Genomic DNA, 72,089 nt, shown 5'->3' on the forward strand with positions numbered 1-72,089 from the left:
TATTCTTGCATGTTAGATTTCTTTATATGATGTAGTATATTTTAGGAGTGACATCCCTATTATGATAGTACCAATGATCTCTTTGGTGGCTTGGGATGTTACGCATGGAGGATGGCTAGGGCTCACGATGGTCTAATAATGCTATTGATGGTTGGGAGGAACCACACACTTAGATTAGTTGTGTTTTATAGATAGTTTTATTTCATGATTGGATGTTTATATCTTTTATGATGGGTGGATGTACCATGTATGGTATATGGTTTCATTTATATTACTATACTTAGTATCATGGATTCTTGGAGGACGATGTATCTTTATTTCTACTTATGTATATTCTTTTAAGCCTTTCATACCCTATAACATGTACAGTGGATGATTGAGCATTCCGAATTAATTCGCCAAAAGGCATTCAAAACAAATGTATTATATGAACATTGGACTTTCTTATTATTCTTTCATGTGGGTGTGGTAGTTGTTAGACTTAGAATTAATTAAATTTAAATGTGACTCAACATCTTGGGATCCTTAAAGAATGTAGCCTGTTATGTATGGTTACAATTGATAGTATGTTATTGCTTCTGCTACTATGTGTTTGGTGTGCATGTTATACTTTCTTACTTTAAAAAAAAAATGTTTAGCAAACTTAGTAAAACTTTAGGTTAATTATTTTGTATCCTTTGGTGGGGCATTACATAAGGGCATAACCCCTAGCATACCTAGCAAATACTCAAAAGTCTCTTTGGGAAGAGGCTTGGTGAAAATATCTACAATTTGCTCTAAGTTGGTGATTACATACTCGAGTCAAATTTTCTTTTTTGCAACTTTCTCTCTCAACATGTGATATTTGATAGAAATGTGCTTAGTCTTAAAATGCAACACTAGATTCTTAGACATGTTCACTGTGCTTGTGTTATCATAATATATGACTATAGGTTCACTAAGTTCTATCCTTATATCCTTCAACATTTGCTCCATCCAAACAACTTGATTACAATTGTCTATTGCTACAACATATTTTGCCTTTTCTATAATCTGTGAGATACAGTCCTACTTCTTTCTTAACCAAGAGACCAATTTTCCTCCAAGAAATAATTCTCCACCACTGGTGCTCTTTTTGTCATCCATATTGCCTGCCCAATCAACATTAGTAGAAGCATATAAAGTGAAATCATTAGATCTATCATACCACAATTCAAACTCTGGTGTTCCCTTCAAATATCTAAATATCCTCTTGACTGATGCATAATGTGCTTCTCTGGGATCAACTTGAAATCTTGCAACAATTCCACTACATTCACTATATCTAGCCTTGTGTGAGTCAGATATTGCAATAATCCAATCATAGATCTATACTTCTTCTGCTCAACAATAGGTGTCTCATCCTTTGTACATAACTTGTGTCCACTTATCATAGGTGTTCCAACTAGTTTACATGTTTCGAAACCAAATCTTTTCAATAGATTTGTCAAATACTTAGTCTAAGAAATAAATATTCCTTCTTTATCTTGCACATTCTGCAAACCTAGGAAGTATTTCATTTCCCCTATCATGCTCATTTCAAATTCCTTCTTCATTTCTTCTACAAACTTGTCACTTTCATTATCATCTCCTCCAAATATGACATCATCAAAAAATATTACCAAAATCATCAGTCCTTCATCTATTTCTTTCTAGTATATATTATTGTCTGCCATACCTTTGCTAAGTCCAAGTTTTGTTAAATGCTTGTCCAACCTTGCATACTAGGTTCTGGGTGCTTGTTTTAAGCCATACAATTCTTTCTTTAATTTGCATACCATGTCCTTGTCATATGTTAAAGGAAAACCTTTAGGTTGTTCTATGTATACCTCTTCTTCAAGTTCTCCATTCAAAAATGCTGACTTGACATCCATCTGCTACACTTCGAATTTCTTATGTACTACATAGGCTAAGAATAACCTTACTGCTTAAATTCTTTCCATAGGAGCATATGTTTCTTCATAGTCTATTCCTTCTTTTTGTGAGTAACCTTTACATACCAATCTTTCTTTGTTCCTTACAAATCCACCTTGTTCATCCATCTTGTTCCTGAATACCCATTTTGTTCCTATCACATTCTTGTCTGCTAGTCTAGGGACCAATTCCCATATTTCATTCTTCACTATCTAATCTAATTCTTCTTTCATAGCTTGCTTCCAATATTCATCTTTGCATGCCTCATCTGCATTCTTTGGTTCTACTTGAGATATCAAACATGGTTCTTCATTGATTTTGCTTCTTGTCATGACACCTTTATCTCCACTACCAATGATTTTCTTTGGTGGATGATTCTTTGTCATATTCTTACCAGAAGTAGGAGTTGTTATCTCAACTCTTAGCTCAGTTCTAGGTTTTGAAATTTGTTCCTGCCTTTTCTCACCTTCATTTTACAAGTCATTGTTAGTCTCAAAAAGAACTTCATCATTACATCTATTAATTCCAAAATTTTCCTCTTCTTCATCATCATCAATAATAGTTACCAAAGCTATCTCTTCTACTACTTTCTTTTCCCTAACCAATTCAGGCTCATTATCTTTAACATCATGGTCATTCAAGAATCTTTCCATACTAGCTTTAGATTATTCATCTTCATCGAAAAGTGAACTCTTTTTAGTTTTCATTACTATCTTAGGGCATGTAGATGAAAAATGACCAAACTCTTTACATGTCCAACAAGAAAAAATTTCCATAACTTCTTTCTCTCTTTTCATGAGGAGATCAATACCTTCCTTGATCTTCATGTCTTCTTTGGATCTCAATCTATCTTTACTTGTGCCTCTATCAGGAAACTTAATGCTCAATTTTGTACACAATTCCGATCTCTCACCAAGAAGCTCCATCTTTTGGGTGTCGAAATTTCCTCCATTAGACTCAGGACTATCTTTTATGAAATAACTCGCCACTAATCTCCCAAAGCTATTAATCTTATCCTTCAAGGACCTGATGCTCTAATACCAATAGTTAGAAATAATAGTACACCAAGATAATTGAGAGGGTGAGGAGTGAATTAGTTATCTAATTAAAACATTTATCAGCCTTAATTAATCTTAACCATTCAATCAAAATAAATAGCAACCATAATAAGATGCACATACACAATTACACCATAGTTGTTAACTAGGGAAGCCCTTGATCATAAGGAAAACCTTGGTGAGAATGATGTCCACAAAGATATATATATATACATATATATATATACACACACACATATATATATACATACATATATATATATATATATATATACACATGTATATATGCACATGTATATACATGTACATGTGTATATACACATGTATATACATGTATATATACATGTGTATATACACATGTATATATACATGTGTATATACACATGTATATATACATGTGTATATACACATGTATATATACATGTATATACATGTGTATATACACATGTACATGTATATACATGTGTATATACACATGTACATGTATATACATGTGCATATATACATGTGTATATATATACATATATGTATACATATACATATATATATACATATATGTATACATATACATATATATATATACATATATGTATACATATACATGTATATACATATATATATATATACATATATGTATACATATACATGTATATACATATATATATATATATATATATATATATATATATATGTATATACATATATGTATACATATACATGTATATACATATATACATATATGTATATACATATATATATATATATATATATATATATGTATATACATATATGTATATATGTATATACATGTATATGTATACATATATGTATACATATATGTATATATATACATATATGTATATACATATATGCATATATATATATCTATGTATATACATATATGTATGTATATATATATATATATATATATGTATATATATATATATGTATATATATATATGTATATGTATATATATATGTATATATATATATATATATGTATATATATATATATATATGTATATATATATATATATATATATATATATATATATATATATATATATATATATATATATTTTAAATTATTATTTTTTCCTTGTTAGAGGATGGACCCTATTAGGAGTCTATAAACACATTCAGTATATAAGAGTCCCTGTTAGGAGACTTTGAATCTCTATTAGGAGATCCCAACCCTGTTAGGAGTTGTAAAAGGTAGAAGGACTGAAATGTCCCTTTTCTTATTTTATATGATATTCCAAGCCTCTAATCAGATCTTTAAGATCAAACAACCAATCTTTCAAAGATCCACCAATTTCTCAATAAATCCCAAATCGGGTATGCCGAAAATAGTGCCAAAAACTTCACAGCTTCACATATTATTAGTAAATCTAAAAGTGGACATTTTTATAGAAATTTCAGCAGCATAACAGCCTAAAAAATGACATTTTCAGATCTATATAACATTTACACAACAGCTCCCAAACGGAGGATAAAAACAATGCTCATCGGGCTCCCGAAAACAACATAGAATAGCCTGAAAACATCACAAAAACACTAATAATCTATTGCAAAAGTATAATCTCGACCAAATACATATATTCAGCTCTATTTTAACATCTAAAAGTCTGAAATACAGCAGCAACCTAAACTGATATGAAATACTCAACTGAAACACCAAACTCTTACAAAAACACACCCGAAAAACCACAAATCTGCACTGTTCAGCACAAAGGCAAACTCTGCATGAGCATGCACATGGAATGGATTCAAAATCCCATCCTTAGCCTTCTTAGAAACCTGCAAACTACCGTTCTTGGGTCTCCTTCTCCACAGGTTTGGCATCCTCTGAAGAATAACAAAGAAATGAGCAAAAATCAAGTTCTGGAATGAGCCCAAAATGCCTCCAAACTCCTTAAAAGAGGGCATAACCCTAACTCACATCCAAGAGGGGTTAATAAAACATATTTTAATAATAATTTTTATTTATTAGTCCATTAGCTTCCAAAGATTATCCCCTTTTTTTGAAACTTCATCTTTTTGGGCCTGCCTGCCTTAGGAAAGATTATTATTTTTAATTATTTGAAAAGGGGACATGACAAGTCCTCCCCTTCCAAATATTGCTTGTCCTCGAGCAATGGCTGAACAATAAACCAATCAATCCACTTGGATCCCAAATGTAGTCATGAACTATACTATTGTCAATTAACACAGGCTCCTGCAATATCCTCTGCAATATAACCAAGAGGAATCCATAATCAAACTGACAATTACTACTCAACCAATCTCCAAAGTCACAACTTCCATAGTCAGAAACCCATGAGACACAAACTCTTAGAACATCAAAACCCAAGTAAAGTGGACAAATCAAACTACCAACACAGTAAATACCATCAACGCATTCCACTGGCCTATACAGAATGTACAATCCAACTCTGCAACAATGGTGAATGCTCTCGAATGAAACTATACCAATTATGGAGAATCCACACAATGTACAACTCCTTTAGTCAACATAACTCTGTAGATCACCGACCACTGTCTCATAACCATAACTCCCATGCACCCCTGATGGTGAAAAGCCATCACAAGATAAACAACAAGAATTGGAACCCAAACCAAATTTGCTTGCCATCAACTCCTCAACACAAGGATCAAATGCTAATTGATGTACATACCTTGCATTATAATGTTGATAAAAAAAACCAACCTCAGTCAATAGCTCACCATGAACAAGTGATACAACCCACTGTGATTGATCACCAGCTAAGTCAGGAGATGTCATAGCCAAAGGAGTAGAATCAATAACAACACTTGCTAAAGCATCACTTCGAAACTCCTGCTCTAAGTCACGTATTATCAAGCTGTCAACTGCAGAACCTATTGCCATGTCGTGCCCATCACAACCCTCATCCCAAGGCATCAAACTATCCCATAACTGATGATAAGCACTAGGAACCAAAGTACATCTCTGTATCATCATCTCATCAACATGGTCATCAAAGGTAAATTGATGAGCATATCTCACAACGTAATGTTGATAGAATGCGCCAATCTCAGTCAGTGGCTCAGACTGCAATCCAGATGTAACTAACTACAATCGATCACTAACCAAGTTGGAACTGACTACTACCTCTAAAGACATCGCCAAGGGAGTAGTATTACTAGCAGGAACCATGCCAACTATCGACTCACCAACATCACACATTGTCTTTGATACAACACCTCTAGTCTTCGTGCCATTAGTGCTAGAGGTCACCATCATGTCAGGCATACCACAAAAATCTACTACAGCACCCAACTCAACTAAACCTGACTCTAGAGGGGATGAACTCGATATGCCAATGTTAGTATTAAGGATGGATGCATCTCCATCTCCACTATCTTTGACAATCTCAACCATGGACATCCTCAGATCATCAGACACCACAGCTTGTGACTGTATAGAATCTAGTAAAGACTGTAGTTGCTCTAACTCCATGGTCACCTTAGCCAAATGAAACTGTGACTCCTTGAAAGCCAACTGTGTACTCTCAAGAATCTTAGAAGTCACCTCAAGCTGCTCAGTAAGCTCACTCACCTCATCTTCCTTGGCCAACAATGCATCATATGCTGTACTGCCCCACTCAATAAGATAATCTCTGTCGGCTACCAACTGCATATAATCATGTCTCAGAATCTGGATAGCCTCCCATAAAGAGTGGAACTCTGTCAAGGAAAGATAACTACCTCCCTGCTCATCACTAGTAGGAGAACCCCATCCATAAACTGCTAACAATTGACGAGCAACATCGAAATGTTGGCAAGTGATAGAAATGTCTCACTCACTAACTCTCAACTGATTAGACACATGATGGCACTGGCTTGACTGTCTCCTACAAACCTCCTTTGATGCACTGTCTAAAGGAGTATCCTCAAAGTTACTAGTCTCTAGAGTATTACCATCCATATCCTGTGAATCAACTCTAAAGCTCATATCAACATACAGAGTATCAAAAACTGTAGCACTGCTGTCCAACTCCTTTGTACCCAAGGAAACTAAGTTTTCAAAACTGCCCACTGCATCCTCCTGGATGTCATCAATGCCAATATGATCCTGGGACTCATCTGTACACACTGCCAAATATGAAAGATCATCAACACATTCCAGCAAGTATGGTCGACTAGATATATGAACAAAGCCCAACATCGGTGTATAAAAACTAATACCAACATCGGACAAGCTGCTAGCACAAGAAAAGACAACACTGTGCAATTTGCTAATCAAATCCATGATAGCACCCAAACAAACATTGCTACCAAAAAGTGTTAAAGATCTCCAGTCAACTGAATCCCAAATGCCAATATAACAATCTCGAGTCCATATCTGTAAACTAGAATCAGCTGGTAACTCAAGCAAAATCCTCACTTGAGTAATATGACCAATACCAACTAACTCCACATACCTATCATGATGAGATAATTAAGTCACAATACTGTCTTTGTTCACTTTCAGCTGGCTGGACAAATCGTGTGAAGTACTACTAGCCTCAACCTCATGTGACGAAGCATCTAACTGTGCCTGGTACTCTTTCTCAGCAAAGTCATGAATGCTCAATGTCTACTCATCTCTACTAGGTATCTCACCATCATGCACAACAACATCCTCATAATCATCATCTGAACCCACTACGTTGTAGTCACTACCTGTTGTAACTATACCATCCTGAATACCTGTGATATCACCCTTTAATGACCTGTATACAATTGTCTCAATTTGAGTATCAAGTTGACCATTACTATCAATCTGCATAATATCCTTTTTCACTACCTCCTGTGGTAGAGTAGAATCTGAGACCTTTTCCTGGCTATAAGCTAGTTTCTTAAACTCCTCATGCAAGTTCTTGGTAATTGTGTCACCTGCCTTGTGAGAAAATCTGCCAAATAGAAATCTGGTCAACTTATCCACCTTAGCTAGGTTGGACAACATGTCATTCATCATATGGTGGTGCTCAACCAACTATTCAAACATGTCATGGCTTATTTTCCTAAGTTTATCTCGAATGTCTAAATAACCATCCTTTCTACTATTCCGACTCTGGATATCAATTGTCCAAGATCGTGTCCTCTGAGACTCTGTACTATACCTGTCCATTCTGGATAAAGTAGAGTGTAACCCCAATAGGTTATAACTTCTTCAAACACCAAGAACTGACATGAAAATTATTAGAAGTAGCATGCAACCATAGATTTTGACATGCAGCTAATTAGAAGCAACATGCAACCACCAAATTCACCAAGAACTAACATGCAAATGATTAGAAGTAGCATGCAACCATAGATTTTGACATGTAGCTAATTAGAAGCAACATGCAACCACCAAATTCACCAAGAACTAACATGAAAATGATTAGAAGTAGCATGCAACCATAAATTTTGACATGCAGCTGATTAGAAGCAACATGCAACCATAAATTATGACATGCAAGATTTGGGTAGTTGTCAAAACTGACATGCAAACTTCTACAAACCCTCAAGATGGCAAGATCATAGCTCTAATACCATTGAAATGTCCCTTTTCTAATTTTATATGATATTTCAAGCCTCTAATCAGATCTTTAGGATCAAACAACCAATCTTTCAAAGATCCACCAATTTCTCAATAAACCCCAAATCGGGTATGCCGAAAATAGTGCCAAAAACTTCACAGCTTCACATATTATTAGTAAATCTGAAAGTAGACATTTTTATAGAAATTTCAGCAGAATAACAGCCTAAAAAATGACATTTTTAGATCTGTATAACATTTACACAACAGCTCCCAAACAGAGGATAAAAACAATGCTCATCGAGCTCCCGAAAATAACATAGAATAGCTCGAAAACACCACAAAAACACTAATAATCTATCATAGAAGTATAATCTTGACCAAATACATATATCTAGCTCTATTTTAACATCTAAAAGTCTGAAATACAGAAGCAACCCAAACTGATATGAAATACTCAACCAAAAACACCAAACTCTTACAAAAACACACCCGAAAAATCACAAATCTGCACTGTTCAGCACAAAGGCAAACTCTGCATGATCATGCACAGGGAATGGATTCAAAATCCTATCCTTAGCCTTCCTAGAAACCTGAAAACTCTCATTCTTGGGTCTCCTTCTCCACAGGTTTGGCAGCCTCTGAAGAATAACAAAGAAATGAGCAAAAATCAAGTTCTGGAATGAGCGCAAAATGCCTCCAAACTCCTTAAAAGAGGGCATAACCCTAACTCACATCCAAGAGGGGTTAATAAAACATATTTTAATAATAATTTTCATTTATTAGTCCATTAGCTTCCAAAGATTATCCCCTTTTTCCGAAACTTCACCTTTTTGGGCCTGCCTGCCTTAGAAAAGATTATTATTTTTAATTATTTGAAAAGGGGCCATGACAAGGACCAACTGTCTAAAAAATTTTTGGGGCAAGACCATTGAACTTTACTGTCCAAATGATCTCTCAATTATTCCTTGTAGAATAATTGTTTGTACTATGCTTTATCCTCTTTCCTCTATCTTGTCAACTGTACCAATCACTATCAGGGCTTGTAGACTAGGTCACAAACTTCATATCCAAATATCAAACCTTAGATCTCAAAATAAAGCCTTAGCAATGAAGTTTTCCCCAACTTCAGTCTACTCTGTTTATCCTCACATATCAACAGGTTTCTCTTCTATTCTGCTCTTTGTGCTTTCTTCTTTTTTCATAACAAAGGAAAATATCAAGTCCATAAAACAATTACCTTGAGTTGGCTAATACACCTTCACAATTAATTATTATAGGACCTCATTAAGAACATGTTATATGTAGCGATAACATTAATCTATTGCATTATAACTTGAGTAACTTTCTATACATGTAATATTATGATGAGTGACCTTAGTCATGACATCTCGAACATGTCTTCTATATGCCTTTAACCTTTCTTCTCAGAATAACAACTCTGCTAAGAGATATCACAATTTTACCAGAACATGCTTCTGTAAACTCTATCTTAGAACAGTCTTCACCAAAACTTGCATAACTTCTTCCAGACTCAATATCTTTTGCACCCGAGGTTAGCTACATATGCTAGACATTTAGTAGTATCTCCCATTAACCTTGCTAGTGAAAATACTCAATGATATGTCTGTACCAACTTGATCTTTACCATTGTTCTTATGTTAGATACCACAAAAAAATGCTATGTTGACATTAATGACAAACACAGTCATCGATGTAACATAGCATCAAAATAATGATTTGATCATGTTTCTACTATAATCCCCCATAGGAATATCATCACATGCTTGTAACATCTTTGTGTGCAAGATTTTCAATAGGCATGGGTGTATTAACACATCTCTCAAAGTCATCAACTCTTTATCAATAATGCACCTCAAGAACTATAATTTTTATATTATAAAAGGAAGTATATTAAAAGAACCAATAAATTATTGTGAGTTCTTGTCAAAATTCCAGAAAGTAGGAACCAATTTTTTTTAAAAATAGAAGCATTATGAGTATAATAAATATAATCAATGGCAAGTTATCATAAAACAACTTTCAACTTGGCAAGTAATTGAATTATTTACAATGACTAATCTCTTTAGTCCAATCATAATTCCTTATTGTTCAGCATGCAAACATTTAGTTCTTACATTTGCAAATAAAAATAGACTAATTCACAAATATTGGGATTACCTAGTGAATATTCATTTACATCCTCTGCATATGTCTCCCTGGCATGTCAATGATAAGATCTTGAGTTAATAGTGCAATATTCGAGCCTTTGTTACAAATCGAGAAAAGTAAAAAAAATCAAAAAAATCATAATAACGAAGATGTGGTATACCTTTGAAATCATAGAAGGAAATTTGCAATCACTAAAAACTGCTACGGATATTGTATACATGCACAAGATGATGTTATAGAGTTTGAGAAAAATCAAATCCATTGTTGTTTGTAGGTCACCTTAGCTTTGTGATTCTAAAGTATGGTATAATACATGCATGAAAAAACATTTGAAAAATCATATTTAAAATTATCATTTTTATATAGACTGAATCTGCTTCACTCTCACTCATTAGTTTATCTCATTTACTATTTGTATTGTTCTATAATGTTTTTTGTTGGATTCTTGTATGATTTTTTGAATTATGCTCTATAAAATATTTATATAACATTAAAATGTAATATATGAACACAAATTTTCAAACAAAAATATATTAATGTATTTTTATTAGTTCAATTAATGTTTTTCTACCATTATGTGAAATTCCCACAAGTCAATTTCAAATTGTAATAATAAAATCCAAGAGATAAATAGTTAGTGTTGTAGTTCATAGGTCTCTGGAACTCAAGCTTGGAAGCCAAATGGAACAACCCTTGTTAACAAACATCGATAGTATAACCTACTTAACAAGCATGTCTATGATAGTAAGGCCATTGATAATAAATGGGGTCTCTTATTCTTCAACAATAACTCTCACCCCCACCACAATGGCCTTCTCTTATTATCCAAAAATTCATGTCATACTTGGTCAAAATATGTACAAAGATAAAAATGAAAATGATATAAGAACCTCAACTCTACCAATTTCAATCAATTGATTGCCTCTCTAAACTTGCAAATCTTTCACAACCTTAGAAACCTTACATGGTAAAGGCCTAGAAATCCTAATATGTGTAATGGAAACAAAGAAATGTCAAGGTCCAAGAACATTCCTCAAGAATAAGGAACTCATTACAATAAAAAGGTTCAATCCCAAATCATAAGGAATGAGAGACATAACACATTTGAAAGATTGTAGTTCTAGATTTAGGAACTCGCAGTATTCAATAACATGGCCAAATGCACCACCAAAGATCCATGATCATAGATTTCCATCACAAGATTGAAATCCACCAATGATCATGAAAACTAGCAAGAACACACCACTCAAGAGAAGACAAATCATAACTTGAGAAACAAAGAACCAAACGCGATGTGAACCTGAGAATAAGAGTTAGACTAGGTCTAGATCATACTTCCAAACATCACATGTGCTAACTTGAAAAGCCAAGGATCACTAAAATGATCAACAAATTTGTAAATTGGAAAACACTACAAAAATAACCATAATTTTTTTTTGGTTTATGCAAGATTTCTCTAAACCCAAGATGTTGTTTCTTTAGGAGCACTATGAATGATCCAATTTCTTCCTACCATAGGTTTTCTATTGTTATAGATTTCTCCAAAGTATGTATGGTGACAAATTTCTACTAAGAGGCAAGACATGGTAATTTTGGATGAAATTTCAAGGATATCCTTCACCATTATGGTGACACCATTTCATTACTCCTTCCAAGTTGTATTATGTAAGCACATATGGCAATTTTTGTCCTATTGGCAATCCCAGGTCTCCACCTATTTTAGTTACAACCACTCCAGTCTCTCCTAGTGGGAGATCTCCAATATTTAATAATAATTTGGGTGATTCAAATTCCACTCTTATACCTAAATCAATCAACTCTAAGCTATCTCAAGTTCCGTTGATCATGTCAGTAGATGCAAGATGTGTTGAATATCTAAATGAGATGAGTAAGCACAATCTTCAATCTAATCATGTTTCAATAAAAGTTAAAGAAGAGAAAACATTCAAAATCAAATCATCATATGCTCCTTAGTTCTATAGGAGTTGATGAAATCCAACTCCACAGCTCGCCAAGATCACCTGCATGCAAATAACCTGTCAAAGGGAAACTAAGAAGGAAGAGGTGGAGCTTGGAAAAACCCTAAACAAACTTGAGAGAGAACATATTGCAAAAAAAATAAATGTATTTACAATGAAAATGTGATGAGAAAATACCATGGTAGAGCTTGAATATAAAGGCCCCATGGAAGCTTGTAGAACGAGCTGGAAAGTGGTAGAAGACAAGGTTGACAACTAAGCATCCACAAAAAGGTGGAACATGCTAGAAGGAAACAAACATGTTGTCAACAACTCATCACTACAACTATTAAATGAATGCATTAACCTAAGTAAGCTTAAGTAAATAGAATAAATAATAAATAATTAATTATTTACTCTAACACCCCCCTTTAAGTGCAACTTAGGGGAATGCCTTAAGCTCACAAAAACTAAGAGAAAATGCAAAATGGGTCCCAGCAACAAGGCCATGTTAGGTACCCATGTATAATGCAAAAAAATGAAACCTCTGAAAATAGGGAAAGAGAGAAAACCACATGGGAAAAACCCTCCCCCAAAAAGAGGTAACCTAGTGAAGGACTGAAGAAGCCTCGAATTAGGGGAATGTCCCCATAAAATAGGAACAAAAATAGATCATGAAGAGCATTACTAAAGCATGAAGAAGCCACAAATTCCACCATAAAAAAGAGACTGCTAATTTGAAGAACCTCCATGAAAGAAGAAGGCATGAACTGAGCGTGTCTATATAGCAGATGATCCATCTCACTGAAATGCATAGGTAGCCAACCATTGTAATCGCTCTCATATAAGATCAACCACTGAATACATAGCTCACACTATTGAACCAAGGATGCATTAGAATAACAACATAACCCCCCTTTGATGCAGATGGGGTGAGATGACAGGCAACTGAGAAGGTGGGCCAAAATCCCCTGTAGATAGAAACAAGAACAACGAGAGAGGGAAAGAGGTACAAACACCTATAAAGACATGGTCACATCAACACTGCATGGGAAAACAAAAGGAAGAATGCCTAAAATAGCAAACAACTATCCCCCCATGGTGCTTTATAAAAAGAGTGTAAGTACAACTGTCTCAAAACAATTCATGAACCCAAAATGCAAGAGTGGCACTTTATCTTAGTGCATATACATAAAAGTGCTTACAAATGATGTCTATAATAATTAGAAAAGGAAAAAAGCTAATACAAAAGGTGGTACAACCCCAAAAAAAAGGATTCCATGCCTTGAAAATGATCCTCGGACCTAGAACACCCAAGATATCCATCATAGAGCAAAAATGCCAAAAACATGATAGAAAGAGCATGGGCTAAAATCTAAGGAAAAAGACTACATTTTTGAAAAGGTGAAAAAACCAGCTTTCAAAAAATATAACGTTTTCAAAAAATGGACATGGGACGTAAAAGATATGCATGCTAGAGTCAAAAATAAAACTTTAGACTTCAATTGAAAAAAAGTCAACAAAACTACATCCAAACCTAAAAATACCTACACCAATGTCTCCATCTCAGAACCAGCTTTCTGACGCTTCTTTCATATTGGAAAAATACCTCTGTATGCTCTAGTTATGGCCAAAAAACCGCAAGTAGGTCAAAAAGGACCTTGGAGATGTGTAGGAGGGCTGATGATGTAGTGTTGATGTCAGCATTTTAGTGGAAAAAAATTGACGATTTCTGGACTGTCGTAGCAAAAAAAGGGGCCACATGGTAGAATATTGAGTTGGCAAGGTGATGTGGCACCCGCTATGCATGCCAAGTGTCAAAATGACCATGTACTCAACTAAGTATAACTCCACATATGAAGTGTTAGACAGGTGGAGTAGAGGTGGTCTAGGAGCGGAGAAACCTGGTTGAGCAGAGGCGGGGGCGGTTGGAGCAGGAGCATTGCCGATGGAGAAACCAGAGGGCATCATTGCGCGAGCTGTGGAGGTGACTGGGCGGTGTGATCGACGTAGGTTAGGCATCGGTGGCATGCGGGTGGCACGACTTGCAATGTATTTTTTTATTTTTTTTGCTAAATCGTTCGTATGACCATACGACCTCCTGGCGACTAAATTTTTTGCCTCCCAGAGCCCTGTCACCAAAATGGACAAATTTTATATGGATCCTAACTGTAAACAACCTTCGGATCCAATTGCAGTGTCTGTTTGGGCTCAAAGTGCTCCAAAAAAATGCTCTTCCCTCAGATTGAAGAAAAATGCACAAACAAACTAGGGTTTGTGTCTCCAAATTATGGCTTTAAAAATCCATCAGCCAAGAAGCAGTAGGGAGACTCTGATACCATGTAGGAGTTGGTAAAATCTAACTCCACAATGTGCCAAGATCACCTGCATGCAAATAACCTATTGAAAGGAAACCAAGAAGGAAGAGGTGGAGCTTGGAAAAACCCTAAACAAACTTGAGAGAGAACATATTGCAGCACAAGAAAATGTATTTCCAATGAAAATGTGATGAGAAAACACAATGAGAGAGCCTGAATATAAAGGCCTCATGGAAGATTGTAGAACAAGTTGGAAAGTGGTAGAAGATAAGGTTGACAACTAAGCATCCAAAAAAAGGTGGAACATGCTAGAAGGGAACAAACTCCCTTGTTGTCAACAACTCATCACTACAACTATTAAATGAATGCATTAACCTAAGTAAGCTTAAGTAAATAGAATAAATAATTAATAATTAATTATTTTCTCTAACAAGTTCTTCAAGAAAAAGGAAAATTTCTAATGGTTTATTTATGTCTATGGCATACCCATTAATGGGTTGATCACTGAATAATGAACTACCTCCTTTTGATTATCATGAGTTTGGGTTGTGGGTCCACCTCTAGAGGCCTCCTATTTGTGACCTCCTATTTTATGGTTCTTAGTTTTATTTTGGCGGTTGCAAGGATGGCTATTTATGGATTGGTCATTGCTGATCTTGTTGCAGTTAGATGAGTCATCCATTTTCGTATTTTAAGCTCTAGAAGGGATGATTGCTAATTGTCAATGGGTTTCACTCTAACAAGCAGAAGAATACCATCTTTTCATTTTATTTTTCACTTTATATAAATTTTTGTAGTTTTTGAGCTACAATATTTATATAATAAATGATAAAGACATGAAATATATTACCAAGGTTGACCTTAGCTAAAATAAGATGAGGTGGTTACTCTCATGGATAGTTGGATGTGACATCTCTTCCCAATAATATAAGGTTTCATTTCAATATGATACATACAAATGACTTAGGATGATGTAATGAGCCTGGATTAATATGTTTTCCTTTATCAGAAATGTAATATATTAAGTTCAAATATTTAAGATTGATATATTCAATATACTACTATGATGGCAATACTTTGAATTGTTTCAATCAAATAGCATACAAGTTATAATAAATATTATTAATGTTAAATTCATAATCTCCAAAGTCCCTCGTGAATAGTCATAATTATAAATATATTATTATTTCAAAATACATTAATATTATTAACTTCCAATATATAAATCTTGCTATTATAAAAATTATCAATGTCCAATAAACCTAAATCTAATTTGATTATTAAAAACATCCTTTTGAACCCTAATCTACTAATTATTATTATATTGATGCTTACATATGATTACAAGTGTTTACTACATAAATATAATAATGCTTACTAAATAAATATACTATAACATTGAACTATGCGAATAAGAAAGTTAAAACTATAACCAAATCATATTTAAGAGACATGACTTTACATTCGTGACTGCCAAATGATATATAAATACTAGTATTAGGGTTAGGTCACAAAAAGAGAGATAAATCATGGTGAATACAGTATAAACCACCAAGTGATAAAGTGAAGAATAATAATATTACAAGCTGTGTTCGACGCTTGAAAATCTTCCTCTCGACAACCGGTCACATAGCGTACCAAGAGATAATTAACTCTGTGCTGTAGACTGACAACCTTGCAAACATTTATTACAAGGTATGATACTCGGATCCAGCCATGATAATATGCTTTCAAAGTTTGCAATAACATTTATGCTACGAACATCGCTGATGGATTTTGTTATTAATAGTTATAATCGAGCCACACGTATTACCGATTGGTGGCATATGTATTACATAGAGCTTAATCAAATATAAAAGCTTTTTCATCCATCAACTTAAATTGGTAAAAATAATTCATGGATATACATAGAATGAAATTAGATCAATTTATATAAATATTTAAACATATAATACTATATATATATATATATATATATATATATATATATATATATATATATATATATATATATATATATATATATATATATATATATATATATATATATATATATATATATATATATATATATATATATATATATATATATATATATATATATATATATATATATGTGTGCACACAATGATAAATATTTCAAATAGTAATAATGTGTAAACATTCATGACAATAATTAGATATTGTTACATTATACTTAACAACAATCGTAAGGATTATCATTAAAATGTATTTTCAACTTATAACCCACGAAGTCTTGCTCTCATCTGAGTTATGACATCTTAAGATAGGGAGTTGGTGGAGGGAGAGGCAGAGTAAATTCGAGCACCTGATAGTATCCTCCAGGGAGCCGCTTGTAGCTTGTTTCACGTGCCCTTTGCATCGTCAATCTATCGTCTTGAGATGATCATAACCAGGAGAGAGAAGATTGCCTGGCACTATAAGGTGAAACTTTCTAAACAAATTAAATTAATTAATTATAATGCTCAACTCCTCAAACTTTAAATAACAATAAGGATCCAAGGCGTGTTTAATTTGAATGACTTCCTAACTTATACCAAATTTTGAATATCAGGTCAAAGAATTGAAAAGGGGTCATTACAATTGGTATCAGAGCCAGGTTCTGCCATCCTGAAAATATAGTAAATAAAAAGAGGAGAAAAAATGAGTGAGCAATTATCTAATAAAATTAGAAATGTTATGGAATAGACAAACCAAACCTTAGTAGAGCAAATAGAAATATCAAATCAAGCACTTCTTCAAGCCCTGCAAAATATGGGAAATTCCATAAACAACCTCAAAACCCATAATTCTGGTGGAAGAGACATAAGTTCAAATCATTCAGAAAATAATGGAGCCTCACCATCTCAAGTACCCAAACCCCCTTTCATATCTAGGGAAGGCCCCTCAATGGAAGAAGAAGGACAGGCAACCAATACTGCTATTGAAAATGCTAGAGCTTATGCCAACCTTGAACCAGAAATCAGGGAGTTAGTAACATTTAGAGAATTCTGTGAAGCCAACAGGCAAGAAATTCATAGGAAAGAAAAAAGACATGAGAATCAAGATTTTAGAAGTAAAGTAAATAAAGTGACACTTCCAAATTTTGATGGATCAGAAAAACTTACGGCACGCGCATGGTTACAAAAATTGAACACCTATCTTTACCTAAGTCCAATGACAAAAGAAGATGCACTTTAATTCACAATCCTTCACTTACAAGGCACAACATGTGATTGGTGGCATCATGGCATTATTACTCAAGGACACTGAAATGTTACTTCTTATGAGGAATTTTCTCAAAAACTCATTAAGAGATTTGATAGAAGGCATCCTCAAGAAAACTTTAAGAAATTAACTCAAATAAGGTAGCAAGGGACAATAGAGGATTATATTAAAGAATTCCAAAAAATCTCTGTCCAAGTCACAGGAGTGGATGATGAACATTTTACCTACTTGTTCATAGAAGGATTAAAAGATTCATTAAAGGGTCTAGTAAGTGCCTTAAAACCTTCATCCTTAGATGACGCTTTTGAAATGGCATTAAGATTGGAAGTTTCAAACACAAACAACAAATCATGGAATAAGACCACTATTAAAAATCACAAAAAAGATAAATCCTACAAAAATTTCATTTCGAAAAAGGATCGAGAAGAACTAAAGAAGATGAATTTATGGTTTAAATGCCAAGAGCCATGGGAGCTAGGCCATGACTGCAAAAGAAACACTTGTCAAAATTGTGGAATAGACTGGGTGCTCAGACATAGACGTGGAAAGAAAGGCCACATCCAAAGAATGGAAGAAGATGTTGAGGAAGAAAAGGTGAACAAAAAGGAAAAATGTGACAAAAGCAATAAAGAAGAAATAGAGGGAGAAGAATACGGAGTGATAGCCACTATGACTCAACCCTCCAAAAATAGGGTCTTAAGAATTAGATGCACTCTTAATGGATAGAAAGTCATTGCACTGGTTGATAGTGGAGCATCCCATAACTACATTAATGAAAGACTTGTTAACAGAATGAAATTAAAAACTGAGAAGTTCAAAGGTTTTACTACTGTTCAAGCCACAGGATCATTGGTATGATGCACAAAGGTGATTCCACAACAAGAAATCACTTTAGGAAGAAAGCACACCATCAGATAGGACCTACATGTGGTTCCACTAGACTCAGATATAATTTTGGGAGGTCCATGGATATTTTCTCTTGGATTTTTTAGGTTCGACCTTCCAAACTTGAAAATCCATTTTGAGCATAATGGGGAAGAAATAACATTGGAAGGAATATCTGATGATTCCGCGAAATTGGTTTCATGCAAAAGAATATGAAGAATACTATGACATGATCAAGGAGAATGGGTTGCATAATGTTTAGTATTAAATAAATCAACTCCATAGGATTTCGTCATCCATATTGACATTGAACCCATCATTAAAAAACATCAGAAAGTGTTTGAAGAAATTGCACCAGGATTACCTCCCAAAAGAGGATTTGAACACATTATAGAATTGGAAAAGGATGCTAAACTAGTGATCACCACCCCTTACCGACATCCTCAAAAGTATAAGGATGAAATTGAAAAGGCCATTCAAGAACTCTTAGCAATGGGACACATTCAACCTAGCTCCAGTCCCTTTACATCACCAGTAGTACTTGTGAAAAAGAAGGATGGGACAATGAGAATGTGTATAGATTATTGAGCCCTAAATAAGAAAACTATTAAAATTGCTATCCCATTCCTAGGGTGGATGAACTCATAGATGAACTTCATGGAGCAATATATTTTTCTAAGATTGATTTACGTTCAGGATACCATCAAATTAGAATGAGGAAGGAGGATGTTCCCAAGATAGCATTTAGATGTCATTATGGGCATTTTGAGTTTCTAGTTCTACCCTTTGGCCTAACTAATGCCCCGACCACCTTCCAATCATGTATGAATCATATTTTTTGAAAAGAACTTAGGAAATTCCTTCTTATTTTCTTTGATAACCTACTTATCTATAGCAAATCATGGGCAGAACATCTCCAACACATCGATGAGGTCCTGAGTATATTGGAATCTGAATCCCTATTTGCAAAAGCATCAAAGTGTGAATTTGGATTAGAAGAAATTCTCTATCTTAGTCATAAAATTAGTGCCAAAGGTGTAAGCATGGATGAGGAAAAGATTAAAGAAATAATAGAATGGCAAAAACCCAAAACTCTAACCCAACTTAGAGGATTCTTGGGCTTATGCAACTACTATAGATGATTTGTGAAGAACTTTTCAAAGTTAGCATCTCCTTTAACAGACTTAACGAAAAAGGGAAATTTCGGATGGAATGAGGCAGCACAGGAATCTTTTGAAGAGTTAAAAGGAAAAATGAGTTCTTGCCCAGTCTTAGCTGTTCCAGATTTTACACAACCCTTTGAATTACAATGTGATGCTTCTAGTGAAGGAATTGGGGCTGTACTTATGAAAAAAAAACACCCAATTGCTTTCAAAAGCCAAAAAATTTCAAAGACAGAATGACACTACTCAATTTATGATAAGGAAATGTTGGCTATCATGCACGCATTGGCAAAATTCAGACAATTTCTAGTATGTGGAAGGTTCAATATTAAAACAAACCACAATAGCCTAAGATTCTTCATGAATAAAAAAGACCTTAATGATCGCCAATAGAAATTAGTAAGTAAAATCCAAGCTTATAATTGTGTTATTGAGTACGTCAAAGGAACCCATAATGTGGTAGCTGATGCTTTATCTAGGTAAGGATAATTGAATACCATTACTAGTATCACAAATAATTGGAAAGATGAGATCGCTGTAGAATATGCTAAAGATCCATGACCCAATGAAATAATGGAGGGAAACATAACTAATGATGAAATCAAAATTGTGGAGGAGCTCATACTATACAGAGGAAGAATATTGCTTGTAGCAAATTCCAAAGTTAAAAGGAAGATTATGAAGGAGTATCATAACAACCCTCTATCTCGACACACTGGGTTCTACAAAACTTACAAGAAGGTAAGGGAAAGATACTCTTGGAAAGATCTGAAGAAGGATATGATAAAGTATGTCCAGGAATGTATAACATGTCAAAAAAAAAAGTCTGAATAGAATTACCCAGCCATTACCTATCCCATTACCTATCCCATATAAAAAAATGGGAAAGCATTTCCATGGATTTCATTACAAGCTTACCTAAGGTGCAAGAAAAAGACTCCATCCTGGTAGTGGTGGATAGGTTAACCAAATATGCACATTTCTTTCACATATCCATACATTATAAGGCACCACAAATAGCAGAATTATTCTTTAAAGAGGTTTTTAGGCTACACGAATTGCCAAGGAATATCATAAGCGATAGGGATAGCAAATTCCTCAGCCTATTCTGGAAAGAATTCTTTAGGTTAGCTGGAACTGAATTAACCCCTAATACCAATTATCATCCCCAAACAGATGGACAAACTCAAATCGTTAACAAATGGATAGAAGGTTACCTCAGAAATTATGTGACAGGACAACAGAATGCATGGGTCAAATGGTTGTACTCGAGAGAATATTGTTATAATAGTACCCATCACATGTCAACTGGGATGAGTCTATTTAAGGTATTATATGGATATGAGGCCACTACATTTGGGGATCTAATCGTTCAAGAAAGTAGGATACCAGGAGCCAAGGACTTCATTCATCAAAGCACTGATATTATAAAAATTCTCAAAGATAACCTCTGCCATGCTCAAAACCAACAAACGATTTATGCTGATCAGAAATGAGTGGAAAGGTCTTTCCAAATTGGAGATTTGGTATTCTTAAGATTGTAGCCCTAAAAACAATCCTCACTCAAGATCAATAGGGTAGAAAAACTAAAACCACGTTTCTATGGACCATACCAGATTCTAAGAAGGATAGGAGAAGTGGCCTATGAAGTAGAGTTGCTTGAAAATAGTAAAATCCATAACATTTTCCATGTATCCAGAGTAAAAAGGGTCCTTGGAAAACATATAAACCCTTGTGTTGATCTGTCGCCACTAGACAATGAAGGAAAGCTCATTCTAGAGCCTGAGATTATTCTTGAGAGGCGGGATAGAAGACTGGGGAATAAGACTATTCCAAAATACTTAGTAAAATGGAAAAATCTTCCCAAGGAAGATGCTACTTGGGATGGAGAAGAAGTCCTTTCTCATTCAGCATTGCATGGGGACAAGCAAAGTTAGGAAGGGGGGACTATAATGAGCCTGGATTAAAATGTTTTCCTTTATCAGAAATGTAATATATTAAGTTCAGATATTTAAGATTGATATATTCAATATACTACTATGATGGGAATACTTTGAATTGTTTCAATCAAATAACATACATGTTATAATAAATATTATTAATGTTAAATTCATAATCTCCAAAGTCCCTCGTGAACAGTTATAATTATAAATATATTATTATTTCAAAATACATTAATATCATTAACTTCCAATAAATAAATCTTGCTATTATAAAAATTATCAATGTTCAATAAACCTAAATCTAATTTGATTATTAAAACCATCCTTTTAAACCCCAATCTACTAATTATTATTATATTGATGCTTACATATGATTACAAGTGTTTACTACATAAATATAATAATGCTTACTAAATAAATATACTATAAACATTGAGCTATGCGAATAAGAAAGTTAAAACTATAACCAAATCATATTTAAGAGACATGACTTTACATTTGTGACTGCCAAATGATATATAAATACCAATATTAGGGTTAGGTCACAAAAAGACAGAGAAATCATGGTGAATACAGTATAAACCACCAAGCGATAAAGTGAAGAATAATAATATTACAAGTTGTGTTCAACGCTTGAAAATATTCCTCCCGACAACCGGTCACATAGTGTACCAAGAGATAATTAACTCTGTGCTGTAGATTGACAACCTTGCAAACATTTATTACAAGGTACGATACTGATGCAGGAGCATCCTGGGTTGCCTTGTTATCCTGCTCATTTTTGCTCATTTTGCAGTTGGTGCCGAGTTACTATAGCATTCTTCAGGTGCCGAGTTCCTATTGCACTCTTTAGGTGCCGAGTTACTCTTCAGGTGCTGAGCTCCTATCGCACTCTTTAGGTGCCAAGTTACTAAAGCCCTCTTTAGGTGCCGAGTTACTCTTTAGGTGCCGAGCTCCTGTCGCACTCTTCAGGTGCCGAGTTACTGAAGCCCTCTTCAGGTGCCGAGTTCCTGTCACACTCTTTAGGTGCCGAGTTACTGTAGCACTCTTCAGGTGCCGAGTTATTGTAGCATTCCTTTAGGTGCCGAGTTACCCAGTGTATGCCGAGTGCTAGTATTTGGATGTGATTTCTGCGAGCTGACTTGCGAGAATTATTTCATTTGCGACATTTAATTTAAGATATTTTCTTGGGATGAGTCCAGACCGTTGTTGGGTCGACCCTCCTCTTATGTAATGTTCTAGAATGTTCTGTAAGCCGTTTTGGCAAGTATAAATAGAGAGTTTAGGCTTAGAGCTAGATAAGTTTTAGTAGAGAAGAAGTTTTAGAAGAAGAAAAGTTTTGAGGGAGCATAACTGAAAGTGTGAATTTGCTGTTGGATCATTGAATGTGAATGTATGGTAATTGGCCGGCATGTATGAAGATATTTTGATGAATCAATAGAAGTATTTCCCTCTTCTCCTCCTTTGGTTGCTTTCCACTTGTGTTTGCTTCTATTGTGTTAACTCTTGCAGGGTGGTTTGGATAGCTGGGTGAGCCTTTGGCCCTAGTTATTCACCTTTTCCTGCGCCATATACTCGGATCCAGCCATGATAATATGCTTTCAAAGTTTTCCATAACATTTATGCTATGAACATCGCTGATGGATTTTATTATTAATAGTTATAATCGAGCCACACGTATTACCGATTGGTGGCATATGTATTACATAGAGCTTAATCAAATATAAAAGCTTTTTCATCCATCAACTTAAATTGGTAAAAATAATTCATGGATATACATAGAATGAAATCAGATCAATTTATATAAATATTTAAACATATTATATATATATATATATATATATATATATATATAGAATGAAATCATATCAATTTATATAAATATTTAAACATATTATATATAGAATGAAATTAGATCAATTTATATAAATATTTAAACATATTATATATATATGCACACAATGATAAATATTTCAAATAGTAATAATGTGTAAACAATCATGACAATAATGAGATATTGTTACATTATACTTAACAACAATCTTAAGGATTATCATTAAAATGTATTTTCAACTTATAACCTAGGAAGTCTTGCTCTCATCTGAGTTATGACATCTTATGATAGGGAGTTGGTGGAGGGAGAGGCAAAGTAAATTCGAGCACTTGATGGTATCCTCCAGGGAGCCACTTGTAGCTTGTTTCACATGCCCTTTGCACCGTTAATCTACCGTCTCGAGATGATCATAACCAGGAGAGAGAAGATTGCCTGGCACTATAAGGTGAAACTTCCTAAGCAAATTAAATTAATTAATTATAATGCTCAACTCCTCAAACTTCAAAAAACAATAAGGATCCAAGGCGTGTTTAATTTGAATGACTTCCTAACTTATACCAAATTTTGAATATCAGGTCAAAGAATTGAAAAGGGGTCATTACAGATGAGGTCAATTTATGGATTTTTGGCCCACAAAATAGATGACTAAGATACATTGTAGTATCCCCAAATGTTAACCAAAATAAATAAATAAAAATAATTATTTTAAAACCATCCAAATAAATTCAATATTGAAAAGATGAATTTAAATACTAAATACTTGAAGTTGTAGCATTTTCCAAATTGTAATGCCTTCTTCAAGATTTTTCCTAAGCCATTGAATCTCAACGACATGGTTTTCATGATGTGCTTTGGGAGTATTATTGTCCCCAGCATCATTTTGGAGGTCTAACTTGTAAGGAAACTTGCAACAAAGAATATAATTGTTTCCACATAACTCATAATAGATCTGAAATAAATTTGCTACTAAATCTATGTGCAAAGGAATAAACAACATACCCACAAAAATGTGACACAATATATACCCTGGGAAACCCTCATTGAGGGAAAAAAAACCTAGCCTCCAAAAGCATCCATCACCATCTTATTCAACAAAAAAACACCATTGCAATACAACCATGGAATCCTTCAAATCCATGTGAACAAGCATAAATCCACACATTCCATGCTTCCAACCTTTACAAATGCTCCCTTGGCTAACCTGTCAATCCTTGTCCTGCTCGATTCTTGCTTTTTTTTTTTTCCTTTTGTCTTCTCACACAACAACTACCCTTGTGGCTTATGTAGTAGCAAGTCCCACGAAACCACCAAGTGGTATTACATAAACCATTTGCTAAAAGCATGTGCACTACCTAACCCATTAACCCCACATTTAATATGGGACATTTAATTCTTTTCCCAATATTAAATAATTATATTAAATATTATCACAATGTTACAACACAACTCATCAAGTATATCCCATGGGAATTTTTACATGTTACACGTCCATCTAGGTGCTCCTAGGTGCAACATTAGATAATAAAATAAGATAATACAATATAAAAATATTATGTAACATGTGCAACATCCATTATCTCAACATCTAGGTCTCATTTCCACTCACATGCAAGGTTAGGCTCTTTGTGTTAAATGGATTGTCCATATACTTTCAAGTAACAAAGCATGGGAATTATTACTTTTTCATTAAACTGTTCTTAGATATTCTATTCATTGCTCAACATTGAGAGATTGGGGTTTCACAAAATTCTCCTCATGGCAGAACCCATGTAGATTTAAGACACATTTGTTGTCAAAAGTATTTGGTGAGCTTGGAAAGGTGCGGGACCTTGGTTTCTTTGGCATGGTTTGACCTTCCACAATGGACTCTCTTTTAGTCAACAAAGCCTCTAGTGGTCTCCTCTTCTTCAACTACAAGGATTGCATCTGGCCAGAATTCTAGCCTTGGGACTTTATATTTTCATTGCTAAGGCTTGCACACTTCTCAAGATTTTTTTTGTCATGAAACTATGCCAATTCACAATTGGGAAAATGCTTGTGCGCAATTTGGTCTTTCCACTCATGACATGGAGACATTTGAATTATGTGTCTCTCTTCTACCACTAGAATTACTGCATAAGATTAGTATCATCGAGCTAGAACACCACAGTGTAAGGATTGGTGATAGTATATATATATATATATATATAATGCATTTGATAGATACTTACCTTGATAGGGACACCTCTCACTCTTGTGCAATTTTCTAATGGTCAAGGTCTTAAACCAAAGATGACATGTGTAATCATTGTGTTCTCAAAGGAGACAACAAGTTATTACTATTTGGTCTAGTATTATAGATCCTAAAATTGCTCAATTTTAATTGACATTTTTTATTTCAAGGCTTTCCTTTGGGTGCTTGATTATATTACTTGAGTGTTCTAGATCTTTGTTGTCCTTGTTGTCATCAACTTGGAACTTTCGTCCACCTTTTCTGGCTTTGTTATAGAGCACAAAATTATTGGGTTTAGATATATAACCTCCTTGCCACTTTTTGTCCATTGATGTTTTGTCGGCCACACATTTTATTTGGAGACCACCATTCTCTTCCCTTCAAATCTTGCAAATTCATGACATTCTCAAGATTCCAATTCTCTTTCAACTATGGAAGGAAAGGAGTTCATCCATTAATTTGGGCCTGTATTTGCTAAGGTATGTATCTATAACAATGTTCTCTTTCATATTTAGGTTCAAGGAAATAAAGTTGCCCTTGAGGTGGCTTATTTATAGGAATTCCTTCAACACTAGGGAAATGCTCCTTATACTATGACTCGAGTACACCATCGTGACCCTTCTCTCACTGCCACTCCACATTCTAGAGAAAGGTGTCAGGGATGTAATGGTTCCAATAGGTAGAGAAATTCTCGCTTCCAACCACCTAACAACCCCCTCCTCCTCGCGATCGGTCATCGCGTGCTTTCCACACTCTTGTTGGTCATCATACCTTCCTTATTCAATTTGGCACTTGCCCAACACCTACCTGGCCACCAACTTCCACTTTGGTTGGCCAATTGGTGGACCTAGTGGTGTGCCTTCTACTAAGGACTTCCCTTGGCTCTCTTTAGCCATTTTGCCACAGTGGGATGAACATAAGGAGATTGATGATGTTGCAGATGGCTAGAGACTTCTAGATTTGAAACCGTCTTAGGTCGACATATGTGGAGATTTCAATGATAAATTTGATCCTTTGTCGCCCTCTAGCATTGCTCTCGCAACATAAGGAGTTCCTCTTCCACTGACCTTGGGCCTTTTGTTTTTTGTTTTAAAGATCATCAGGGTTATTGACCTACTAATAGATCTGGTTCCTAGTTTAACCCTAAGTTGATTGGGAGTTCGAACTTATTTGATAGTTTTGTACTTTCTATTTTAAATTCATAAAATTTGATACGATAATTTCGTTTAAAAAAAATTAAAAATCAGATCTTTAATAATATTAACACCTAACAAACAAAAAGATAAAATAAAATAAAAAATAAAAAATAAAAATTTAAATTTGAGAAATAGTCAAATAAATAATTTCTTGAGAGTTAACGAGTGTATAGTTGAGATTTTATTTATTAAATGAATAAACCTATTCAACATCTAAGAGGACGAAACATGTGCTCCGGCTCAGAATTCACGTAGGCTTCTAGTAAAAATCAATGTATTGTGCAGCCAACATATGAAATTTGAATTTGAGTTTTCTTCGTCTGATGAATCAATGAATTGAGTTCCATAAATTGTAAGCGTTTTTATTATATTAAAACTTGGAATTTCGTCAAATCTGAAGTCTTAGAAGATGGACAAAAATGGTGGACGCCTACTTCGATGATAATGATAATAGCAAGATTGGTAAGGTCATTTGACCACTTCAAATATTATAATCACAATCTATTTAAGCTTTTCCGAATTCATCTTCATGCTGCGATTTACCGTGCGAGTGATAGTCAAAACTTCGTTTTACAGCCCAACCAGAATGACAACCCAGAAAAATTAATGGAGAACCTAGATACCAATGCCAATGATTGGAGTTCTTTATTTCAGTTGTGCAAACAATTCAGTTCTGTAGAAATACTTCATGCCCACATGATCATCACTGGACTTGTGTGTGAAATATTCATAAAATCCAACCTCATCACTACATATGTAATGTTTGGCAGTCTAGATAATGCACGCAAAGTGTGTGACAAAATGTGTGTACCGAATGCATCGCAAACGGCTCACAAAATGTGCAAACCGAATGCGTATTTATGGAATGTGATGATTAGAGAGTGTGCTAGAAGTGGCCTTTACAAAGAGGCTCTTAAATTGTACTGCAAAATGTACGAGAGAGGCATACAGCCAGACAATTTCACATTTTGCTCAGCGCTGAAGGCGTGCGCGGATTTATGGGCTCTACAAGAGGGGATGGAGATTCATGATCATGCAGTCAAAATTGGATTTGATGCCAATATTTTTGTAGCCAATTCTCTTGTGAATATGTATGCGAAGTGTGGGGAGATAGAATTTGCACGCCAAGTGTTTGAGAGAATGCCCGTGAGAGATGTTGTTACATGGAATGCAATGATTTCTGGGTGTGCGCAGAATGGAAAGGCTCAGGAAGCCTTGGTATTCTTTGATCAAATGCAACAGTTAGAGATGAAGCCTAGCCCAATTACAATTGTAAGTGTACTCCAGTCATGTTCCCATACGGGTAATTTTGAGAAAGGCCAGCAGATCCATGATTATGTAACTCAAGGTGGGTTTGAGTCCAATGATTTTGTCGGGAACTCCTTGATAAATATGTATGCCAAATGCAAGAAGGTCGAGATTGCACGGCAAGTGTTCAACAAGATGCCCAGAAGAACAGTGGTTTCATGGAGTGCAATTATTGCTGCATATGCGCAGAATGGGCAAGGCAGGGAAGCTTTGGAACTCTTTGCTCAAATGCAACTAGATAATGTTGCACCCAATTCGGTTACTATGGTAAGTGTGCTCCATGCATGTGCTCATTTAGGAGATTTGGAGCAAGGGAAGCAAATCCATGACTATATAATCCAAAGTGGATTGAAGTTGGACATTTTTGTTGAGAATTCCCTTATTGCTATGTATGGTAAATGTGGGAATTTGGAGCTTGCAAGTGAGTTGTTTGAGTGCATGTCTAAAAGAGATCTGGTTTCATGGAATGCTATGATTGCTGGGTATGCCGAGAGTGGACGTGCCAATGACGCTTTAGCAATATTTAATCAAATGCAACAGGCTGGTGTAGCACCTGATTCCATCACTGTGGTGAGTATGCTTCAGGCATGTGCCCGTGAAGGTAATTTGCAACAGGGCAAGTGTATTCATTATTATATAATTCTAAATAGGTTTAACTCTGACATCTTTGTACTAAATTCATTGATCGACATGTATGCAAAGTGCGGGGTCCTAGAGAGTGCATGTCAGGTTTTTGACAAAATGCCAAAAGAAAATTTAGTAACATGGAATACAATGATTGCTGGATATGTTCAGAATGGACATGCCAAAGAAGCTTTGACGCTTTTTGGTCAAATGAAAGAAAGAAACATTAAACCTGATTCAGTGACAATGGTGAGTGTGCTCCCAGCATGTGCTCACTTAGGATTCCTGAATCAAGGGAAGTGGTTCCACGATTACATAGTTCAAAACGGATTTGAGATGAATCTTTCTATTGTAAATTCCTTGATTGACATGTATGCCAAATGTGGGAGCATAGTTGTTGCACGAAAATTGTTCGATAAAATGTTGCAGAGAGATGTGGTCTCATGGAGTGCGATAATTTGTGGCTATGGTATGCATGGGAATGTCAAAGAGGCCCTTGAACTATTTCATCAAATGCAAAAGACAGGCATAAAGCCAAATCACATCACCTTTGTTGGTGTTCTCTCAGCATGTAGTCATGCAGGTTTGTCGGAGGAGGGATGGAAGTACTTTGATTGCATGGTTCGAGAATACTTTATCACACCTAGCATGGAACACTACTCCTGCATGGTTGATCTTCTTGGGCGCTGTGGGGATCTTGTCGAGGCAGAATGCTTCATCAAAAACATGCCTTTTCAGCCAGGTCCAAGCGTGTGGGGGGCCTTGCTTAATGCCTGCAGGATCCATGGTAATATTGAGCTGGGAGAACTTGTAGCAGAATGCCTTTTCGTCTTAGAGCCTAAAAATGATAGTTCTTATATTCTATTATCAAACATTTATGCAACAGCTGGAAGGTGGGATGATGTAGCTAAGTTGAGAACGACAATGCAAGATATGGGTTTGAAAAAGAGAGCAGGCTGCAGTTTAATTGAGGTAGACAATAAGGTACATGCATTCCTTGCAGCAGACAGTTTGCATCCTCAAACTGAAGAAATTAATAAAATGTTAAAGATGTTGGTAATGGAGTCAGCAGGTTGTGTCACTAATTTCAACTTTGTGCTGCATAATCTAGATTAGGAAATATACTAAAACTTAATCTGTACTGACTGTGAAAAGCTTGAAATTGCTTTTGGATTGCTCAACAGATGGCCTGGAACCATCATCTGTATCGTGAAATAGCTTCACGCATATGTTGACTGCCATAATGTCAGAGTTCATCTAAAAAATCATTCAGAGGGGAGAGGGGAAAGCTACAGGGGTTTTAAACCGAATCTTATCACGAGAATACTGTTTCTGGACGAATCCAATTGGGTTCAATTTTATTTTGGATTACATTCTATGATCTATCATTGAAATGAGCAAAGCCAAAGAAATCATCTATCATCTCAAAGATGGGATGCGTTCTTGTAGAGTTACCGGCGATACAAATTATGAACATCCCAGCTGAAAACATAATCATACAGCTTTGCCTGAGAAGTTGTCCGAGTTAGAGGTGTCATCTTTTCGTATATGATGGCTGAGAGTTAAATTGAGCTTCTGCATGTGAGTGGACAGGGTGCATCGTTGTACTCTTGATATGGGTTAATTGGCACTAGGCAAGTCGAGGTTTGTTCATGTGATTGATCCCATGGGAGTACAAACTTCGAACGCTCCAGTGAGGTGAATTTACTGAAGATATCTTTTGCTTTCTAAGAGGAGATTTCAAATACCATACTCGCAGAGGGCCTAGTACTGAAACGCCACGGTGATTTAAAAAGACATCTAGATGATAAGTCGGATGGATTCTGTAGATTAGCTGGTGAACTCCCTGGTTTTACGCAATGTAGAGTTCAAGACTTAGGGTGCGGTCTTATGGAGGGGGCTTTCTTAAAAAAATCAGTCGGTACTGTAGAAATTTTTTAGGATTAATTTAAAATGGGAGATCCCATGAATTTTTTATTGGAATTATTCTTAAACTTTTTAAGCTCCATAATTTATGGAAGCAGGGGGTGATTTATGTTTTATTTTTAACATATTCAATTTACTTACTAAATAAATAAATATGTTAAAAAAATTTATTAATAAAAATTGAAAATTGGTATATGATTGACAAGTGGCACAAGAAAACCCTAAGCTGGTGGGGCAATTTCTAGCCCCCATCTTTTGCACCTGCTTAAATCTGCATCCTAAAAAGTAGGGGCAGCTACATTTGAGGAGAAGATTCCAATTAATCCGGTAGACTTGTTTTTGGTTTCATAGGACCACCCACTCGCAGCCCCCCTCATGGGACCGCACCCTTATTCCATCCATTTACTTCAGAGGAAAAATCAATCTTTCAGAAGAAAAATCAATCTTTTAGATTAGATATTTAACGTTAAATCTAATTATTCTATATGCCCAATATTTTAAGCTGATAGGCTTTATGTAGGAGCTTTGCTCCTAAAGAAAATATTAATTTTCGACTTGTCAGCCCAATTGTTGTAAACAACATTTTTTAGACATTTTTAGAAAACAATAGTTTTTATTATTTTCTTTAAAAAATTATCTTTTTTATAAAATTTTCTAATTTTATGTTAACTTGCTAATTCTCTGCTTTCTAAGTTTCTGTTAACTTGCTAATTCTTTGATTTATATGTTTTTTGGGATTTCTATAAATTGTTTATCGATGGCCTTAAACATTGTTCTTGAACGTTTCCACTGCAATCATTTTTTTGGAAGGCTTTTGGGGTTTTCGGATCAGGGAAAGAATCTCTCAAACAGTATTCCGCTCCAACCAGTATTCTGCTCGTAGCCTCCTTTTTTAACTAATAAGTATTTTTTGTTTTATTTATTCCTTTCTGTTTTTTGTAAGATGTTTACAATTATGAAATTTATTCTAGATTAAGGATGGAATGAAGTCGGCTACTTTCAAGCTTAGGGATAGAATACTTTCTATGCCTGTGGCTATTTCATATTGAGGTTTCTGAAGCCTAGTGCTTGCGTTTTGTTTTTTCAAAAGTGATTGACAAGAATTAGGAAATGTGTTATTAGTTTGCATAAAATTAACATGTATATGCATTTGTCAGGATTGGTCAACGTCTAACAACATGGAAAAATATCATACTATGGAAAACAATTTACTTTTTAACGTTTTATTGAAAATGATAAAAATTTAACCGTCGGAGTTTCATTCTATAGTAATCGGTTCTTGCTGAAAATTTCATCTCTCAAGGCTGGGTGTCATTAAAATATTTTAAACTTGTTAATTGTGAAAAATCAACTATTGCAGTCACTAATTATTAATCTCCTATCATAAACGATTATTAAACTACTGAAAATAAATTCCTAGCTAATATCGAAAAATAACACAACTGCAACTTCACTTTTAAAATACGGAAAGAAATGCGCAACACGATGAACACAATATTTTCGAATAAATTGTCCTTGGAAAAACCCCTAAGGGAAAACCAGTTCTACAGATGAGGAATTATATTAAACTTCAGCGAATCAAGAGATACAAAATTCTTTGCCTCTTACTGACAGAACTCCGACAATCTCCTAATTTCTCTCGCTGATATTCCCCACTGCTATCCCCATGCTAACACTGCAAGACAATTTGCTATCACTGCAAAATGCTTTTTCAAAACTTGCTTTTCCAAATGACCCAATGACCCCTTTTTATACTACCCTATTGGAAAAACCAACGACTGAGATTAAATCAAACCAACGGTTGAGATTAAGACAACTCGATAGCCAATAATAGAATTGGTTACGAGGTGTCCAAAAGGGAATCACTAAAATTAGTAAATAATTATCCTTGCAATAACCATTTACTAATTCTCGGCAAGTGGACAAACAGCTGTCCAAACTACCCATAACTAATGCTGCTATACATAGATAAGGACGAACAGCTGTCCAAGCTACCCATAAATACTACTGCTATTTCCAGGTCAGAAATAACAGCTGTCCAACTAACAATAATTAACACTCCCTCTTAGTGAGGAAGCTGTTCTGCAGGACACCTAACTTATCTCTGAAGAAGATAAATTTTGCCTTCCCCAATGCCTTAGTCAGAATGTCTGCTACCTGCTCCTCAGTAGGTATGTACTATAGCTGAACAACTCCCCTTTGTACACAATCTCTGATGAAGTGATATCTAATATCTATATGTTTAGACCTATCATGAAACATTGGATTCTCAGACAACTTGATGCAACTCTGATTGTTACAATGTATCACAGTAGTTTCAACCTTCTGACAAAACAAGGCTACTAACAACTTCCGAAGCCATATAGCTTCACATGTCGCAATGCTAGCTGCTATGTATTATGCTTCTGCTGAACTTAAAGCCACAGACTTCTGCTTCATGCTGAACCAAGATACAACTCCTGATCCCAAGCTGAAACAACACCTTGAAGTGCTCCTTTTGTCTGTTGCACTTTCTGCCCAATCTGCGTCAGTATAGCCTATCAACTTGATACCTTCACCTCAAACCTATCTGATCCCATACTCGACTGTACCACGCAAGTAACGTAGCACATGCTTAGTCGCTATCCAATGCATTCTCTTTGGTTCAACCATGAATTGACTAAGAGAGTTTACTACAAATGCTATATTTGGTCTAGTGTTGACCAAATACATAAGTGAACCAATCAACTATCTATATAAAGTGGGATCTACATCTTTCTCCTTAGTTGTATCTACCTTCCTCCAATTCGTGATCATGGGTGTAGACATGGCTTTGCAATCCTCCATCCCAAATTTCTTCAAGATTTCAATGCAATATTTCCCTTGACCAAGGAAAATTTTCCCATCTGTCTGCCACACTTCCATGCCTAGAAAGTAGTGCATAAGTCCTAAATCCTTCATCTCGAACTCTTCTGCAAGGTTCCTCTTGCAATCCACTATGAGCCCTAGTGAACCTGTAAGAAATATGTCATCCACATAAAGAACAAGAATGAGAATCTCACCCCCAACCATCAAGTAGTAGAGGATAGCATCTGCTTCACTCTTCACAAAGCCCATTTCCTGCAAGTATGTATCAATGCGCTCATACCACGCTCGAGGAGCCTGCTTGAGTCCGTACAATGCTTTCTTCAATCTGCACACGTGGGTCTTTTTGTTGTGTGCTACAAACCCTTCTGTTTGTTCTATGTATACCTCCTCCTCCAACTCACCATTAAGGAATGCTGTCTTGATATCCATTTGATGGATTTGCCATCCCATCTGTGCTACAAGTGAGATTACAGCTCGTATAGAAGTATACTTGGCAACAGGAGCAAATGTCTCCTCATAGTCTATTCCCTCCTTCTGAGAGAACCCTTTTGCCACAAACCTCGCCTTGTATTTCTTGATGCTACTGTCTGCACCATGTTTTATCTTATAGATCCAGCGTGATCCAACTACAACCCTATCTATTGGTCTAGGTACTACCTCCCACATATCATTCTGCATTATTGAAGAATATTCCTCAACCATAGCATCTCGCCATACCTGAAGTTCTGCAGCTTCCTGATAGCTAGCAGGCTCACTATCTATCAACTGACTAACTAATGCCACATAGTCATTGAACTTGACTGGTTGTCTTCACTGTCTAGTACTCTTCCTAGGAGCTCCCACAAACTCCTGAGTATCCCTTTGTGTATTTGGAACCACATGGTTCCCACTGCCAACTGTAGAGGATGAAATGTCAACCTCTAAGTCTTCTAGATGCATTTCCTGTTGCACCTGTTGCTCCATACTTTGTGAATTTTCACTAACTGAGTCTACACTTGTACTGGTAACTGTACTTGAGCTTTGTTGCTCTTGACTTAGTCTTGGAGCTTCTGTTGGCTGCTCACTCTGATCATCTGCTGGCAAATCTCTGGATCTCCTGAATGCCTTGTCCTCCATGAACTTGACATCTCGTCTGACAATAATTCTTTTAGTCCCCGGAATGAAAATCCTGTATGCCTTTGAGGTCTCACTGTACCCAACAAAGTACCCCCTCTCTACAGTCTGATCTAACTTTGTACGTGTATCTCCAGGAATATGACAATATGCCAAACTCTTGAATATCCTAAAGTGACTAACATCTGGCTTCTTCCCTGTGAAAGCCTCCTTTGGTGTCATCTTCCCTAGCACCTTGTGTGGAACTCTATTATGAATGTAGATTGCTGTATTACACGCCTCTGCCCATAAGTAACGAGGCATGTCCTGGTCATGTAGCATAGCTCTTGCTGCCTCCGATATAGAACAATTCTTCCTCTCAGCAACTCCATTCTGCTGCGGATTGTAAGGAACAGTCCATTCTCTCTTGATTCCTTCTCTGGTGCAGAACTCCTGGAAGACATTTCCTTTGTACTCGCCTCCATTGTCTGACCGAAGAACCTTTATCTTCTTTCCTGTCGAGTTCTCCACAAGAGCCTTGAACTCTTGGAATCGACTGAAAACCTCATCCTTAGTCTTCAAGAAGTATATCCAGGTCTTTCTAGAGAAATCATCAATAAAAGTAACATAGTACTCATATCCTCTGAGAGATTTCGTCGACATTGGTCCACAAACATCTAAATGTACTAGATCAAGAACACCCTTAGATCTGGTGTCACTCTTTGGAAAAGATGCTTTTGCAAACTTCCCCAACACACATCCCTTACATACATCGTCATGCTCTGTGCTCAACTTTGGAACACCTGTCACTGTCTCACAAAGCAATCTAAGTGCTCCATGATGAATATGGCCCATCCTCTTATGCCATAGCTCTCCAAGATCTCTAGGATTACTGTTGCTCATAAGTGCCTTAGGAGTATCAAACTGCAATCTATAAAGGCGACTACTCCTAACTCCAATAGTTATGGGTGATTTCCAATCCTTGTGCTTAATCAACACATGTGTCCTTCTAAAAAGTACATTATACCCCCTATCCTGAAGAATAGATACATAAATCAAATTCATACCTAAGCTTGGCACATATAACACATCATAAAGTGGAATTATCTTTCCATTCTCCCACTGAAACTGAACAGTCCCTTTCCCAATAGGGTTGAGTTTGGACAAGTTTCCCATAGAAATCTGGATGTTGGTGTCCTCCTCCTTGTAACTGGAGAATTACTCTCTAACTCCTGTCATATGAAATAACGCCCTACTATCTATATACCAAACACACTGTGAGGTTGAGCTAACCATACAAGCTATGAGTGCAAACTCATCTTCCATTCTACTGGAGAGTTCTTCCGCACTTGCTGAAGCTGCACCTACTTCTTACCCTTCTTCCTCTTTGGGCAATCATTGACATAGTGGCCAAACTCGTGACATCCAAAGCACTTGACCTTAGAAAGGTCCTTCTTCTTCTTTTCACTTTGTGAATTTGATCCTTTTCTAGATCCCTTCTTTGCTTTCCCTTTACCCGCTAGGGCAACGTTCTCTTGTTCCACCTCATTTTTTTGACTCTTGTTGGCCCCATTGACAAGACTTAGTCTAAACTCCTCCTGAATGAAATCAATCCATAGTTGATCCCAACTCGGTAAAGTATCTCGTCCACTGACAACTTGAACAAAGACACTCCATTGTTTAGTAAACCCATTTAGGGCTATTCTCACTAGTTCGTCATCACTAGGGCTATCTCCAACAATTGCTAACTCATCCTTGACAAGTCTGAGCCTGGTGAGGTAACTTGTGAGGTCTTCTCCCTGATTCATCCGAGTATTCTTTAGCTTCTCTTTGAGAATCAACTTCCTGTTGGTGGTAGCATTCTGGTATAGATTCAGAATGGCGTCCCACATCTTCTTCGCCGTATCTAGCTCTGCGATATGTGGAACAATATGATCCTTGACACCATCAAGGATAATCCTCCTCGCTTTGGCATTGTCCTTTCTATATGCTGCAAGCTGTGTTGCATCCATTGGTACAGGTACAACGTTGGTAGCATAATCCATGATACCATTCTCTTCCAACAATAAAGAAATTCTAGCCTTCCAGACACCAAAATTTGAGGCACCATCCAATCTATCCTGATCTCTCAAACCAACTGAAGCCATCTCAAGGGTTTAAAGCAATAATAAATCTAAAGAGATCAAAATTTCTTTCTTAAGGCAAAACTCTTCTACCCTTAACAATGCTCTGATATCATGTGAAAAATCAACTATTGCAATCACTGATTATTAATCTCCTATCATAAACGATTATTAAACTACTGAAAATAAATTCCCAGCTAATATCGAAAAATAACACAACTGCAACTTCACTTTTAAAATACGGAAAGAAATGCGCAACACAATGGACACAATATTTTCAGACAAATTGTCCCTGGAAAAACCCCTAAGGGAAAACCAGTTCTACAGATGAGGAATTATATTAAACTTCAGCAAATCAAGAGATACAAAATTCCTTGCCTCTTACTGGCAGAACTTCGACAGCCTCCTAATTTCTCCCGCTGATATTTCCCACTGCTATCCCCACGCTAACACTGCACCCTTGCTAACACTGTAAGACAATTTGCTATCACTACAAAATGCTTCTTCAAAACTTGTTTTTCCAAATGACCCAATGACCCCTTTTTATACTACCCTATTGGAAAAACCAACAACCGAGATTAAATCAAACCAAAGGTTGAGATTAAGACAACTCAACAGCCAATAATAGAATTGGTTGGGAGGTGTCCAAGAGGGAATCATTAAAATTAGTAAATAATTATCCTTGCAATAACCATTTACTAATTCTCGGCAAGTGGACAAACAACTGTCCAAACTACCCATAACTAATGCTGCTATACATAGATAAGGACGAACAGCTGTCCAAGCTACCCATAAATACTACTGCTATTTTCAGGTCAGAAATAATAGCTGTCCAACTAACAATAATTAACATTAATGTGGTCCATATTTCTTACTCATTATTTTATAGGAATAGTTAATAAAAGCACTAAGAGTGTTATGTTCAGTCTTCTCCATTTCCTTGACTTACACATCTGTGAATTGCAAGTTGATTGTATCTTTCCTTATTTTTGTGGGAAATCTATTGATTGTATGTTTCCTTATTTTTGTCGAAAATCTATTGAACCGTTAATGCCGTTGTGCACTCCTCAGAAATATATTGAATGGACTCACACCATTAATGCCGCTGTGTAGTCCTCTCATCTTATTTTATTTCCAAGCCTACATGTTCATCTTTGTTTGTTTTACTTATTTAAATGAAGAATAAAATTCTTAATTACCCTGCACAATGTATGGAGTTCATATGCCAAGCTCGAGTCTTCCTTTTCTCCTACACATGCTTTTCTTTCCCTTTGGTATTGCTCGAGTAGGCATTGCAGTAGTTTTAAAGTCTTTGCCAATGTTTTTCCTTTCTATATTATGTTGTAGTTGCCTCGATTTGAAGCTTGGCCGCATTATACTCTTCGAAACTACAATTATTCACATACTTTGAGATCATTCATCTGAGGTTCATGCTGTTGAGGTAGTTTGAGATCATTCATTTGAAGTTCATGCTGGCATTCTTTGAGATAATATGACTGATTTTATATATTCTGATGGTTACAGATGCAAAATTGGAAGCCAACATCAAAGGTAAGTGTTAGCCAAAATTGCCCTTCCGCTAAAAAATTGATTTCAAAAGCCTAAGCATGCCCAACAGTCATATTATTCAAAAATTCAAACATTTGAATAATGTAGGGATACAACAAACCTTAGGTTATTTTTATATCCTATGGCCTCAATCCTTCATGTTATATCCTCTAAACAGTTTTAAGTTGCGATCATGCGATAGCCTTCATCGTATGATCACACGCAGTGAGGGTTTAACTGTGTTCTAGGTAGTGATGATGCGAGCTAGTTTCTCCTAGTGGTTAGCACGACGTCGGAACATTTTATTTAACTGCAGAATTTCAGTGGCGATGTTGTGTTTCCCCTCGTCACATGGTCGCATGAAGGATAGTAGATCATGCAAGTTTCAGGTTAGGGGTCCCACTATTCTCAGCCATCAACTTTGAAGATCTATGGCTGTTGTTTTGTCGCTATCCAAAGTTACAAGGTTATTAGTCATAGCGACACAATGATAGGTTGCCACGCGTCCATGTGGGGTCAGTCTCAATGAAGAAAGCTAGAGTAGAAGCTTGTGGGATGTTATGAAGCAGTCAACGATCGTAAGATTGTAAAGAAGGATGGTCAAACTTAAGAGGCCACGACAAAAGAAGAGTCCCGATCTCATGAAGTTTCAATCTTATGACAAGTAGTTGTAAGATCTTAGGGTTAAGATTGTTGACCGTAGATGTCACGATAGAGTGTTTGCTACTTGGTCATACAGTCGTAAGAATGAAAAGATTAATCGTCGAAGGCACGCCATAGTTAGCCTAACCGTTGTTGTAGGATTGTGGATGCAAGGATGAAGTGTTTGTTGTGATCGCTAGTCACCATCGCCCAAGTCGGGGACCCCCTTTGTTTTATTTTGCCAGTTTTTTCCTTTTTTTGTGGAGCGTAGTTTTAAAGGAGTCAGGAAATGTTGCAAAATCCTTCACTCCATAAAAACCCCACTCTCGCATGCAGAGGCGCAGATTTGGAGTAGATAGCAAATTTTTTTTTGAGAAGGATAAAATCCTTCGTTCCATCAAAAGCCCGCTCCCTAAAGTGTGGGAGCGCAAAATTGGGAAAGTGGAGGATTGTTTCAAAAAGGAAATTCCTTCATTCCTCAAAAATTTTGCTTTTCATAAATTCATGAGCGCAAGTCAGCAGGAGTGGAGGAATATGGGAAAAGGATAAAATCCTCCAGTTTTGAAAAAGCTCGACACCAAAAAATGTGGAGTGCAAGTAAGGAGTTAGGAAATATTGCACCAGAAGAAAAAAAATCCTTCACTCCAAAGAAATCCCGCTTTCCATAAAAACAATATGAACTGTCATCCGTGTCCTGCATGCTGTCAGAGATACTCTCGCAGGCCACTCCCTGTGAATACCCTCAATGAGAAGAGATTGGACCCATAGAGTTTGGCGATGAAATTCGATTTTCACCTCATTATCTGTACTCAGCATCTTGGAGTGGCATCGGGTTTTCTCACTAGAAGGCGCAAAAATATTGAAGGTCAACGACACCAAGTATGCACATAGTAATTCATTAGTGGAGAGCTCGTAGATTGAACTCTTGAATGCTTTGAACATGATGCTTCCCCAATGCAGTAAGATGGACATACCAATTAAGTCTATACTTGATGTTGTGTTAAAGAAGCTCAATTTGATCATATCAAAATATAGAAGATACACAATGCCTATCTTCATTAGCAGTGTCTTTATGCAATATGTGTCTGCCCATCCATATGAAATACAGAGTATATCACACTTAATTGCTAGAGGCCGTATACAGCATCAGAACCTAAACCTCTGCCCGTAGTGGCTAACTCAAACAGAGGGTGATAAATAGTTGTTAAAGATGTATATCCCTACATGGAGAGCCGCGGACCAACACAATGTATAAGCTTTGGTTTCAAGCATGGATTGAAACAGTATGCTAACCACTAGAATAACCTTGCCGAGTATCCCTCTCTGTCTACTCGCACACTATGGTATTGTCTGATTTCATATGGAATGGGTGTCAATCTTCTTCAAATCAAAGTCCATTTTCCTGTTCTCACCGCTAGTTTCAAAATAAATTGGATTATTGCATGAAGGCATGGAAGCCGCAAAGTTTGAAGGCATAGAAGCCATAGATGAAGATTTGACGTGGCAATTCTAAAGCAAGGTGGTCTTCAATATTCATCCACATAGCATGGGTAATATATCTTATCGGGATTGATTGAGACAAAGTCTGAAGGAGTCACGAAATATGGGAAAAGAAGAAAAATCCGCTAGTTCAACAAAAAGCCCGCTCTCTAAAATTCTGGAGCACAAGTCTGAAGGAGTCACAGAAAAGACAAATTCCTTCATTCCTTCAAAATTCCACTTTCCATAAAAGCGTTTGAGCACAGTTTTAAATCAGTGAAGGAAAAAGGATAAATCCTTCATTCCATGAAAAGTCCGATCCCACTAAATGTGGAGCGCAATTTTAAGATAGCAGAGGATTGTTGGAGAAAAGCAAAATCCTTCATTCCATGAAAATCTCGACCCGCAAATCATGGAAAAAAATGTAAAGGCATTTTTAAAGCATCATCAATGCACAAATTTGGAAGAGTTGCCCAATTCATTTACTCAATTATTGCAACTTCAATATTTATCATTGCGAGATTGCAAGAAGCTTGTTTTCAGAGATTTGGGAGAAATTTCCACCCTGGAGTACTTAGACCTGCAAGGATGCATTTTGCTAAGTGAATTGCCAAGTGGAACCACACATAAACATGTTTAACTCTGTTTTTAGAGTGACTTTGCCAGACAATACACTCGTAGCCATGAAGAAATTGGAGGGTTCAGTACAAGCAGAAAAATAGTTATGTACAGAAATAAGTACCATTGGAAACATCCATCATGTTAATTTGGTGAGGTTCCAGGGATTCTGTGTAGAAGGGTCTCATAGAATGCTTGTTTACGAGTACATGCAAAATAGGTCTCTCAACACTTTCTTGTCTCGCAAATCCAAAGAGGAAGACTGCAAAACCAGATTTGGGATCGCTTTGGGCACTGCAAGAGGGCTGCTATATCTCCATGAAGAGTGCAGAGATCATATCAAAAACCTGAGAACATTCTCCCAGATGCAGATTTTTCGCTGGCAAAGCTTGTTGGCAGAGATTTCAGCAAAGTGCTGACGACAACAAAAAGAATGAGAGGGTATTCGGCTTTCCTGAATGGCTATGCGGGCTGCCAATAACAGTAAAGGTAGACGTGTATAGCTTTGGCATGACACTGCTGGAAATAATCTTAGGGCGAAGGAATAGTCACTTGAGTGTCCAGGACTCTCAACACTACTTTCCAACATGGGTAGTAGCTCAAATTAACAAGGAAAACACGACTAGCATTGTGGATGAAAGAATTGATGACAAGGCAGATTTTCAAGAGGAAAGGAAAATGGCAGAGCCCAGGGGAACAGGAGAAACGCGAGGACAACTGATAAAGAATGAAAGGAGAGGATTCTATCCTGAATCCAAAATTGTGTCAAAGTGGGCAGAAATCGGAGATACAAGCCTCGGCGGCCTTGATTTGAAAGATTTCAACCGGAGAATGCTCGGATACAATGACTATCACCCGACACACCTAGCCACAAGAATTGTGAGAAGTGGAATTTTTGCTATAGCTGCTTTCCCTCCTTCTTGTCAGCATCTAGATTTAATCGTGGAATGTACCAAGCACTACAGTCCTAGAGACAGAACCATCCAGGATTCTAAACGAAATATTCTGGCAAATTTCTCTTTGGCATCCATTTCTGAAGCGCTTGGAATTCCTTCAAATCCAAGGATGGTCACAAAAACACAAGACCAAGCACTAAGAATCTATACATCTGGAATCAATTTCTCTTCTTGCTCGAATCTTCACAAAAATTGATATATTTGGCATGCCTTATTCTTATAGGTTTGAATCTTGGATGTGGTATTTTGTTGAGCAGGTGATGGAGGAAGGTGACATAATAGATTGGGCTGGGCTCATAAGTGATAATCTAAATGAACAGTTGATGAATCTAGATCATACAAGGAAATTTTACATGAGCTCCTATGTCATCTACATGCTAGCACAGAGGACAAATTATGATGGACTACAATGCAAAGGACCAATTGGAAGCAGAAGCCAACACCTCAAAGTCCATGAATGTTACCCACAGTTGCATTTGTATTCAAAGGATGATTACATGAGGGTTAATGATATATTTTCCATGCACATAGTAAGAACACTACAAAAGAGGCCACATATAAGAATGTCAATGGGTGCAATGAAGTTGGTTGAAGAATATGGTGTCTGGTTCATTCAGTTTCCTACCTTTTCATACATCTGAGTTCAAGGATTCTCCACGAAACCATACAAAATCCCCAGGTATCCAACGGATAAGATGGTCTTGTTAGAGCTTACTCGACAACTTATTGCCTATGACAAGATTCAAAAAGGGAAGAAGAAGTTGGGATTGCAGTTTCCAATTTCCATAGGAGAAGGGAAAACTGAGGTATGCCCATGTCTAAAAGCTGCAGAGAAAGCATCAGATGAGCTCCACTTCTTTCACCTTCCGCTTTATCCAAAGAGGAATGATTTTGATCCTTACAACAAGATCTCATCAGTAGGAGGATCAAAGTACCAACACAAGGTTCACCTTGAAGACTTTTGGGAAAATGCAGCAGATGAGAACGAGACTAGAAAAAGGTTGTATTCAAGACTACCATTGAACATTATTAGAACATGCAACATATTCAAGGTTCCTGATCAAATGAAGGAGGACCCAAATGTGATGCGAAAAGGATTCAATCCAAAAATGATAGCTCAACCATTTGATTGGAAGAAAAAAGAAATTACAGATCTCAAAGCCCTTTCAAAACCAGTCTTAGATTTTACAAAGTGGTGGATCGAGCGTAAGCTTGAAAAATTAGTTGCACCAGCTAATGGATTCACATATAGGTTGCTTGGCCATAGACCACTTAGGGATGAAAGATCAAGACAAATATCTGAAGGGACTATTGAAGAAAGGGGAACTCCATCCGAAGATGTAGGAACCAAGAAAGGGAAGGAGGTACCTCGAGAAAAGCATCCTAGGATTGAGGAAGTCATCCAGGAACCTCAAAATAAGAAGCAGAAACATGGAGATGCTCCCTTTTCTCCGAGTCAAACTCCAAGTGTCCAAGAGATAGAAACTTTTGAAAGGCAGGATGTAGGGACAAGTATAAGGAGATTCGAGCAAGAAGAGAATTTGGATAGGCCAATTCATGATAGGCTAAGTATAAATGCCTATGAACAGTCCATGTAAGAAAGAGGGAGAGATCAAGATATTGCTACGGAAGAAAGTCTTACTACGATCTTAGAGCGAGAAATGATTAATGATGGAGATGGTCCACTAGAGGAAGAAACTCTAGGAGTAGCAATACATCTTTCAAGTACTGAGGCCATAGTTCATGAGGTTACGATGGATAGTCCAGGAGGTGAAGAGGAGATTGACATTCGAGTAGTCCAAAGGAAAGAACAATTGGTAATTCTAGGGGACCAAAGTATATCGATTCTAGAATGGTTGAGGCAACGAATTCATTTGTGTCAACAAAGGGAGGTTGATCCAGCAATTGAATTACAAAATTTTTTGGACTGATCAAACCGATCAAAAGAACAAGGGAAAGCAAAAGGATATACTAAATTCATCAGAGGAGAATCAGGATCTAGAATCTTGCAGATTGCGACTCCCACAGTTTATAAAGGGAAAAATCAGATTGCTCCAGATGAATACCATGTTACAGAAGTAAATCTTGGTTGGGCCTCCCAAGAGCAAGTATTGGAAGAATTTGATGACTAGACTCCACACAGGCTTTGAAGGATAGGCTGAAGAAAGTAGAAGAAGGGTATAAAAAGCTGGAAAAGAGAAATTTGGGCCTTATGTCAGTACATTAGAGAGGAAGGTCCATCATTTGTCCCTCCAACAGGTGTTTCCAGTGAAGTGGTAGGTGATATTGATAGAATTAAGAGAATTGCTCAGGGTGCAAAGATTTGGATTGAAGGAATTCAGGAGGTAGCCTTCAAACATGTAGAAGAGTTAGTGCAAGTTCACAATAGGACATTGGTTGCAATCTCTAGGATCTAGTGCATGGAGGAATGATGGGTGGATGAGCATATTTACCAAGAAGAGGTGATTGCTGACATTCAAAATCTGATGGATATCCCAAAGCAAGAATTGATTGATGGTCGAGTTATTAGCGAGGGGGATGTCTGTGATTTTATTCGGTGGTACAGTGCGGTGATCATGGCTAAGGAAATGTTTGAGAGCTTTACCAGGGAATCCAGTCAATGGAAAAAGATTGTTGATAACATCAAGCAAGGAATGTCAAATGCAGTTGCATCCTTGTTATCACAGAGATTGGTGGAAGAAGAAATGACAACTGATAATCTGAAAGTCAAGTTAGAGGAATTCTTTCAACTAAATGTATATGGAAGAGATGACTTTGAGAACTTCTCCATCTTCTCAAATACAATGCACACTACTAATGACTTACTACCAGATTGGGATGAAAGCTTGGGAAAAGCAGAAAGAGCAATTGCAGTTCTAGAATTCAAACAAGAATCTACACCAAGTATTAGTACCGAGGAGTTGGAAACAATGTTAGATTGATTTTGATCTTTCAGGTGAAGAAATCAAGGATAGATGCATTAAATGCATAGTGGGTGTGCATAGGGATCATTTATTACACCCCACTCCTTCTTAAATGAGCATGCAGAATGGGCATTTATTACCCACTATGGTAGTGGATTCCTTGTGGCATTAATGTAGATTCCTTTGCATTGCCCTAACCCTAATTAGGGCTGATGTGGCATGATCTTGGCCATCGGTTATTTTGATCATCCGGGCCACCCATTGTAATCGAGGACCTATATAAAGGCCTCATTTCTCATTTGTAAGGAGAGATTTTTATGAGATTGTTGCTATGAGTTACTGAGATAATAAAGTTTTCATTGGAGTTTGGTGAATACTTGACGTATCTTAGTTCTTTCTTGTTCTCCTAAATTTCTTCAATTAGATTAAGTTTAGCATAGTCAATGTGTGGTGATTACAATGGAGAATATGATGGTGTATTGATGAATTCCTTTGGTTCATACTTTTGATGTTTTAGTGATTCTAATTCATTGTGTAAAGTTAGCCTGAATGCGTTTCATGCATATGCTCAACTTCTATCATTTGTATACATTTTTCTTTATGATGGTGTATGCGGTGATATAAAAATGTTTGGCATAACCGTTGAAGATTGCACTGGTTCACGCTTAGTTGTAGTATAACTTGGCAAAGCGGAACTCAATAAATTGAGGAATTTGTCCACTAGAATACTATTTGTTGTTATCACTACCCTTAGGATTAGAATAGAATTCCTAAATCCCATCCTATTGAATTTCTACATATTCTGTGAAAAATCCAAAAAAGCGCTTCATTGCAAAACCTTAAGATAGCTCCCACATCTAGTATGGCTTGAAATGAATCTGAATAAATACATAAGGCCCCTTTGTGATCATCATCAAATCACATCAACCACTAATCTTATCCATAGTCAAGACCTAGCATTAAAGGAACCTTGAAGTCATTGTATGATCTTTTGGCAATCTTTGCATACACAATACTTTATTCAAGAGAGGATAAGATATTTCGGTATTTTTTTTCTACTGTTTGGTGAGTCATAAAACACACATCAATAGTGTTGCAATGCTATGATAAGCCATGTATCATGAGATCGGCGGGTAAGCTAGATAGTGGTAAGATGCTACGCCAAAGGTTGATCATAAGTTCAGATCACCATGAAATTGTGCTGTTCTAGGTTTGTAAGACCAAAGGAAGAATCTCAAGAGTTATGATGCTATGACAAAGAGGCAGATCATAAGATCTCAAGGTAGGTTTTTAGGAGGTATAACCTTACGAGAGGAAGGTTATTGTAGCATCATGACATTGTCTGGTCGTAAGTACAAATGAGGGAGGGAGCAATTTCACAGATGGACCATGATCGTTAGATCTTGTTCAATCAATGGCAGGCGCATGCTCACTTTCTGGAGATGCACAATGTTTGGTCAAAGTGGGTAAGCACCTTGCCACCACGTAGATTGGTGGGTCTAGTTCTTTGTGTGGGCCGCCAAAGCTGGAAGGAATGTGTCAAGGTTGCTGCCAAGTGGATGTATTGTATTGGCCAAGGGCAATATCTTCATTAGTGCCTTCCAAGTTTTATGTAGCTATTGATCAGATAAGGATCTAGGGTTGTCACATTCCCGCATTATGAAGGTGCACAAGGTTTAGTCAAAGTGGGGAAGCGAGCTTCGGATATGTGTTCGTGTGGGCCCAATCTCATGTTTTCCTATTGTCATAGCATTGTGAGGAACCATTTTCAAAGTGATAATTCATCGAACAAAGGAAACAAAGATTGAATCAAAATTTTCCCTTGATAGAAGCAAGAAAAGCAATGTTCTGATCTTACAACAAGGTAGTTGTTCGTAAGATCGCAAGGGTAAAATGATGAGACTTTTGACGACTCGATATGATCACTGCTAAGGATGTTATGATAGACTACAATCATAAGATCATAAGGTCAATCAAGCATTCATTGTAACATGGTGAAAGGATATTGATGGTCTCGCGACCCTGCGCCAGAGCATTATCATATCGTTGTGCTATTGTGAGATCACAAGGAAATGGTGCATTGAAGGATCGTAAAGGAGTTTCAAGAAGGGCTCGATGCTACAATATAGGGGCAATCGTGAGATTGTAAAGGCCAAGTTCCCAGCTGAAGGTGATATGAGGGTTTTGACTTCATTTGACGATCGTAGGATCGTAAGACTCTATGTTGACCATAATATAAAAGGGTGATTGCTTGTCCAGGTTGGAAAAGATAAGGGTTTTTGAAGAATCAAATTGTAGGGAAGGTATAGCGTGGGGTTTGACTTCAGTTGACTTGTCAATTTATCCGACTTGGTGTGTTGAGAACAAGCAAATACAACTCTTTAATGGAAAAATTCAATCTTCTCGATCGTCTGCAACCACCTTTTTCCCCCATGCCTGTTTAATGCAGTTTCATCATCCATCGTCAACTGGTTATGCATTAGTGGCCACTATTTCTGTCTTCTCAAGGCTCTGTTGGCTATGAAATATATGATTTCCTGCATCTGGATGTGTACCAAGATCAGATCTTCTCTAGATTTACAGTGATTGTTCTTTGCAGCTTTAAGGGTAGTAGTTGAGTTATGCCTTAGGATAGAAGCTATCTCAGTTATGCTTGAACTACAATTTTTTTTTTTGTAACCCTTTCAAGGGTCGATCTTTCTTTGATTCTCTAGTATTATATTATCTACCTTACTACTGTAATTTCCTGTGCCTCTCAACTATCATAATTCTTTGTTGTATCTCTTTCATCCATTAATATATTGTGCACTACCTTCTTGCCTCTTGTTAATGTATTATCTGTATTCTCCAACTGTATTGTTGTATCTATTTGAGCATTTGAATGATATAGAGTGGAGTCTCTTCCTTATAGCATTCTTCTATTTCCTAATCTACATGTGGTTGTCGGATTAAGCAATAATTGAATTTGTATCCTTTGAGATTATGTTGGTTAACTGTGCATTCTTAGGTAGAGATAAGATTGAACGTACTATTTTGGTGTATCACCCCTTTAGATTATATTAGGTAGTTTGATTTCCATGCATCTCCTTCTCCCTTTTCCTCTTAAGAGTAGTTAGGTGCACCCTGATAGTAAGGAAGCCAACCTTCTCCGGAGACTCAATCTCATAGTTCAAGTCCCACATTTTGGAGATGTTTCCATGTTTCACAAGGTTGCCTTTAGGTAAGGGTGCAAGCTTTTGTGACAACAATAAGCTTGAACAAACTTGTAACTCATAAGTGTTATCAATATGGATAAGATTCACTGGGTCAAATGATGATTGGTATTGGCGATATGCAATTGGATCTGAGACCGTATTGCATCACATACCTATAATGAATGTCAATGATAGTGACCGTGTTATGGAGGTAAGGGATGAATTACAAGATGTAGAGTTACTTGTGTTTGATAATAAGTAGGATCTTCTCAATGCAATGAATGTTGTAGAGATCACTGATAAACTTGGTAGTTGGATTGCATTCTTTCAGGCATAGATATTGGTATATACAAAGCACCTGTGCAAATTTCAAGGGCCTGTACTAGGGGCATTTTCTTTGTGCTTGTGAGGTTTTAAATTTTGTTGTTGCAAATAGACAAAAAGAGTCTTCACTTAGTGTTTTAATTGGATAGGAGCAACTGTGTTGGATGTCATTCAATGAAGTGATCTCCTTGAATGGATCTGGTTCTCCTCAACAAGTGTACAATGCTAATGGAGATGAATTTTGTAGGTATTGTCATGTCTAGTAACTAAAAGGTAATAATTAATATGAATAATATTTTCAATCACCTAGAAGCTCCACAATGGGTAGGACACAATCATTTTACATGCATCTTTTGGTGTGTGTATTTGGTGACTATATCTTTATATGATATATCTATATACATATAATTTATCCCATTTATGCTGATTTGAAATAGATCTCCACCTCAATCCCCAAGTTTTAGGTGACTCAGACTATATTATGTTGTTTTTTTTTTTTGTAGTTAGGCCAAGTTGAGTGCACTTCCTATGGAAGTGAAAAATTTAAAAGCTTGTTATGTGGATTATATCAACCAATGTGATTTTTAATTTGTTCGGTATTACCAACTCCTCTAAACAAAACTGCAATAAAGATAAATCATTGTTTGCTGTATGAATCTACATTCTACATAAATGATAAGTTATGAACAGATTGATTGTTGAAATCATTTAATATTTACTTTCAAAAGTCTGCATTACATATAGAGATGATTATTTCTAGCGATTTGATTGAGTAGGCTGAGGCAATGAAAGTATGGTGTCATTAATGAGAGTGGCAAAATTCTTCACTTGAGAAATGATGATATGGTAGAGAGTAGAGGCATATGTAAATAGTAGCCATAGAAAGAAACCAATGGTGCACAAAGTTAGGATTAATAGTTATAACCATTGCCGCCTTGGACACTCATGTTAACTTTTAATATGATGACATTTAAAAAAAAATCCATTGGCAACAACATTATTATTTCAATGATTAATCTATTAGAACTTACACATGTATTATTGATTGCTTCTAATAATATTAATGTCATAATCCACCTTCCAAATTCTGGAGAATCATTCTCATCACATTCAAAGAATTTTTTAAACTACATATGATGTTTGAATAGAGTCTAGACGCCAAACTTCCTCATCCCCAAACATAGAAAAACCTTTAAATCTTTTTAAAAACTCTTTTTATCAATCATTTTTCTTTTTTCTATATATCGCTGCTTAGCCCAAATTTAGTCTAAATAAAACTTAGATTTTAGAAAAACTATCTTAATTCTATTTATTGACATGTTTTTTTATGCCGCGCATACGAAATTTTTGTTAAGTTACATATGATGTTTGAATGGAGTCTATGTCAAACTTCCTCTTCCCTAAATATAGAAAAACCTCTAATCTTTTTAAAAACTCTTTTTCTCAATGATTTTTCATTTTTCTATATATCACTGCTTAGCCCAAATATAGTTTGAATAAAACTCAGATTTTAGAAAAACTATCTTAGTTCTATTTATTGACATATTTTTTTATACTGCTTTCCTATTCATTCAAGTTACTATGTCCACAAAAATGACCTAGACAAATTCGAACCATACACCTATCACAAACTTGAGCGACAGAGGAACCACAATTACTATAAGTTATCATTCAATCTTTCAAATTTTAATCTCCATATGCATGTCAATTATAATGTCATTCAATCATTGCTTTTAAATTTTAATATGCTTATATGTAACATTATTTTTCATATGCATGTCTATGTTAGGGTAAGCGCATTAAGATGGTGTACAAAAAAGTGGACACCCCCCCCCCCCCCCCCAAAAAATGAAATTTTCAGTAACATGATCGGGTTTTTGAAAATCCGATCCGGTTATTTGAAAAACAATTACAAAACTTATAAATTACAAAACCAAATTATAAATTTGATAAAAAAATACATAAACGAAAAATAGAATGAAGACTTGCCTTATTTGCGGGGCACCATGGATGGAGATGCAAGCAGATTTCTTTTTTTATTAAATTCGATCGGGTTTTGTTGGTCTCCTTTGGAATTCACATTGTTGTTGTTGTTTGAGGGTAAACAAATGCCCTCAAACCTAGACAACAGTAAAAATATATTGTTTACAAAACCCGATAAGATTTCAATATAACGATTGTAAGCTCGGTTCTACGAATCCAAAGAAAATAGTTTGGCAACTTGTTTTCTCTACCAATCATATTGTATTGCCAATTTGTGCCATATCCAATAAAAGATGGGTGGTCGTCATTGGAATCAAAGATAGAGAACATAAGCCTATCTATCTCTAAATATATTTAAGAAAGAAATATTTCTGAAAGAATTTAAAAAAAACTGAGATCATTTATAGTTTAAAGAGAGTTGCAAATATCAACAGGAATTAACTAGAAGTTTGAATCCTTGACCAAAAAAGTAGAAGTTACAGAAAAATAGTGCAGTTGAAGAGTAGTTGTAGTGTTCTACTATTCAGAATTAAGCCAAGATGAAGCCATAAAACACCAATCATACATTTCTTGTGAGTCTCAGGAATTTTGAACCAAGAAAAAAAGAGAAAAATTAATATCAATAGGGCCTCAAATAAATTTTAGATATCAAATAAATCTAAATTTATTTTTTAAATAGTTCCACTCAATATCAACCAAGGGTCATTAGAACAGTCATGCCTTTTGTGGAAAAAATCACTTTAAGAAAAGGTGATGTAATGAAGAGGAAAACGGGAAACAATTATATATATTTATTTTTACCTCTTATTGGAGCATCAAACTTTAGATTAATTAACCTGATGAGAAAACAATAATTCATAACTCTTTGGGTAATTCATATAGGAGTCGCTATTGGGCTAAACCATTGAAATCTCATATTAATATTGAGATTACATTTGTGTTGAAAGAGAACTGTTGACTAATGAAGTGATTCTACATTCCTTTTAGAGCATAAATATATCAAGTTTGTGGTTGCAATTTGCATATAAGCATAATTATTCCATACCTCTGGGTACCATCCAACATATAACTCATTGTCATTAGAACATGCCAATTTCTTCCTCATGATTGCTAGTTTATGTAGATACATTACATCATAGACACATATTTTGTACCCATTATCTTAATAGAAATCTAAATCTACAAAAAATACGCAAAACCCCTTTAATATTCATGTCAAATCTAGGGAATTAATGATCTAAGAAATTCCTCATTCCTAAACCAGACCTCATCTTCCAAATTGGAAGTGTTTCAAAGGATATTTTTATTTATGTAGAACGTCATATTTTCCATCATACTATAAATTACAAGCACCATAATTTTAGCTTGTTGTTCATTGCATGTTTAATGGGTTTAAGACCTAACAATTGTCTCATGATAATAGATTTTAATTGACTTGATGGCAGATTTATTCCAGAATCTAGCAACTCAAGACATGTATTCAAACTCAATAGAACTATATGATCAATGATTTTATGCTAAACACTCTGGGTGAATCATAATATAAAATCTCAAGATTTCCCAATGGTATCAGAGCTATATATTGCTAGTAGAGAGATTTCCTTCTTACGAAAGCAAGTGACAAAACCAATATATATAAACAAAAACTCCTCTGAAATTTGAGAAGTAGATATTGAGAAAGATAAGAATGCTTCAAAAGACACTGCAAGTATGTTTGAAATTAACTTTGACATTATGTTACATATGATGGAAATTGTTCTATATGATGCAACTAGAAAGCATAAAAAAATGTGTAGATTAGAACATAAAAATCATTTCCATTAGAGAGCAAGATAATAGTTTCCTTTGGATTGCTAGTTTTTGTAGTTACATTACATCATCGACACAAATTTGGTACCATTATTTTAGCAATAATCTAAATCTATAATAACCATGCACAACCCCTTAATATCAGTGCCAAAGCTAGGGTATTGATCATTGTGGCAATTCATTCCTAATCTAGACTTATGCTTATAATTGGAAGTGTTTTGAAAGAATATTTTTATTCTAGTAGAATGTTTCATATTCTCCCTGGTACTGTAAATTGTGTGCACTATAATTTTGGTATGTTGTTCATTGCATATTTAATTGGTATAAACAAGTTTAAGGTTTGATAGGAGACCCAACAATTGTCTCATGCTAATCAAATTAGATTTTTAGTGACATAATGATAGGTTTATTCTAGAATCTAGCAAGACATAGGACATGCATTCAACCCCAATATAACAATATGATCAATGATTTTGTGCTAAACACTCCATGGAAATAATAATGATATAAAAGATTTGGGATTATCAAAGCTAAATCTTGTCATCCTGTGAGATTTCCATCTTATGAAATTAGGTGACAAACCCAACAGATATAATCAGATAGAACTTATAAAAAAAACTCCATGAACAAGAGAAAAAGCTCACTTATCATGTAAAGAATATCTAGAGCCAAGTAACAAGTGTGCAAGAAAAGAAGGCATGGAAGAATACACAACATCTAATGAAGATGAGAACCATTTGAAACCACTATCAGAGAGTATTGTTCATGGAGACAAGCAATGTTACCATTTCTAGTCACTGATAAATGCAAAAACACATCTTTGGTATTTAAGGGCCACTTTTCTATTCTTAATTTGAAATCATTTTGATTTTAAAACATATTTTTCTAGTTTCTTCCCACCTAAGATTATAGGTTCAAGGGTTTGGATATTGTATAGGATTTAGCATTGTAATTTTTGCAAAACAATTTTATCTCAAAAACACATACAAAATTTCTATCAGTGTAAAAAATTTCTAAATAGATATTAGCTATAGTGATTTTGGTAATGTAATAAGCATAAAAAGTATTTCTAGAAGTTTTGAAAATGTGACAAAAGATATAAATTAGATATATTGATCGTAATTGTGTAAAATACCAGATAAAAAGAGCACATCTATAGTGTTTTTGATGATATAACATTTTGAAAAAAAACTGCCAACAACAATGATATCTACTTAAACTATTACAATTATCATTCAGCTTGCAGTGAGAAAGACATACAGGCTACATGTAATGCTCCGCTCGGGAACCCAAGATACCATTAATGTGGAAGCAATATATACATACACATCAGGAACACGTAATCAATTACAAATGCAGTTTCGATTCCTCAAGGGTTCCTTCATGTTGAGTCACATTTAAGAAAGTTTTATTAATAAGTTTAAGTCTCAAGTACATTGTCCATAATCATAAAATGAATAAACACATACATAGTCATATAAGAAAATACAAAAGTACAACTAATAATATGAAACCATGAATAACATCCACTGCACATGTCACAAGGTATGTGAGAATAGATACAATACATCAAAACACTAGGTAACATATATATACATCAATTGAATAGAAATCTCCAATATAGAAAAAAGAATGATAAAGGTATATCTCTTGCAACGAACATCCAACAACTGACAATGTGAGAGGGACCCAAATAGTAAGAATACACTACCTCTCGACTGCGTGGTCACCTAATTAGGCTCCCACTCTCACCATGCAGGAGAGATAATGTACGATCCACATATAGATAATCAAATCATAAAATGATAATAGCCAAAACTACTTCAAAGGTAACAATTACTAATCAAGAAGATAAGATACTCCAAAAGGAAGAACACTCAATCCAATACCAACATCATATATATATCAAGAATAGATCAAATCACCAAAATCATAAGATAAAGTCAACGAAAGATATACACCTCAAGACAAAAGCCATATGCCAAAAGTACATCAACCATAAATTACCAATCACCATCAACGAAAGTAAATAACCACATTAAATACATCCAACAAGTACACCACCAATAACAACACCATCAGAGGCAAATACAAAAACAAACTATAGAGGAGACTTGGGCTACATTCTAGGGAGTGTCATCACATTGTCAAACTACTTGAGTTATCTTGGAGTAATCTATCAATAGATCCTGGACCCTCAAACATTGAGTTACCTTGGACTAATTACTTTGAACCCCGTGTAGTGCCTGCCCCTAGTCTACATTTTCCTAGTTTACATTTCTGCTATTATTGCCAAACTCTTTTAGGCCAATTTTATGTTTGATGATTAGTAACATTATCTTGAGATTATTAGATATTGTTTTAGACTCAGTTGATATATGATGAGATTACTTGGTACTCTATACTTCATGTGTGCATGATGATTATTACAATGCTATTAAATTATTGATGATGTTTAGTTAGATGGATTATCATGTGTGTTTTTTTTATGGATACTTACCCCATACTGCATGTATATGGTGTGCATGCTTGTTTTATTTATGTATGACATTTATGATGTGGTTAAGGAAGGGAGTCATAATCACCTGCTAGTTGGGATCTAAACGATGCACCACTTCCTGCCATTGCCTATTTAGCTTAGTATATATTGTGTATGTACATACGTGGATTTTATGCAGGTTGCAAGTACCGGGTATTGACTTCCTTGAATTGCTAGGATGAGCGTACCCTATTGCATTATCTCAATGGTAAGAGAGGGGAGATAAATTCTTAAGTCCAAATCCTAAACCTTTGAGCCATTCATCCTAATTGATAACTAGGACAAGTATCTGAGTTGTGTACCTTTTGAATGCATTAGATGACATTAATTCATGATTTTAACCCCTTAGTTTGATTTTGTATGAGTTTTTCTATGATGGGTTTCGTACTTTACTTTGGGAGTCTTTGGTGAATTTTTTGTTAATTAAGTCTAATTAAAAGATTTAATTAATGATTTAATTTAATGATTTTTTTTAATATGTTAATATTTAATTTAATTTAATTAATTGAGAAATTAATTAAATAAGAATAATTAAATAAAAGAATTAAATTTGAGGATAAATTTATAAGTTTAAATTTGGAACATGATAATACTTAGTTGATTTAATAATAATATATTTAGAGTGCATTTTTAAATAAATGCTAAATAATAATATTATTTAAACTAATAGATAGTTATCAAAATTAACGTTCAAAAATAAATTTAGAAGTAGGAAAAGAAATTAATTTATTAAAAAGTTTCATGATTGCATGATACGTGCATAAGACTAAATTAAATAAATTAATTTAAAAAAAGGTCAAGTAAAAATTAAATAAAGTAATTTAATTAATTATTGCATGTGCATGGAAAAGAAAAAAAAGAAAGACAAATGAAAGTTAATAAAGAGTCAAAAGGTTGTGAGCAAAGAGTTCTCTGGGGTGAATGCACAATTAGTGCCTCGATTTTAGGGAGAGAAGTCCTTATCATAATTTGGGGGTTCATTTTCAATGGATTGTGAATTTTGGAGAAGGGATAAATTTTCAGAAAGGAGAAAGTTCTGAAAGGGGAATTGTTCTCTACAAATTTCTAGAGCGTAGCGAATTAGCATCAGTGTCCAAGTAGACGCTTGTGAAAATTTGCATAATTTAAATACGTTCTTTTAATTCTTGTCTTCTTCGTGTTTGCTAGATGATTGTCTGGATAATTCTTGTGAAGAATATATCATGTTGTGAATTTTGGATATTTGGAAATTTCTCTATACATGGAATGTTCTATTTGTTCAATATAATTTTTTCTCCAATAGATTCCTAATTGAGAAATTTACTGGGAAGGGTTTGAATTTTTAAATGGAAAATCTTCCTAGAGAAAACAAATAAATATAAAGATAAAAGGAGGGAAAAATGGGTACATTGTATTCACCTATCAAATTTATTCTGAGTTTTGATAATAAAAACTAAAATAAAATGGAAAATAGTAAATATATATTCATTGAAAATAAATATGGTTTTACCAAGAATTAGTTATTTCAATTTATAAATGAGATGAATTTTTTTTTTTAACAAGGTAAAACGTTTTATTTAAAAAAAAAATCATTTTATAAAAATGTTTTACTTAAAAAACTTGTTTTATAATTTTTTTAAAAATAAAATAAAAAATTAAATGGGGAGGTGGGCAATCACATCCCACCCCCTTGCTGCAGCACTGTCCACGATAGTGGACTGTCGGCAGCCTTAAAGGTTACGTGGCAGGCCGCGACCTCCCTTATTAAAGGGAAGGCATCTGTTAATACACCACCAATATATTAAATCACAGGTCCTTTTTATATGATTCGACTTTTATTAAAAGTTTTAATTTTTTTATTAAATTAATACATACATACATATATATATATATATATATATATATATATATATATATATATATATATATATATATTTTAGAGGGGTAAATGCTTTGACCTGGAGCTATGAACCAGTGAGGCCACAAACGAGGGACCTCATCCCCATGAGATTTGAACCTTGATGGTAAGGATAACAACACAACAACTTAACCATCACAACATGCCACTATTGGCATTAAATTAAATTAAATTAAAGTTTATATATATATATATCTTTTTAAATATTAATTTAATAACAAATTTATTAAAAAGTTTTATTTTATGAAAGCAATAAATGTCTTTCAATATAATTAATGATTTATTTAAAATAAATTAATACAAATTAATTAAATATTTTAAATAGACATTAGTTTATTTAAAATAAAATTTGATTTAATTAATATGAGTATTAATTAGCAAAATAGGAAATCTTTTGAGATGATTAATTCAACTTCAGTGGAAATATGATTCAATAGGAATCTAACAGGAATCTTACTTTAACAAACTTGAAACAATTATAATATTTACCTTAGTAAATTTAAGAAATTGATTTTTAAATTGTGAGGTAAATTTTTATTTTACTTAAACAAATACTTGAGTTAATTATAAGACAATGGAGGATATATCTTACTTGATTACAACTCTGAAACGGAAACTAAAACCTCCTAATTGGCTTAACCATGTGATTGTAAAAGGAAATCAAAACATGTATCTGTATCTTGTTTCTTTATGCTATTTGTGTTTTGGGGTTGACTAGATTGTTGACCAGTTATAGGACGTCTACCAGAGGCTCGAGGGTTTTGTGAGTGTGGTATCATGTTGACTCAATCTCAATCATTATTTCTCAACCATGTATGTGATGGTATGCTTATGATGAGTATGTTTTTATTGTTGGTTACTATGTTTCAGTGTCGTTGTGGGATAGTGGGATTTATGCTATGAGGTACCTGATTAACCATTTTGAGTCATTGATCAATATTGTTGGATTACTTTCTGGTTGCTCGTTGAGAACCGATGGATATTGTGATTTATCTTGTTGCTTTCTAGTTGCTCGTAGAGAACTGATGTGATATGATGATTATCTTTATGATGCTTCCTAGTCACTTGTATAAGACTGAGGTGATTTTACTATGATTCTGTGATTTGTGAATTCATGAGCTTAGGGTAGGTTATCTATATGTAGTGTCAAGAAGTGGCTTGAAATTGGAGCCGGGGACCCTAAGTGGTCCTGGGGGTAACCCATTGTAAGTTGTTTAATAAGTGATAACTTTACACTTAATACTAACTTAAATAAACCTAATAAGAGATAATTGTATGTTTTCACCCATGCCTCAAGTGCTGGTACAAACTAGGATGGGAGTAGAGAGAACGCTTGATTACGACATTGCATTTCGTAGTATGCCTTGTCAGTACGAGAGGATACTAGTGGCCACAGGGATCACTAGGGACCTAGGAGTCCTAAAGGACTGCTCAGGTAACTCCAAATGTGATTTGTGTGATGCCACTTTTTCGCTTACATAGTAGATTCCTATGTGTCTTTGTGTGCCTTTGGGTCTAGATGTTGATCTATGTAGGAACCTTTGAGTTAGTATACTTTTAGGATTCTTGGACTTAGAAGAGTATCTGTGTTATGTGATTTGATATCCTACTTGGAACTTGAGACTATCTCCTCAGCACGATGGGAGTGGGCCATTTAGGTTCCACGCGGTCGGGTGGTAGTGCTTTTTACTCTTACTATTGAGATCCATCCGTGGTCACCATGGCTGGAGCATTCTTTGTTAGCATTTACCTTCATTCTATTCATGGATCATTATGATGGTTGTTATATCTTTTGATGTATGGATGTATTATGTATGGTGGATGGTTTCATTTATTTTATTGTTCATATCATGGATCCGAAGAGGATAATGTATTTCTATTTTTACATATGTATATTCTTTTAAGCCCTTCATACCCTGTGACATGTACAGTAGATGAATGAACATTATGAATTAATTTTCCAAGAGGCATTCAGAACAAATGTATATTAAATGGACATTGGACTTTTCATTATTCTTTCATATGGATGTGGTATTTGATGGACTTAGTTTTAGATTATATTTAAATGTGATTCAACGTCATGGGATCTTTAAGGAATGTAACCTATTATGTATGTTATTGCTTTTTCTATTATGTGTTTGATGTGAATGTCTTATCTTTCATGTTTAAAAAAATAAATAAAATGCTATCAAACTTAGTAAAACTTTAGGTTATTTCTTTTGGATCCCTTGGCGGGGTGTTACACCTCGGACCCTCAACATGACACATCCGAAACTAGAAAACCCTCTCAAGAAGATGAGGCAAACCAGTCACACTATCATCCCATTCCCATCCTTAGTCTATACAAGCACTCAAGGCATGAGCGAGGCACATATCTCTAACTTATCTTTTTAGTGTGTTTCTCCAAAATATTAATTACTAGATTATCACTTATTACATAACTTACAATAGGTTACCCTGACACTAACCACTTTGGGTCCCGAAACCCTACTATAAGCCACTCCTAAAGATATGTACCTAGACAACCTCCAAAAATCACAAACCACAATAGTGCCCCATACCACAAGAGTAATATTGATCGAATTTGATTACTTAATAGGCAACCCAAAAATAACATTGGTTCTCAAAACCCAAGTTCTCATAAATGCTCAATAGCATAAAGCTCATAAAACATAAATCTTAATTCAAATCATAAAGTTCATGATGACATCCCGTCAAATAATCATAAAATAAATCTAAAAAAATGCCTCTAGTTCACATCCTAATTTGGCCAACTAAACAACCCACAAAGAAAAATCATCATGAAAATAAACATCACAAGACTATACACAGAATATTAGAAAATACATAATTTTTAGCCACATGATTTAATTCCATCAATTTCTCTTGTTTAATTTGGGTCATAAGGATGCATTTAGAAGTAAGGTAAGAATATACATGTTAATATAAATTGTTATGCTAATATACTTATTTAAATCAATAAGTATTTAAATATCCAACCTCTTTGCATATAAAATATCATGCAATATTATCATGTTATTAATTTAAATAATCTTAAGTCATAAATGATTTGATTAATAACATAAATGTATATTTTTAGATTAAATACTAATATCAATTTCATTTCTAAAATATTAATTTGACTTCTATTTTAGTCCAATATTAATATTTGATTTTCCTTTAATTCATAATGCAAATAGAGATAAAATTATAAATTTAATTAAATTATTTATAATTTCTCTCATAAAGTCAAATAGTTATTAACTAAATTTAATTATAAAGTGAACTCTTCCACAACTTCTCTTAAAATATAATAAAATTATAAATATTTATTTATGAACTTCCCTCTTGCATTAATAATTATTAAATCATTTATCTGCAACTAATGTTTAATTAAACTTAAATAATCACTAATACTAACATTCACTTTATAACTAAATGAATAATATTTATTTCATTTTAGAAATTAATAAATTATTATTATTTTAAATAAATAAATCTAAAAATTAAACTATATAAAATAAAAATACACTCAATCAATATTTTCACAAGTCTTTGATCTCTCAAATCAGGGAACCATGCTATACTTAGTTTTCTATTTTTAGCATATTTATTTTCATATGCATGTAACCCTACTATACTTAGCTTTCTCCCTTTAGCATAATTATTTTCACATGCATGTAATGCTACTATACTTAGCTTCTATTTTTAGCATTATTTTTTTCACATGCATGTAAGCATACTATACTTAGCTTCTATTTTTAGCATTATTATTTTTACATTCATGTAACCATACTATACTTAGCTTGTATTTTTAACATAATTGTTTTCACATGCATGCATAAGTTCAATTAAAATATGCTTTCCTCTGAATTAATCTTTTTCTTTTTCTAATAAATTTTGTGATTAAATTATTTTAGATATAAGAATAATATTTATCTATATTTAGAAAATTCATGATAATCTCATGGTTCTAATGACAAATTTAAAGTTGAAACCCTAACTGTTCAATTTATTATTTTCTTCCAAATTTTCACAATCGAATATTCCCTATATTACCTAAAGGGTTTTAAAAGAATACAATCATAATAATTTTTTGTAGTTTTTCCATAATTTTCCTCAGTCAAGTTTTCTTGATTAATAAGTTTTCCTTTTCAAAATCTATAACATAATTTCTTATTCAACAATCAATACAGTAAATTAATAAGCAATATGCAAACACCTAGGAAGACACGGAGTAGACAGATCTTTCAATAAAATTCTACAATGGGTTTTCAAACCCTACCTCAAAACCACAGCTAAAATCTAAGACAATTTGTGAATGTGTACCAATCTTGACCCCCCTAAAACTTTCAACAATTCTTTTGATCCAATTCTGAATTTTGCTCCCCAAAACCTGTGTAATTGCAAAATGAGTTCTAGATCTCTGATAAAGAGTTGTCACCTAAATTGGGGCTCTGATTGTGCAATCAGAGAGGAAACTCACTGATCAGTTACTATTTATTACTTTATTACCTTTTACTTTTTCATGCACACTTTTTTAGATATTTAATTACAAAATATCTTAATTTAAATAATTAACTTTCTCTCTTTAATTAATTTTTGAAGTATTTTTAATAATATATTTATTAATTTAATTAGTAACATCATTTATAGTTTATTATTAAAATAAAACTCCTAAATAATTATCATTAAATTAAATAAATATAACTACGCCACAATTAGAACTATAACTTTATCTTTAAATTTCATTCTTTTATATTTTATTTTCCTCTAGTTTATTAATTATTACAAGCACTAATTAAAGCATAGTTTCTTATTTAAATTAATAATAATAATTAAAGTTCATTGTTTAAATGCAACTCTAATTAATTATTTTAGATAAATAATTATAATAAAGCAATATTAAATCTTTAACATTTTAATTCTCTTTTCGTCCAACTTCTTAAATTAGACTTTTAAATTAAATCTATTAAACTGAAGTACATATCTAATTAATTTATAATTAATTAAATATCATCATATTCTAATTTCTCTTTAACCAAATTTATAAATTTAGACTTCTGAATTTAGATTAATACTTTTAAATTAAAGTACATATTTAATTATTTTTTAATCAATTAAATATTCTCATACTTTAATATTTTCTTTTTAATCAAATAATATTTAATAATTCTCAATATTATATGATTAACCGAAATATTATAATTAAATCATTTACCAAATAAATCACATAGTGGAATCCACATAAAAGCAACATTACCAAAACATACGAAAACTTAAAATCAAACAACACAGAAAAAGATAAACTCATGGGTTTAAAAAGGGTGGAAAGTCAGTTATGAGTCCTCCTTGCAAGACAACTATTTAGGCTATGGTTGGGATTGGACCTGAACATTATCTTCCCATTCTTACCATTGAGTTATTGTGATAGGACACACTCATCCTAGCAATTCAGAGAAGTTGATGCCCGGTACCTATAATCTTACATAAAAGATGAGCATGTACATGTATATAAATATATCTAAACTAAATAGACAATGGCGAGGAGTGGTACATCGTGTAGATCCCAACTAGCAAGTGACTACAACTCCATCCCTTAACCACATCAAACATGTTAGACAAAAAGATAAAATAAACATGCACACCATACACATTCAAGTATGAGGTAAGTATCATAATAATTATAAGTCAAACATCAAATGCTTAGATAAAATAATGCATCATTACGAATATGAAGTAATCATCATTAAAACATCATCTAACATTACTATGAAAGAAATCACATTTATTAACTACGAATCATTAAAGTATCATCATTATGAGAGTATTCAATCTAGACATTAAATCAAGTCATGGAATAATGTCATACAATATATCTTAAACTAACACATGAAAGTATGCCTAAAAGAGTTAAGGACATAGAACATAAAGGCAAACCATGGGTGGGCACTACACTACACAACATGGGCATGTTATAGTAAAAATGTGAGATTTAGATGATTTCTACATTAGAAATTTAGTTATTCATTGCTAAGGTAAAGTGAGAGAACTCTTCCTATAATGTTTAAATCAAATTACCCATGAAAACAAAAAGATTAGTTCAACTTTGGTTTAAATCAAATTACTTAGGAAATAGCTATAATTGTTAAATTCATTTGATAACCAAATGCTGGAAAAATTTTCAAATAATGAAATTAAGCCAAGAAACACCTCTATGCAGACTTCAATCATATTTATTTAATTTCTCCTAGATTAATATTCACCAAATGTTAACCAATCTAAAACTTTATAATTAGACAATCAACAAGTAAATTAGTCTGAAATGCCAATAAATCACATTCCATAGTCCATGATGCTGAAATCACAATGAAATAATAATTAAAATCTAAGTTACTAGATTCTCTCTAGTAATCCTCAAAGTCTGGTTCAATTCTATATGGTTCAATTCTATACAAATTCTAGTCCTTGTTAAATTCTCTCCAAATTTGCCTACAAAGCAAAAAATTTGTTGTGAATTCTATTAGAGGAACCTAGGTAGAATTTGCAACAAATTTTGAAGAGTTTTCTTCCCAACAACCAAACCTAGGTTAAATTTGTCTCAAAACATTTTTTAGACCTTTTTAAAGTGCTTTCTTATAGAGGAAATCAAAATTGACAATAGGTGACATCTAAATTGATGATTATAGAGGAATTTCTTTAAATAATATATGATATCTTTGGATATAGGGCTTAAAATTTGAATCTCAACTTTTGATCTAACTTGGTTAGAAATCCTCTATAAAAATTATGATAACTACACTTATCTTTTGACAATTCCTTTCATTCTCAAATTGTTCCCTTGATATGAAAGTATGTTCCATGCATGTGACCAAGCAAGTGTATCATGTTATATGTATTCTATCTAGCAATACGATTTTATACTCCATGCTCTCAGAATCAATGATTTTGATCAGTGTCTTTTTCAAAATTTAAAAATAGAGGCTAAGGATTTTTTTAATGTTATATGTGTGTGTGTGTGTGTGTGTGTGTGTGTGTGTGTGTGTGTGTGTGTGTGTGTGTGTGTGTGTGTGTGTGTGTGTGTGTGTGTGTGTGTGTGTAGGTAAAATGTAAACTAGAATGATTATATAACATCTATATGATACAAACAACTTCATAATATAGTAGATACAATTGATATCCTATTGAATTGAAACATAGATATGGTGGTGTATTTTTCTATGTTGCTTTACTATTAACATAGTGACGTATGGAATTCTTTGTTGTTACATATATATACATACACATACATATTTTCTTTCAAAAACATATGTTTTTGTATGCATGAACCCAAAACAAATTCGAAACCAACCCCAAATAAATTTAGATGAATTTTGAACTAGCATCCATACTAGAATTTGAACTGACAACTTAGTTATTTATCAAAAAAGACATCTTGCTGTAGATAAGATCATCTACTTGACTCAACATTGATTCATATTGTCTAGCAAGGTGTGGTATAGTGGTTGAGCTATTTGGTTCACACAATGGAAACCTAGGTTTAACCCTCCCAAGGACATCTTAGCATTGCAAGGTATTCTAAGTGGTAGCCCTACTAGAATCACAGGTAGAATGCACCAAGATAGTGCTTGATGATGCATACACTTAGTGCTGTAAGGATGTAGCAAGTGGTTCAAAAGAAAAAAATTACAGTAGTAGTAATCTGCCAGAAAATTATGGATGAAGTGGCATATAGCAAAAAATAAATGTAGTATGTACAGACCATTATGTGGCATTCGTGCTAAATTAGAACAAAGCTAGTTCATCTCAAAAATGTTCTAATGGGAATATGCACCAATTTTGGAGTTTTGAGTTTTTCTTTACAAACTAACAACATTGATGTATACCAAATTTTGGAGTTTTGAGTTTTCCTTTATAGTACTATTGACAAAGTATATTTAGTACAATAATGTTACGTTGTAGATATTTTTGGTAGTCCCAAGCTAAAGATCTACACAACCATCAAAAATAGAGGTAATACTTTGGTGAGGCTTTCTTTAATCAATAATCTACATTATTGTCTGATACAAGTGACACATCAATTTCTCAATGCTTTGAAGGGAAGAATCCATTACATAATAGACTTTATATAATTATACAAAGTCTTGAGTATTAGTTTTCCATACCCAATATTGTGTATGGTCTTCCATCTGCTATAAATCAACAATTAAATTGGTATGCAAATTGGTTCCTTAAAGGAGCTTTTCCCAAGTGCCCACAAGGCCATCCTCATACACCACAACCTCATTCAACTTCACAACTCATAATTTTTTCAACCTAATCTTCCACCATTTGCAACAAACATGCAATATAAGACTTTCGGTTGAACTTAAGACCCTTTTGAAGATGCAACAAGCTACAATCTTCCTACTTGTCAAAAATGATTATCCAAATAAGGCAACCATAACATAGTTACACAAAAAAATGAAGGAACAAAATAATGAGACCCCTTCTATATCAATTGACACTATTTGTCCTTCATAGTCCCTCATATTCTCTATGCTTTCGAGTGCCCCATGATGCAATCTCTCATAGTTAGCACATTTCTTCAAATCCCCCATCCATAAGTCTCATTCTAGAAATATTTTTTCCAAATTACTCTAGGAAGCTAAATTCTCTTCCCTTTTCATCTTCCATTTCTCTCTTCTTCTTCAGATATGATCAAATATCCTCTTGTGTACCAACCTATCCTAACTGTTGTACAAATGTCTGTGAAGTAACAAATTATCTCTTAACATGTGCCAAAGAATACTCAGTAAAACTAAATAGTATGTGTATTATTAGTTTTCTTCTCATCTAAGCCCATGGCTCCATAGTTTCTCTTTGCCACATTCACTTCAATATATTAAGATTTTGTGGCAATTCTAATGACTGGTTTGATAGATAGCCACATCATTTTAGCACACTTTGACCAAAAGTAAGCCAAGATTAAATAAGCTCCATGTGTTAGTCAAAGAAACCTAGATTTATGTTTTACCTCCTCCACATTAGGAAAAATGGTGGAAAATCAATAATAACTATCTCCAAATACATAAAAAATAGGAGACCATAAAAAAAGAATTAATCTAGTTCCTAGTGGCAATGATCAGAGTTAAATTACTTGATGATACAAAAAACATATTAAACTAGTCATCACAAAGCTGGAAGTGGTGGACTCTTGAACTAGTGATTTAGTATTTCGAGGGAGGAATTCCTGATATAACTAGCAAATTGAGGAGAATTAGTTTAAAATGGTTATATGTTTTTTTCAATATTGTGCTTTTAAATGTCTACTGAGATCATTACAAATACTCCTCTAATATCAACTTTAACAATGATCACAATGGTTTATCACTTTACTGTCTAATTTCAATGTCAGATTTTTTAATTGGGCTGGAGTCTAGACACTAAAAAGTAAAAAGTAAAATTACACCAATAATCTCAGGCTTTTTGACTAAGTTACCATATTCGGTGGTCTAGCATTGATATTGTTTGAATCTTTCTTTTTAACATTAAGAAATAGTTTACAAAATGGCTCAAAAAAAATCTTTAATACCAAGGATACAAAATTGTGTGTTGAAAGTTATAACTACAATATGAAGGCTTCCAAGCCCTCATATTACCAACCTATAAGAAATATCCAAAACACTTAAATATTCATAAACTATAATATTGTCTTCAAAAAGATATTCAATAAAAAAAACTAAATATCCTTCTTATGTTTCTTTTCCAATTCCCTAGCTTCAATGATTGTATGGATTTTCTAAGTGATGACTGTGCTATGCCTGGGGCATTTCTTGACCCAACATTTTGGAATTGAACACAATGATCTTATCCAAATTATGAAGATCATATATGTCTATCACACCATTAGAACCTTCCAAAACTACACCAATACCTTTAAATTCACCTTTGCAAACAAAGTGATAAATAATGGCACACGTGATGCCACACACTGACAAATCCACCTGCAAGTAGCTTATGGAATGTCTATAGATTGGGATTTAGATTCAAACCAAGTTCTCAAGAAATAAGGATATACAATTTGATTTTGATATTATCCTTTAGGTTAATTTTACCCAATCTTTAGGGACATCGATGTCTATCAACTCATATCCATTGTAAAAATCAAAAATTACCCAATCCTTTGCCTAGAAAATCTGCATTTCCCTATTAGGCCATAAAAACCATAATATTTTTGTAGATGAGAACCAATCATTCTTGAACTAATTACTTGTCTTAATTACAGTTCTCAAAGAAACAAAACAAAACATCCCACCAAGATGTGGATTGAGCCTGAATTGTTTGGTACAAAAATGCACAAAACAATTCCAAATAGTTATGGTAGGACACACAAAGAATAAGTTCTTTAAGGATCACAAGACCCACATATATGAAATATCCCCAATATGGGAGTACCATTTTCCTTAACAAAAACACTTGTTTTTAAACTTAAGAGTATATCTTTTATTGTTGTTAGACTCAAGACCTGATATACTTGTCTAGACAACTTAATAAAAATCAATTTAGTCAATTGCTACTTGAAAATTGGGGACATTACGACATAAGACAAATTTCTAGTAGAATGAGAATTTCATTCACAACTAGTGTAGCGCACAAAAGAAAAATGAAGTTATTTAAGGTTTTCTTACACCTAGTCATGCTATAAAAGGATGGATCATTCATGATCATCCAAAGTTGTACTAAAATGACCTAATTTGTGAGCCTAAGTCACTATTTGTGCATTATAAGCCAAAGTTGACATTATGGAAAGATAAGGGCATTTTTTATTTTTGTCATGATCTAGCATAGGATAGGAGGTATTTAGGGATTTTTTCATGTTTTTAGAAATTTTTGGACCTTTCCAAGGTCATGGTATTTCAAAATTATTAAAGTTGCAGTTTTATTGCAAAAGTTGCAATAATGCAAAGTTGTAAAGTTGCTAAACAATTCACTTAGTTATGTGGCAGTTGTAACCATTTAAAAAATGGTTATAGATGTTGGAAATGGATTTATATGAATGAAAAACTCATTGGTGAGTTCATCATGGGCTTTCTGTACGGATTGGGAGAAAAAGCAATAGAGATTGTGTAGATTTGAAGAAAAATGACTATTTTTTATGATTCTTCCATATTGTATGAATCTTTTGAAATAAATAAATAATTGGATGATGTAGATATTTATTTCAACTTTATATTTTAGTTGGTTTCAATTGATTTCAGTTTGTTTTGTACAAGTTATCACTGTTTTAGTGCAGGTAGGTCTAAATTGTAGCAATTTTGAGCAACTTGAAGAAATGGCCCTCTAACTAGCCTTCCCATGAATGGATTTTAAAGGCATCTTGGGGAACACAAGTTGGATGGGTCCTCTTAATTATTTCAAGGTTTAAAAATTGGAGGAGATGGTTTTGTATTTTTCGTAACCAGCCCTAGGTCAAGTGCCTCAATGGATTTGCCCTGTTGAGCAAGAAGATTGGATTGATTAAGTGAGAAATAAATCAGTTGGAGAGATGAAAGTTTGGATTTGTGTTTAATTAGTGTTAAAGAAATTCCTAATAATTTTTTATGATTCTATGAAGCCATTCCCACATAATTTCTTTGTAGTCCAAGCCTAATTAGGCCTATTAGGTCTATGATGGGTTGCGAAGGAAAGGGGGTGCTAGAGTGGAATTAGAACCTTCTATTTTGGAATCTAATGTAACTTTCAAAAGGTTGTTTTAATTCCTAATTATTTTGCAAATTTTTTTGGAGGTTTGTGAAGTTAACCCATAAAAACCAATCAAGGAGACCTACTAGGAATTGGTAGGTGAGTTTGGGTTTTAAACATTGTGCAAGTGTTGGTATCAATCTAGTTGATTTTTTGATGCTAATTAGTCATCCTTGAACTATTCCAAGTATTGGTTTTGGTAGTGTAACCATTTGGTGTGTTTCCCTCATATTAGCCTAGTAGTGGGAAGGAGTCTTAAAGAGCATTTGGGTGTAAACTTTGATCTTGATCTATAAATGTGTATGAAATTATATTTCATTTTTTTCAACAGGTTTGGAGGGGCTTGGAATTTTTGAAACAACATACCAAGTTAGAAGAATTGATCGATTTCCTAGTGGCTGATTAAGTGGAAGAGCCCATAAGTACCTTTCTTGCTGTACTCTCTACATCAGGTGGTATCAGAGCACAACAGATCTAGAGTTTGATAGGATGTCATAGTAAGGCTTTTACATTGGAAATGTGTATTTATTGTGAGAAACAAAAAAGATCACTATCCCATGTGAGACCAACTCTGTTATAGAAAATCTAGCAGACTTTTAACTGATATAGAATTTTTTTGCACATTGGAGCACACGTGAAATGTAAGCTTTGTACAAGGTTAGACTAATGCCTTCGTTTTCCACCAGCCAAAAATTCTCATTTTTGCAATTTTATTAGAACCTTGAAGTACCTAACAAATGAATTTGGTTTGAATTTGAAAGGTTTTGTATTTGTGAAGAAATTTTGTACCCTAGGTGGACTATCATAGAGTTTAGGATGATTATGAACAATAATATCATCCATTTATCAAGATTGGACTAATGTACGAATTATTAAAGGCCAAAATTATTGAATAAGATTGTATGGGAACTAAGTATTCTTTCAAACACCTTGATCAACCAACTACATAGATTCCTAAGGACTAATTGGATAAATTGCCTATATTTAATAAGAGGTTAGAAAATAGATCACAACTATACTAGGTATAGTTTAGGCTAACCAATTAAGCCACATGCTTGGCCTAATATAGGCTAGTTTTCTTAATGGGTAGCTAGGAATATATGCTGTGTTAGATACACAAATACATATACACAAGTGTGAATGCAGAGAAAGGACCGTCATGGCATACATATTTTGTGAAAGAAGAGTATTTGAGATGAGCAATTGATTATTGTCTAAAACACTTGGTATTGATTTTTGTTTTAGTACCATAAAATTCTACTTTGGAAGAATGGTGTGTAGATATTGAGGACAAACTTAGAAGTACTACAACTATCCTCAATATACTAGGAACATTTATACAAGAAAATAGTATGGGGAGAGGATAGGGATGTTGATCTTAGATTGGTTTTGACAACTGATTGTCAACACACTTAAGCCATTTACTTAGTTCATGCCGAACTAGTAATACAAGCTGAGCACAACATGTAAATGTTAGACCACGCTGAGTTGCAATGAGTGCCTAGTCACTCACATGTCGAGTCACTCAGGTGTTGAGCAAATAGACCATGCTAAGCGATTCAAGTGTCAAGTAAATAGTGAATGTTGAGTAGTTCAGGTGCGGAGTCAAAAGCCGGAATACACTGTATGTTGAGAATTAGAGACTTCATATGTCGAGCGACATAGTTTGGACACATTTGTTTGTAATGGCACAAACAACTATGTAAACTATTTTTCAGCTGACTTAAGGATATATTATGATCTTTTGGAGATAAGGATGAATCTATATGCAGATTCCCTATGCAATTACATCCATCTGATCAAAAAATGGGAAGGTTTAAGTAGAAATATGGATGAATTGAAGTTGTAGATTCATACCCAACCCTAAGTCTTCGAGTCTTCTTAAGGAGGACAAAACCCAAAACTTCATATGAGTGTGTAAGGGATTGAAGGAGAAGAATAGAGAAGTTTGCATGCGTAAACATAGCATTCATGGAGACTTAGAAGTTATGAAGAAGGAATGAATTACAGAATTAGTTAGAGAAGAACAAAGGATAGATAAAAGCATACAACAATGAGACATCTGATCGAGAAGGATCAAGAAGTTAAATGTTTAGAGGTGACCTGTCATCAGGCAAACAAGTTCCAATCACAGGATCTACGCCGAGACATTTTAGCAAGTGATTTTAGTAAAATCTCTTACCAGAGTAGTCCTAACAGGCTGTATGAAATCCTTTAATAGGGTGCTTACTTGATTGTAAGTTGAAGTCCTCTAACAAGGCACACTTCTAACAGGGTGTTGAAATCCTCTAACAAGGTGGGAATTAATAGTCTTTGTAAGCCTTTAATAGGGTAGGCCTTTCACAGGGCAGATCATGATTCATGTTCAAACCATTGTAACCTTAATTAGATACACTTTATTGCTGTAGTAGTGAATATTTGTGGGTGTCATCCCCACCTTAGTTTTACCTTCTCACTTGGAGGGTTTCTATGTAATCATATCTGGTGTTATGTGTGTGTTTGATTAAATGTTTACATGATTGATGCATGTGCTTTATATGTTATTTAAGTATATTAATTATGCATGTGATGTATGAATGGTGAAAGTTTTATAAACTCAAGTTTAAACTCCTAATTTACCCCCCTCCCCCCCCTTAGGAGTTTACTCTCTTCCCACTTGTAATTCCAACAATTGGTATCAGAGCCTTGTTCTTTGAAAAAGAAGCTTTGCAGCTTTGAGGAAAGATCTTGAAATGGAAGTCTACAAGTTGGGAAAGGCTATTGAGAACTAGAGGATTGAAATAGATTTCATACTACATCAACTGAAGGAGGCAAGAGAGGAACTAAATAAATCCTTGAAGAGAAGGAAAGAGATTGCTATTGCAGAGAATGACACACTATACAAAGAGATAGACACCACCAAGCTATTTGCAAATGGTAACTCCAGTGAATTTGATGCAGCAGTTGCATATCTAATGAAAAATAATAGAATCCAAGTTGAGGAAATAAAAAATCTCAAGTTAGAGCAAGAAGCACAAGTCACACTAGTATGTGAAGTAGTTGAACATAAGAAGAAAGCCATAGAAGACAAAGCCATGATTGAAGAAGACAAAAGAATTCTGGCAAA

At 34.5% G+C, this 72,089-nt stretch overlaps 1 pseudogene; it reads left to right on the top strand.

The window, feature by feature from the left end:
• Positions 1–27,663: 27,663 nt before the first annotated feature.
• On the top strand, positions 27,664–31,341 carry LOC149528442 (putative pentatricopeptide repeat-containing protein At3g01580 pseudogene; annotated as a pseudogene).
• Positions 31,342–72,089: the final 40,748 nt, after the last annotated feature.

Source organism: Cupressus sempervirens, chromosome 11 (genome assembly GCF_028749045.1).
Source record: "Cupressus sempervirens isolate cs-2001-9-10 chromosome 11, ASM2874904v1, whole genome shotgun sequence".
In the NCBI taxonomy this organism is placed as follows: Eukaryota; Viridiplantae; Streptophyta; class Pinopsida; order Cupressales; family Cupressaceae; genus Cupressus; species Cupressus sempervirens.